This window comes from Amborella trichopoda, chromosome 3, assembly GCF_054954075.1.
Source record: "Amborella trichopoda isolate Santa Cruz 75 chromosome 3, AtrichopodaSantaCruz75HAP2 v2.0, whole genome shotgun sequence".
NCBI classification, from domain to species: Eukaryota; Viridiplantae; Streptophyta; class Magnoliopsida; order Amborellales; family Amborellaceae; genus Amborella; species Amborella trichopoda.
The window spans coordinates 5340831-5405220 of NC_142338.1; the positions used below are offsets into that span (position 1 = coordinate 5340831).

Here is a 64390-nt window from a genome sequence, read left to right on the forward strand (position 1 = left end):
GCAAGCGTGTTCATCCCCCAAATGGATTTGGTTGTGAGGACCTTTTGTAAGGATATTGGGATTTGATAGGTCAGTTCTGATGTGCTAATCAATCAACTCGAACATGTGATAAGTGTTTATATCAAAGGCCAAAATACCCTGCTCATTGAACTCTGAAGCTTGGCAGAGGAGTTCTAACTTATCTTGGAGGGTTTTTGGGAGGGATTAGAAAAGTTTTGGTTTTAGGGCTTTGAGAGGTGTTCTTGCTAGGTTGTTCTTTTTTGCATTTGATTATTCTGAGTGGGGAAGTTTTCATTGCATCTGTAATTCCATTTTTGACTGTGCTGGACTTCCTTTGACTGCAGGGTGGGTTTATCGTGGTATTCACATGTTATTAGTTGCAGGAACCATGTGGTTAGATGCTTCCGCTTTGAACCATGAATTTTTGTGTTACATGTAGGGAGGAAAGTCTGAAGCATTCGCTGAGAGCATCTTTGCCCCAACTTCTGAGTGTTTTTGTGATGGTTGTTTGGGGTGCAATGGGATTTTTTTTTTGGTTGTTGTGTGCATACGTGGGGGTGGATGTTTGTGTGTGCATGTGTATGTGTGTGTGTATGATGAGAGAGAGATTTGAAATGTCACTTTATCGTCAGTAGGGCCACATGAATATTTTTTAAACATTTCAATTTACATATCAGTAGGACAGACTTGGTTGTTTCTGGTTCTTTTCAGTGTAAATCTAAATCGAACACTACTGCATATCGGCATGGTTTCTCCTTATGTGAGAATGCTCTAATGGTTTTCCTCTTTGTTCCTCTGTTCTTTAGTTTTCTTTTAAGTATTTACTAATTATTGGATTTAGACTTCATGCAAGGTTCTAAATAATTGATTTTTATTCTATCTACAGTAACAGGTACTCTGAAAGGGTATGACCAGCTTCTGAACCTTGTGCTAGATGAAGCAATAGAGTTTCTGAGAGGTACTCGAGTGTATAGTTCGTCACTGAACTTCAATTTATGGGAAGGGGGATAACTCTTTGACCATACATGATCGTAGTATTTTTTTCGTTTATGGGAAACTTCAATAGTAGATGGGCTTCGAAAAGATTATTTAATTAACACCAGTTTCAAAACCTTTTTTCAAAGGATAAGACTAACACAGGTTCGAAAATGAAAGAATTGTCCTAATGTCTGTGGTGAAATCCTGCCACATATTTGTTATAAGATTTTTCCAACCTCAACATCCCCCACCAACGATTCCCACCCAACCCCTCCCCCTCCCCCTCCCCCTCCCCCCCTTCTCTTTCCCGCACTTCTCCCTTCAATGTATTATTTCTAGGATGTCATTGTTTCAAAAACAGTGGTGGCTTTTGTCTTCTTCGAAACTGGTGATTCTTTTCTAGAGTTCCTTTATTATATGCCAAAAGATATTATGCTCCCACAAGAGTATACTGTCCATTTACTCCCTTAGGTAAATCCCCATCTAGGATTAAGTTTAGGACACTCCAAATTATGGGGATGTAATCTCTTCAGCCTATAGATTAACCTCAATAATTTTTATTTTTTTATTTTTTTTTCTAATTTCGCTTTCTATTCACTTGAAAAAAAGTAATGTCTCAAGCTTGAATAGTAATCATCCAATTTTTAGAAGGCGAAATCTAGGTGTCCAAAAAAACTTAAAATTCAAATGTTCTTTTTTGAGAATAACCATCTAGTTATTCTTGGGTGGCTTCCTTCAAATTAAAAAAACAATAGTAAAAATCTCGTAAGTGGATCTTCTGGCCGAGGGACTAGTACACTATCCTCCTGCGCAAGCATAGAATATGCGCTCTTATTATATTATACCAATCTTAGAGTTCTGGCATCATATCTATCCTATACGTCCATTTGCCAAGGCTAAGGATGAGTCAAACAACCCACTAAAAATGTGAACGTAAAATTTCACAAAGTTGCCGCTATTACCTATTTATTCAGAAGTATGTAGTCAAGGGAAATTTTTTGATTAGTTTCTCCACATTTCTCTATGTGATAAACTAGTCACTGTTATCTGACTTTAAGTACTAGGGCTTATGTTAATTGGGCCACAATTTCTTCTAGCAACCTTTCTTACTAGATGTAGCGAAGAGGTTTTTTTGGGAGTCTATTAGGTGGCCGACGAATCCTCTACAACACATGGTTGAGAACCCCGAAAAACATAGTTAGGGGTATTTTTTTATCTGAACAATCTTGAGATCATCTCTCGTCACCCCAAGATCTATTCCACTAGAAAAAATAGAAGATTTGGAGCTCAAATATGCTCCAAAGCATGTCACCCCAAAGACCGACTCTAAACTGTCCCTTTGAGATGGATTTAGGGATTTAAGAGTGCAAAAGAATATTTACTTTTAATTGAATGGGGCCCATTGTTTACAAGGTATATCAGAGATGATCAAAAAATTTCACATAAAAGAAAAAAAAGCTTCCCATTGTTTTTTGGGGCATAGACAACCTATGTGGTCAGGCAAGACCATAATAATCTTCTCTAAGTTCTTTGTATATTTTGGTAGCGAAAAGAAAGTTTGAAAGTAGATGCTAAGTTTTCTTCTGGCCCTTTGCTTGAAAAGGCCAATGGAAAATCATTTAATGTTATTGTGTTTCAGATCCGGATGATCCACTGAAGACAACAGATCAAACGAGGCCTCTTGGTCTGATTGTAAGTTCTCAATTCTTGCAACATTCAAAATATTGTCTGGTAGTTGATGGTTTTGCTTTTTACTTTCTAGTGAATTGATCCATGTTGTCTTTGTATAATTACCTCCACGGGTCATTCTTGCAAACTTCTTGAAATGAAGGGGCATGGGGGAGAGAGAGAGAGAGAGAGAGGCTTTAAGAGGACCGGCCTTATGGAGGTCCTTGTGGTGTCCCGCTTTAGGGGAAATGAAAAAAACTACTCTAAAATCATTGTGCTTTGTATGACCATGGTAACTTTAGAAGGGGGAAATGAAAAGAACCGCTCTAAAATCATTGTGCTTTGTATGAGCCTTTAGTATGAGTAGCCCTTGTGCTGTACCCTTCTTGGGGAAATGAAAAGAACCACCCTAAAATGATTGTACTTTGTATGTCTGCTGTAATTTTAGAGACTAAACTTGTATGAATTATATCCGTTTTTCGATGATGCTGCACATGTACCTCGTTTGTACATTGATGATTTTCATTGTTTCATGAAATGCACATGCAGGTTTGTAGGGGAACTGCTGTAATGCTAGTGTCCCCAACAGATGGGACAGATGAGATTTCCAACCCCTTTGTTCAACCTGATGGAGCTTAAATCTTGTGGCCACAATGAGTCCTTTTGAATTCTCACTAATGAGTTTGTCCAAGTAATCGATTATATGTGATTGACTAATCAACTTCTTCTCTTTTGTTCTTGGACTCTCCTTTTATGCCTAAATTAGGATTGTCCAGGTGGTCCGTGGACCCGAGTGGGTGATCATGCTGCCTGGGCTAGGATGGTATCTGCATTCCTCTCTCTAGGTTATAGAAGGAAAGAGAGAGAGAGAGAGAGAGAGAGAGAGAGAGAGAGAGGTTGGTGATATATGCTCGTCAACATCAAGAGAGAAAGGAGTGGGGGGTTGATTTGCCCTTTGAGATGAAACCAGTTATTGTGGACCCAAGTTTCCTCACATTTGGTTGGAATCCAGTTTATCGCCAATTAGATTAATCCAAAACATATGATCCTCAAGAAATTTGTACTTGCTTTCCTTTCCCAGAGAAAGGGGGGGATGTAATTCATGAAATTCCTTGTTTTCCGTGACATGAATTCATTAAAATAGGTACCAGAATTACTTAAAAAGTGTCTTAGAAATTGCTTGTATTTTTTGGGGTTTATCAATCGAAGGAGTTCTTTGAAAACCACATTGTCTAAAAGCCAAAGGAGTGCACTGTTGTTGGCGTCACTGTGATTGTCCGTGCCGATGTGTCTCCTCTTTGTTCATTTAATATGAGAGAACCATCAAAACGGCCCCCATTCTTGCAGGCCCATTCACGAGTGTGTAATGGTGGCCACGCGTGGTTGATAATATCATAACGAGTCACAATCCTTCTACCCACACGTCTTCTTCTTACCCTTTGGTGTTGTACTGTAATCCCTTATTGGGATATACCAATTTTTAGTCATGACAATGGGCATCTTGGCTGCGTCTGAATGAGTGGTATGCTGAGAATATGTCTTGCATTCATTCCCTTTGATAAAACCTTTTTTAGGAATATTTTTCAACACTGCATTAGGAATATAATTTCCTCAATCTAGACATTAATTTATAAAAATGAAATTACACTCCTTAAGTGTCCTAGCCAATATCTCAAGGTTCAAAGGAGACCATTAGTTTTAATGTTAGTAAATCAAAGAGAAAAAATTGAATGGATTCTTCCTAAATCTTGGATGGTAAGTGTTTGAAAACTGAGGGTAATTTATTCAAAAATACTTATGAAGACCTACTTGGGAGGATGTTTTCAATCTTAAATTTTGTTGAAGTCTTTTTAAGTTTTTCTTGAAAGAAAAAAGTTTGAATTTTGAGTGTTCCAACATTGTGAACCCTTTAAAAATTAGATACTCCATTCAATCTTGAGGCATCGTTTCTTTTGAAGTGCATAGGAAATTGTTTTTGCTGCTGTTAGTATACAGTTTGAAATACTTGCGTCTGCGAAATTCGGTATTATTCCTACATGGGTTTTTACACGAAGGTACAGGAGTGCAATATCTTTTAGCTTATAAAGTAGATCCCAATATTTTACGCCTACAATATCCTCGTGATTTTTTATAAGAAGGGATTTTCTTATTCTGTTTGCGTTCCCATGGAGTAGCCTTTAGGCGCTCTAGAGAGAGATCTATCATTCTCCGAATGATAAAAAACCCCTAGCCTAATAGAGTAACTCAACTTAGCCAAATAAAAAATAGAAAAATTTTAAAAAATAAAAAATATATGTTTAAAATAAAATTAAACGAACATATTTATAAAAAAATAATGCAAAAATGGTTTTTTCAAAAAATCAATTTATGACGGGATATTTTAGAAATAATCCAAAAAAAAAAAAAAATACGAATAAGCATCCACAGCCAAAGCACTTTCCAATCTTTGATAAAATCATAGAAAATAAAAAATATATTATAAAAAAATTTCTTAGATTTAGATTTTAGATTTTAGATTTTTAAAATTTTTAAAATTCCTTAATCGAATCCCCCCAATTAAAAGATGCTCAAACTCGCCAAGGTGTTTGAGTGGGCTCACCTTTTTATTCTCTTCACTGCAATTTTCCCTTGCCCCCGTGACTAATTCGAGATAGAGATAGGAATAGCATTCGAGTCCAAAATTTAGATCCATACCCAGGCCCGTGGTCGGGTCTACCTGTCGGTCGGGTCCCATGAGTGTTAGGGTCCATTGCCACCCCTAGAGAGGGAGAGACTTGTCCTTTTCCTACCATAGCTGATATAAAAAACGGTGGACCATAAGGTACGCATGTTGTCCCCCGAATTTAGGGCCATTGGCTCGGTGAGATAATAAGACAACCACACTTTTTTGGGCCTTGTGTGTTGTGGGCCACACCCGTAACCCCTCTTTGTTTTGTTTTGTTTTGGTGGGATGAACCTTCTATTTCTATTCTTATTCACTTGTTTCGTTGAATGTTAGGCTCAAATAAATGTGAGGATTTGCAATTCCCTATGATAATAAGCATAGGCATAGGCACCCCAACTTTAATTAATGATGATACAAATAAAGCTTGGCATGAGGAAGAAGTATCAAACAAATATAGATGGGAGTACCTCAGTAAAGGACTCGTTCTTCGTGCACCATCAATGGCGTAAAAGGACCGCTGACCAACCCCACGCTTGCTTGTCCTCTCTATGTCTCTTCCTGAGCCACCCACCCACTCTTACCGAGCCCTTTTTCCCTCTCTCTCTACCACCCTCTTTTCTCTTTTGCAAGTGTTAGAAAGGGACGAGTAATCGATTATGGCTCCGATTACTAGCCCGATTAGTGGTGAGTACTGTAGTAATAAAAATAAAAAATAAAAACATTACATATAATATAAAAAAAAATAAAAAAGAAATATATGTTTAAAATAAGATTAAGCAAAACATTTATATATGGTGGTAAAAAAGTAGCAACAAAATAGACTTTTAAAAATCAACTTGTGAGTGGAGGTATTTTTTAAATAATCTAAAAGAGAGAAAAAAAATTGTAGAAATAAGTATTTAGGGTCAAAACACTTTCCAATCTTTGTCAAAATGATAAAAAAATACATAAAAAACATATCCCAAAATAAATTTATTATTTTTTAGATGTTTTTTATTAATTTTTTGAATTTTTTTTAATATCCCTAAGTTGGACACCTAACTTTGGATAACTCAAGCTCAAGAAAGGCTTGAGCCTGAGTAACTTACTACTCGACTGGTTTTTCAATCACTTATTGTGCCTAATGAAATGGGAATATAGATCACTAGATTGTGTTTGAAAGGTCAATGTCAGACAATCAAAAGGTGCACTTCTAAATTTGGCCAAAAGAGATAAATTTAGTGCCAAAAATCCTTTGGTCTTAAAATCTATTTTCACCTGTTTATCCGAAAAAAAAAATCTATTTTTGCCTTCAATTACGAAATTTAAAAGTAAAAAAGTAGTGTAGATTGAGAAAAGGTAAAAACACCTTACAAATAGATGGTGTAGAAAATGCCTCAAGATGAATCATTTTTAGGAGTTGAAGTATTTTTTTTTGGTATATATGTATCTCGAAATTGACTGATCATCTATATGCCTTTTTTACATTAAGATAATCTTTTTGAGGTGTACCTTATTTCTACCCTATAAAGAAGACACCTCAGGTAAACTTCTTCATAATAATGAGCATGTGCAAGAACCAGCCATTTTTCATTGGGGACTCATGGTGTTTGCCTGAGGCGGGGGCTTCACATTAACACTACTCATTATACTTTCCCAAAAAGTAAAAACGGAAAACTTCTTTCACCCTTTCTAATTCTAACTCAACAATGGAAAGAAAAATCTAATTCTCTGAACGCAACCATGGCCATGGAAGAAAAAAAGAAGCCATTGAAGCACGCGTAATGATCCCAGAGAGGGAAGTAGGAACGGCTACCAGGTCTGGACCAGCAAATGGAAAATGATTCGGACGCTCATAACGGTTTCTAACAAAACTCCTCTCTCTCTCTTTTGGGTGTGTTCTTTGATTAAATAACGTTTCTTTCCTCATTTCTAAAATTCGGACAAACTCCTTACCATTTCAGTGACTAGAGGACATTGCAACCCCACCGTCATAAAAAAATTACTCGCAGTAGTGCAACCGGAAAAATGAGCACAAAGAAGTCATATCTCATATGAGTAGAGCCAGAAAATAGAGCACAAAAAGTCACATGAGTAAAGTATTCACAAACTTTTCATGATTTCTTACATTTAAAAAAAAAAGAGAAGGAAAAAAAAACCTTAGAGGATTTCTTATTTAGGCCAATTATTTCAAGGGTAATAAAAAAGTTACAATTGATACTTCCATTACTAGCAGGAGGAGGGATTTCCATCTACTTTGGTGGGCAAAATCGTCCTTCCCATTAAAAAACCAGTAACAAACTTCCGACTTCACAACTCGTCGGAAAATCCGTTGCAAACCAACGAGTCCGTCAGCAACCCCAGATCGATCACCTCAAGTGACCCGTTTCCCAACTCGAAAGCATACCATACACAACTCGTGTATCATGAACTGGGTTTCCCCCTAGTTTATCCTGTACCATACACAACCTGTGTATCGCACGCTTTCCCCTCCGCTCCGGCCAACTATACACGCGTCAAATTCACGTTAAAGACGACGTCCTCTCACCGTCGGATTCGCTGACCCGAGCCGATTTCTCGGCCGGTTTGGCGGCGCGCCGCCGCTGGAAGTACTCCAAGACATCGATCTCTTCGTCACTCTTCGACGAAACTTTCGCCGAAAAGTTCAAAAACGGCGGCCGCGATATATACGGAACCTCCTCCCACCTCACTCCTCTGAAGAACGCGTGTCTCCTGACTTCGGCGGCGCCGGCCTTGAAGCCGAGCCGCCGCTCCGGCTCCTTCTCGAGGAGCCGCGTAATCAGATCGCTTAGCGGACATTTCGGCCCCGAAAAAACGGGCGTCTTCTCCAGAACGTTACGAAACGTCTCCTTCCTGCACCTCCCTCGAAAAGGAGTGCGGCCGTACATCATCTCGTACAGCAACACGCCCAGGGCCCACCAGTCGACGGCGAAATCGTGGCCGTCGCCTCTGAGGATCTCCGGCGCCACGTACTCCTCCGTCCCCACAAAAGAATTCAGGCCGCCCTTCCTCGCGGCCGGCGAAACCCTCGCCGTGTTTCCCCCCTTCTTCCGCCGGAATTCCGACTCGTTTATCGGCGAAATGTCGCCGGAATCTGAGGCCGTCGGCTCCAGAATGGCCGACAAATCGAAGTCCATCAGCATAACATGGCCGTTATCTTGGATGAGAACGTTCTCAGGCTTCAAATCACGGTAAACGATTCCCAAACGGTGAAGGGAGTCGAGGGCAAGAACGATTTCGGCGGCGTAAAAACGTATGGCTGAGGAGGAAAACGTCCGGTCCGTTAGGGTTCTTCTGAGAGCGTTAAGGTCGCCGCCTGTACAAAACGGAATTGCCCACCCAATCAGTTCAGAAGCCGGGGACTCGAAAGAGCCCAAAAGCGAGGGCAAAAAGGGGTGGTTGAGGCGGGAGAGGACAGAGAGCTCTTGTCGAGCTCGACGAGCAGAGGAAGGGGAAGAGATATCCACCACTTTGAGTGCGAAATTCTCTGTGGTGGCGGTGTTGGTGGTGGTGGTGGTGTCGGGGGTGATGAGGAACACAGTGCCGGTGGCGCCGCGGCCCAGAGGTTTGGCGGCGGAGAGGCGTTTGGGGTCGAGTGGCGGAGGAGGCGAGACCATCGTTCTGGAGAGAGATTCCGGGGTTGTTCGATGGGAGGGGAAGGGATTTAGAGAGAGAAAGAGAGGGGCGGGGTGGGGGTTTAGAGAGAGAAATAGAGGAGGGTTTTATATTCTTAGAGAGAGAAAATGAGGGGTGTTGCAACTTCTATTACGTGTTTAAGGCTTTTTAAGGGTGAAAGGGGTCACCATCGATTTAATGTTGGGGTTCGTGCTTCTGCTGGATCAAACTGTCTTTTTACTCCCTCATGTAATACCCAATTTAGGACCAAGGGGGGACCTTTAACGTCGATGTAACCTCTTCAACCAGACCATTAACTTTGAAAAGAAATATCTTTAAATGGCACTTGAAAAAATAATATCTCAAGATTGAATGAAGACAGACCAATTAGACTAAGTGTTAAAAAACTCAAAATCAAAATTTTCTTTTTGTATTTAAATAAGCACAGAGAAGTCTAAACAATATCATCCCAAGTAGATATTTCATTAGAGGGAGCAAATCTACAGTATCATCCGACTATAGCAATTTTGTAGCATATAAAAAGGGCGAATGGTTGAGATTGGGTATTTTTATAGTGTGTGTCTACTATGAATGCCCTGTAGGTGCATATAATGTACAGATCACCTATGTAGGTGATTTTTTAAATCTGAAATTTTAGGAACCATGTAAGAATAACTAGATGATAATTTGGTTATTTTCAAAAGAGAAAAATTTGAAATCTAAGTTTTCTAACCGTCCGTCTCACCCTAAAAAAATTGGACGGTCACATTTCAATCTCAAGACAACATTTTTTTTCTTTCAAGTGCATAGTGAGATTTGAGTTTTTTATTATTGAAAGTTAGTGAGATTTGAGTTTTTTATTACTGAAAATTAGTGCATAGGTTGAAGAAGATACATCCCCAAAATTTTAGATCCTAAGTGGGAATGGAGCTTAAAACATTATGTTCGAAACACCCGCCCCCTAACCAGGAATGCCCTAAGCCCATTCCTCTTTAGTTTCCCCTTCATCATTCTATTCCGAATAGAAAAGAAAAGAAATCTTAGTATGTTATACATGTGTGTTAATTATATGGACCCTTTGCTTTACTTCTATTACCTTTGAAAGTTAATGTGGAAAGTGGAGGGAGACCCTGTTTCCTTCTAAAGGATGTTAAAGGTGCTTTTTATTAGTTTTTAGTGAGAGAGAGAGAAGGCTAGGTCATTATGTCCCTATGTTTTTTCAAGAGAGTGTGTGAAGGACAAGGTCGCTTTGCTTTTTCATTGGTTTCTCTAGGAATCCAAGTAAGATGAATAGGGGTGGCATGGACCTAGACCCAACACGGGACCCAAGGGGTAGATCTGATTTGGATCTGGGTATGGGTTTTGGACTTGGGGGGTCGGGTCCAGATCCAAATTTTGAATTTGAACTCAATTTAGGTCCAAATCTAGGTCCAATAATATTTTTCAAGTTCTAATATATGAAATATAATTAAATATTTTCATATTTAATTTTTGGGTTGGTTCCGATTGGGGGTTCCAATCCAGGTCTTGGTCCAGCCAGGCGACCCTACAACTGAAATATGGGATTCCTTTCTTGAGAAGAGAGAGAAGCTACTTTATTTTAATTTTTTCTCCTGAAATTCATGGATATCGGAAACCTATCCTCTTTTAACTTTTTGTTAGGAATTAGTTAGAGAAGAGAGAGACGGAGAAAGAATTGAAGAAACTTACCATTCTTCTGTTTCTTCATGAAAGTGAAAGAAGGAGCATCTTGCACGTGTGGAAGGAGAGAGAAAATGCCAAGAATGTCTTGTGTACATGGGCCCGCCATTATCCACGCATAGGATGCGTGGATCTTGTGTGTCATCTCTTCTTTATTCTCTTTTTTTATACATCTGCTCTATTATCATAAATTTTTTTCCTTTTTTTTTATTCAATATACATTATACAATAATTTCCACATTATGATTTTTTTTTTTTGTTTCTAAGATGAAACCGTGCAATTACACGTACATTTGGTGGATTTTTGGTTTCTAGATTACAAGAATCAAAGATCACATAGTCCCCCATAATAATTTCTTTGTAGAAAATATAAAGTATAATATATGGGATTGCCCGAAAAGAGATCATTTACCTTTTGTATAGGAGGTTACAACTATTTTTTCTTCTATTTTCGAATATCTCTTATAGATATACCTGGTCTGTATAATTTTTAGAAATTTAAATTTTCCAAAATGCACTTTCCAGATTTACATCTGCCCATTTTGTAAAACTGGATAGGTCAAAACCATATGAATATGAAGAAAAACAAACTTCAAACCTTAAAAGTAGTGCATTTTGTAACAAGTTTTTTGGACAATCTATTTTCAGATATTTATAGAAATACCCGGTCTATATAATTGTTAGAATTTCAAATTTTATATCAAGAAATAAAAAGTAGATTTTCAAGCCATCATAGAGTAATATCTCTTAGCAAAATTTAGAGATATAGCTTACTTCTCCTGTATAATGAGGGCACCTTATATATGTTGGATATGGTGATTATCCAAAATCATTCACATAAAGAAATCTCATATTATATGAGATTGAGATTAATATTGATAAGTTTTCTAAACGAAATAGAAATCCAAAAAACTTAGAACTCTGCGATATATCTCTTGCTTCTTGAGATATATGTAACATTTATAGGAAGTTTTTTATTTAAAGTGGATTCCTAACTTTATATATATGATAGGAAATTGCAGAGAACCTTATATATATATATATAAATGATGAGAAAGTGCAGAGAATTGGTATGCTCTATTTGGGTCACCATATGAGAAATGTGGCTTCCTCTAGAGAGAGAGGGGCATGGCCTCGTCAGCATTGGTAATGCCTCCTTTAGAGAGAACAGAGCTTCCAACGGAGAAAAATGTGGCAACTCCTCCCTTAGAGAAAAGAGAGCTTCCAATAGAGAGACACACCACGGATGTACCTCCAGTTAATTGAGAGGCTAGTTTCTTGTAGAGAAGCGGTTTCCACAAAGATTTTGGGTGGTTTCCCCTTTAGAGAGAGAGAGTTTTAGTTGCTCTCAAGGTTCTCCTCTTAGACAGTGGTTTAATTGTGGAATGTAGATGATCTCTTATTGGACAGTGGTTTAGTTGTGAAATAGATATGAGAGGTCAACGATAGTAAAGGTGGGGAGATTAGGTCTAAAAGAGTTTACTCAACTGTGTTTTGTCGAGGGTTATAGCGATAACTCTATGTCCCAATATTTGTAATGTAACTTTCATTATTATAGTGGATTTTAGTTTGCCGTGCCCATAGATGTAGCCATTATGAGCTGAATACGTAAATCTTTGTGCTCTTGCGGTATGTGTAGTTCATGCTTCATTTTTCGTGTTATAGCTCGTGCTCTCTCCTATTTTATTTTTAGTTAGATAAGTACACAACCATAATGGAATCCAACTTTTGGATTCTTGTTTCCGCATATAAAAAAATTCTTAAATCTTAACAATAAAAACCTCAAACTACAACGCACTTAATGTTAAGAAAATACACGTGATGGGCGTCCACCACACATTCCCCAAAGGTACAGTAGTGATGAGCCGTAGCGCGAACAACGAACATCATGACCAAGTGAGGGGCCATGGATCATGTCCACTATTACTTTTGTGAACGGATGGTGGATGATGTGCATTTTTCACTGTACACATATATGGAAGTTATAGATTGCCTTACGATTAACCAATGTCCCAATTTTCCATCATGTTGTTAATATCTTAGTGATATCATTTGTAGACCATTTAAAAAAAAAGTTCCAAAAATATGTGAGTTTTTGTTCAAATATATTTTCCTAGATTTCATTTTATTGAATTTTAGTTCAAAACTTTGTTCGGAAAAACAATATCATTTCTAGTATTTCTTTGCTCCATTTTAAAATTTATTGAAATTTAACATGTCGCCCATTTGTAACTATTCTAACTTATGATCGCATGTCTTTTGATGGGTATTTCAAAATTAAATAAAATATATAGGTAAATTCTTAAATAGTTTATTTTTTATAGATATTTTGATAAATTTCCCTAAATTTTAATAGCAAGCCCTTTTGTAGCTATGCAATGATTTCATGAACCAAACTTTTAAAATCCCCTAAGAATGTTGATTTGATTAACGACTAATGTTTCAAATGGGGGAGGGGGGGGGGGGGTAAAAATTAAGGGTATTTTAGTCAAACTTATTCCAACGAAGCCTTCTTTTGAGGGGGGCCAAGTGTCCACCATGGTTTATTGAATTGAATATCTTTGGTTTTGTTTCTTGTTTCATTAGGGTTTGTTCAATTCCTACTTACCCCACCAGTTTTGTCTTTCTTGTTCTTTTAGCACAAGTATTCCATACTTACCCCACCATGTACTTGAAGAATTTCATTTGTGGCAATGGTTGATTTCCCATGTTTCACCAAACTAAAGAAAAATTTATGAATTATTTTGACTATTCCACTTAAATAAGGAAAAAATTTATATAATGGTGAGGCCCTAAACAATCAAATTATGGCGCGCTTAAAAATTCACTGGAAGGGATTGTTTTGATGCTGAAAAACTCTCAATTTGATCATCTCGACCTCAAGATGTACGGACATGAGAAAAAACATATTTCAAGTCGTGGAAACAATGCATGTTGTAATGTATTATCCAGACCGTCAATTTTTAAGATTCTCAAGTATTCATAAATCTGCTCAATGTACACTATTTTTTAATCTTTAAATTTTATAATTAGATGGAAAATAACTTTTCAGTTCATCATAAAGATTCATGATACTAAAACAACATATTTCAACGATATTTGAAGGTGAGCCTTACTTTGATTGTTTAGGGCTTCGGCCTTATCCAAATCACACCCCTTAAGCAATAGCCATCAATTAACCTTAGTTACATCTCTTAAATGGTTTCCTATCATGGCCTTAATTGATTCACAGCTATCATATTGCTCCATTATTTGTATCTCTACTCTAGATTAAAGCATGATTAAGTCTGAATGTTGTTACTTTGAGTGGATGTCACATGTGCTGATCTGAAGTTTTAAATCTTCAGTTGAGGCCATGTCATGTGTCTTTTTGTTTAGCCTAATAATCTTCATCTAATCCTTGATTTTAAAATTTATTGAGAAATCTTGCCAACAACTTGTTTCGACATAACGGCCCACACACATCCGTACAACTTCCTTTAATAATTCAAATTTGGCCAAAATCACTCTCGATTAGGGAGGGAGAAATCTCAAGTAATTTGCCATTGCAAAAAACCATTTTGAGTAATTTATTTATTTATTTTAAACTAATGCTAAAATTAGGTAGAAACTTGACCCGCGATCCAAGATTCCGTCCAGAATTCGAGCGAAAATCAACAATTTTTAAACCTTAATTAAATCATTTAATTATTTGTTAGGGGAGAGGAGGGGCTATTCCTAGACTTAGAACTAAAGGAATTATTTTTCTAAAGCCTTGGTAGAAAGGGGAGTCCCATGTTAATGATGCCTCCTTTGGAAAAGGGGCATTCTAAAAAGTGGTGTCTCTCTAACTTTAGGGGGCATTTTATCCCCATTAACCTCCCTTTAGCTAGCTTTAGGGTGTCTCACCATGATTTCTCTAAAAGACTTCAAAACCCTAGGTCCCAGCCCCCCCTAAACAAGGGCTCGGTCGGCCATCATGGGATGGGGAAAAACTCAACATCCATGAGAGAGAGAGAGAGAAATGGTGTTTTAGAGAGATAAACAATAATAATTTATTCTTCCACTTAGGGAGAGAATATGTACCTTGAAAGTAAATATTAGGGCATTGTTTTATGATGCCCTAATTGAACCAACTTGGGTCACCATGTAAAAAAATATGTTCTATTGTCGGCCACAAAGTCTGGTAGAGAAAAGGACTCCCCTTTTTAAATGATTGAAAATGTCATTTGATGTTTTAAAGTGGAACATCTACGTAGAGGACCACTTAGCTTCATGCACACGTGTGTATGGTGAGAGGGTGTGTACCTTTCTTGGGTTGGATGGCCTAGATTTCATTTGCTCAAGAAGGGAACATGGGTTCTTGGAATCTGGGCCATCCATTCAAATTTTAATCTAAAATCTTAACTTGGTATTGGAGCCTAGTAGTAGTGCATGATGCTTTTTTTTTTTTTTTTTAAATCAGAGCCAAACCCCATCAGAGGTGATTAGCTTTAAGTCTTGAATCAAAGCCAATTCCATTACCTCAATTTTATTCAAAATTTGAAGTCAATGTCTCACTTGGATCAAAGAAAAAGAGGCCTTTTTTTTTTTTTTTTTTTTCTGATGCTTTTAAATCAGAGCCAAACCCCATTAGTGACGTGATTAGCTTTAGTTCTTGAATCAAAGAATTTCCATTACCTCAATTTTATTCAAAACTAAAGTCAATGCCTCACTTGGATTAAAGCAAAAGAGGGCCAACAAACTCCCCACCCACAACTCTCTCTCTCTCTCTCATTGCACTACTTGAATATAAAGTGATATAGCACAACCAAAATATGCATCAAGCAACACATTAAAGTCGCATCAATCCGAGTCTCAGTACATCAAAGGAAATTTATAATAGAATGTATAGGAAATTTCTAATGGAATGTATAATATAAGACTGTTTATGTTTAGTCCAATAAGGTCACAATCACCATCAGCTTAATATGCAATTCGACTAAAGGCAATGCTCAAAAGCAAGGGTTGGTCTCAAGACTCGACAGGATGTCTGTGTCAGTAGTGCTTATTTGATTGAGTCTGTCAAGGATTAGGGCGAGTTTGTACAAAATGTAGTGCTACAATGCGGGAACAAGTAGAGTTTTGCTGGTTCTTCCTTAGCTGAATTCGAATGGGACTCATCTAAGCTTTAGCACATTGGCTAGGGTTGTGTAATAAATATCGAAATTTTTATTTTGAACTTTGAGCTCAACCGTGACTATGACTTTCTCGCAGGATAGTTATATGCTTTCTCATTTATAAAAATCTAGGTCAATATTCTTTCACTGATAGATGGGATTTGATTTCAAAGCAACTCTTGATTGTGTAAGAACCCTAACTACTTACTCCCTAGACCAGCACACATAGGGACCCTACTAGCCTCTTCCACCAAAGGTAATCCCTCCTAGTAGGTGGATCCCTGAGTAATATTGCACCCAAATCCCCTAGAAGATTGATATCAGCCAAAGCCAAATAGAATTAAAGAACTCCTCATATTAAAATGAATAAAATCCCAAGGAACTAGTTTAAACTAACAACCACTATTTTATTTAATGCCTAAATCACAACCTAATACAATCTTCAACTCCTCAAGCTAACACAGACCTCGAAGAAGACCGGAGACTTTCATAATTTTGTTTTTGGGGTTATTTTAGTGGGAAACATCAATGTTGTCAAATTCGTTTCGAAGCTTTTTTCGGTTTGATTAAAAAAAAAAAAACAAATGAAGCAATTTGGTGCTTCGGCCAATTCAAGGAAAGACTTCGGATTTTTTTAAAAAAATTGAATATAAATAAAGTATAAGTTTTTATATAAAAATATAGTATAGTCAATGTGGGGAAAGATTTCGTTTTTTTTTTAATTCAATATAAATAAAGTTTAGGTTTAATATATAAAATAAGATTAATGATCCTGTAGGATCTTCTCCCACCCATGTGTGTAGGACTCCGAAAGATCACCATTAAAATTGGCACGAAAAGTTATCACATCAGTGTGGGATTTGACTTTTCTATAAATCTGTACCAAATTTAATGATGATCATTTGGGGTCCTACACATATGGGTAGATGAGGGTCCTATAAGATCATTTCTCATCAAATAATAAGAAATAAAAAAAAAATATCAAAAAAAAAAGGAAGAAAAAAAAAAGACATTCAATTATTTTATCACGTGAGGACATAACCATCCTTTCAAATAAAGTAGAGGGTAAATTTTATTTTAATAAAAGTAGGACAGTTGTGGGATTTTATAAAAACAAAAGAGATAGGCAAGTAATACCCGTTGATCAGGGATGGGCCACGTAGGTAGGTAATGAAGAATGTAACACGCCCCTCAAATTAGTTGGATTCGGGGCTACTGCTCTCTCTCTTTGGGCAGACCGCAATTTCGTTTTTCTAATAGCGTTTGAAATTTGAATGGCAAAACGTAGTTGAAAAGATGATAACTATTCGCTTCGCTTCGATCCATAGGTAAAACCCAAAGACTTCGGGGTGCTTCGCCCGAAGCAAAGCAAATATAACAACAGTGGAAAAGAGAAGTCCCTATCTGTTTTTTCAAATAATTTAGGAGTTAGATTTTTGAAGGTGTTAATGGAGGTGGTAACGAGGGAAAACTATGTACCTATTTTAGAATATTTACTCACCATTATTCAACAATTTTTAGAGACTTTTTACGGACAAACACAATTTTTACCACATGTCTTAGGAAAATGGAAAGTTTTGAACAAAAGATCACGGTTTGGTGGCTCATTTATTTGCATTAAATTTCCTTCTTTGAAACTTTCTCAACCTTTCATCGTCCAAGTGACTTCCTTCCTTGTTGAGTATTGCTTAACTTATTAATCTTCGAATTAATTCTTCCTTATATACCATGTCTCCACCTATTAACCTTCAAATGAATCCTTCATAGAGATTTAAAGTATATCCCAAGATTGATTCTAGAATCTCATTATTGTGTCTTCCAAGTTAGAAAAGTCAACAAATTACGATTTTATCCCCGGCTTGATATTTTTGCCGCATCATGTACATATCCTTTTTGTCTTTCTTAAATGTTAACTATTGGTTTTTTAATATTCAATACTGCATTGGTAAAATGTTTACTATATCGTTTAAGGACTAAAGATATCCTCAAAGCAAACGTATACCTACTAAGCTTTCTCGATGTTCAAAGCTATTCGAGCTAGCATCAATGTTACTTTGACATGCATTTCAATGGTTTTTTAAGCTTCTGGCCCTTTAGAAATTTAGATACTTTTAATTAACGAGGTATTAGAATGTTGTATGGGACTAATTCACTTTTTATTTGTCAAAAAAAAAAAGAAGGTGTAATACGCTATATCGAGAGAGGAGAGATCATAGTTATGAAAACTAGACTACACCAGCGATCTGACTGGATCTATGCCTTGATCAATCTGGTCCAGAATAAAATCTAAAAATCGAATTCCATTATTGCTTACAACATTCCAGCAGAAAGGCACATAATATCCTGACCTTGTATCACATAGTTCTAGTACTCCCAAGTGACTACCAACTTTAAGTGAATTTATACTTGGCAGATGAGAAATCTACCTTTGACAATTAAATAATATTGAAAACCAAATTAGTCCTAAAGTTTGTCACCATTTTCAGGTCTGTTCTTTAAATTATGATTTGAGGTTTAAAACATTTGATTATGAAAAACCTATTAAAAATAGTTTTGGCAGGTAACTGAAAGATATTTGAAATGTAAATTGAAATAATATGATCAAGCATACTGTTATCCTCCTCGGGTGATGGCTACATGAATTCGATTAGGAGTGATTTTTATGAAATAATTTGAAACCAAAAAAAAGTAAGATTTTACGAGGACTCAGTGATGAGAAGTGTCGAACCTAAAAATATTGTTATTTTTGTACACCAATCAGGAGGTGCCCACAACATGTTTTGAAATAAAAAGAAAGGGTTAATTGTTTCACGTGGGCATGCTTACATGAACTCCCCGCCATCCCTTTCATCACCACCGTCCAAGTCCAAGTGAAAGGGATGGTGTGGACGTTGTGTCGGCCGTGCATGCGTTCATAGAAGGGAAAAGTTTATATAGAGCCGAGGATCTAAACAATCAAATTAGAGCCTACCTCAAAAACATTACTAGGAGAGATTTTTTTGATGCCTAAATATTTTCTAATTGATCATCTCGAGATCAAGATGTATGGACATAAGAAAAAATGGATTTCAAGTTTTGAAAATAGTATTTTTTGTTAAGTATTTATGGACTGTCAATTTTCAAGACTTTCAAATTTTCATAGATTTGTCTATCTATTATGTTTTTTAAGCTTTAAACTTTATAAATAAAGGTGAAAATATATTTTAAGGCTATTACAAAGATTTTCAATATTGAAACCACCTTTCTCTAACACTATTGGAAGGTAGGCTATAATTTGATTGTTAGAGCCTATGCTCTATACAAACTGCGCCCTTCATAGAAACCGGATCCAAAAGGAAATTAAAAAGACCAATTTGAGGGTTTTTGAGGTGCAGCTATACTTTTTATCATGAAGCCTATGCCCTATATAAACTTTTTCATACAAATAATATGGTCGTTTTAATTTTTTGCACTGAAATAATGGATGCTTTCAAAGTAATCTAAAATAATGGCTATTGTAACTGAAAAAGACTTCCTCAGTTAAAAAAATAAAAATTCCCTATTTTTCTATATTTTTTAAACAGTTCCGCTCTTTCTCCAATTCTATTTTTTCTATTATTTTTGCCGCTTTTTAATTTTAGAGACAAAAAAGTCATTTCACAGTGCATCTTTAACCAAAGCCCTTTTCTGTTTGCATGGTTAGTATTTTGTTTCTAGTAAAAAGAAAGCCGTATTTTTATGAAAACTTAAATTTCAATGGGGATCATGTTGGCTCAGTGGCAATTATCGGTGTCGGGATATCATTGGGCGAGGGGGGGGAAGATACTCTCGTAGTAACCTTTTAATTCAAGAATTTAAAAGATAATTATTGGACTTTAAATTATTTTAAATATTATTATGAAATAAATCTTAGTGAGATTGATGAATTTGAATTCAAATTATACAAAAAAATGTAAATAAAAAACATAAATATGTTCAAGCGCTTATAAATGACAAAGCTACAAATGATTTCTCACATAAATTGAATTAATAAAAAAATTTGTTTCGAAATTTTTAACACTATTTTTAGGTAAATGAAATGTTTCTTTTCAAGCTCGTATTGCTTGCTTTCATACCACATAACATTTATTATTGCAGAAGGTTTTTATTGTGAATCATCATGATAAATTCATAGTACCAAAATTTTATTGGACTTATTATTAACAATAAAATTTAGAGTAATGATCCTATAGGACCCTCTCCCACCCATGTGTGTAAGATCCCAAATGATCACCATTAAATTTGACATGAATCCCTAAAAAAATTATCACATGAGTGTAGGATTTGACTTTTTTAAAGATCCATACTAAATTTAATGGCGATCCTTCGAGGTCACACATATGAGTGGGAGAGAGTCCCAACATCATTTCTCTAAAATTTATTGCGATAAAATTATAATAATTTTAACATCCAATTTATTGAAGATAATTATCACTAAGCTGTTATGCATGTAAGATTTTAAGCTCCATTATTACTGATTTTGCTTATTTGGCCACATACAAGGAAGGATGTAAGGCCAAGTTCTTTCTTCTTGATGTCAAAGCCAATGCAGGCCACAAACACACGCATCAAGCATTGGATCTCATCAAGAATCTCCACATTATTATTAAGAATGTATATTATGAAACAATTTATTTTTGGTACAAAGAGATCACATTCACTAATAACCATTAGATATAAAATGCAATAGATAAAAATATGCCACAATATTCGAGAAATTTCATTGGACTTTGTGCCCTCAATCACCTGATTTCAAATCTAATGGTCAATGATGATTATGACCTTCTTATACCAAAAATAAATGGTCCCCTATTCATTCATAAGATATACTAATCTTTCAGTTGTATTTCTCTCCGGAAAATCCAGTTAGGCTACAATTGGTGAGACCGTAACATAAAAGAACAAAAGGTTGCACACATTTATACAACCAACTCACCTCTGCAAAAGAAAGTAGCAATGAATCAGTAATCATAATCAAAGATCTATATGCCTGACCAATGAGCAAAGATGAAAACCTGGTACCTGTGGAACATTGAGATTTTAACTACTAGAAAAACTATCTTCCACATGGTTTAAATCCCGAAATGCTAACCATAAGAATCATTTGGATCATTGATTGATTAGCACTTGGCCATCTTCGCCTCTAATGGCTCTCCATAAGAATCCATCAAATTCTGAAAGGATTTTTTTCTTTTCTTCTTTTAATAACAAGCATGTCATAAAAGAATTCATTGATATAAGAGGAGATAATGCACCAAGACCCATCAAGCCTTCTTCAACTCAAGAGCACCCTCGACTAAAGAGGACCCCAGTCGAAGCATAAGAGGGTACACAGGGCTGAACTCTTTATCCCCTCTTGCCCCAACTTTAGAGGCATAATCATCAAGAGTTGCTTTTATCCCCTTCCAAACCTGGTCCTCCCCTTGTGAATCAAGCCACAACGAGTATTGAACTGGAGTGAGCTTATTCCTTTGCATTGGTGATTCCAACTCATCAGGACCCCTCGAATAGAGGTGATGGAGAATAACACTAGGAGGCAGGTCTCGCAATAAAGGAGACACCTCCAATTGAGAGGTTTCCAGAAAGATAATGGGTCTAAAAGCTCTAAGGGCCCGATAAGGTGGGCCCAATTGCTCAATAGGGAACAAGCTTTGGCCAACTACAAGCTCCAATTCAGCCATGGCTCTAGCCAACCTTAGCTTTCCTGACTCAGATAGGGGCCTGACAAGTGCAGCATGCCTAATGAAGAATACAAGAACCCTTGAAGCCATTCTTCTAACAAGGCTTGTGCATATGGTCTCAGTCGATAATACCGCACTTGAGGATGGCAATAGTCTTGAGAGGAACTCGGTTCTAAAATGGGTTATGGACTTTTGAAGCTCATCCATGTATTCAGAAGCCATGTTGTCTATAGGGGAAGATTCAGCACCATGGGATCCAAAGTTTTGATCATGAATTTTTAGTATGCAGTTTTCAAGGCGATCAAGCATTGATTGGAAGAGGGGGGTTATGGAGTCACATGCTACTTCATAAATGACGGCCAAGGAAGGAGAGAGAACATCCCTAGCTATGATGGGTAGGTCCAATATCATTGTGGGCGCGCGTGTGTGGACTTCTTGAAGGTGAAGACAGAGCGTGAAGTTCTTGAGTTGCAATGGTGTTGCAGGGCCTGTCACTTGGCGTGATTCAGGGCCTGTGGAAATCTGTCAAATGCAGAGAGAAACTAAGCCCATAATGATGAAATTAAGAAGCGTTAATGAGTTCAACAGTCAGTGCTGCAACTTTTCTCCTTTGACCAAAACAGCAACAGTAGAAGTTGCAATCTCTCTCTCACACACACACCCGCACTCTTTTTCACACACTTTTTCACACACATGCAACGTGTGTGACATTTTGACTTTCCACATTAAACAGATTACCTTACGCTCACCCTATCTCTAGAAATACAAGTGTCCCTTCTGTGATGCAAAAGTCCAAATTTTCTTCATGATAAATAATCTTTTCTACACGAGCACACACACACATGTTCATACATAAATACATGCATGCAGCATATGTGTCTCTATCTCTACATGTGTGTGTGTGTCACTAATAAAAAAAGTCACGCATGCATGCAAATGAGTATAACGACCACCAGAAATCATAATCACCAACCACTGTTGAGAATGCAAACTGGAACAAGCTTATACAATAGCATGATATGAAATTTAACATAAGAAAACAAACCCTGGATTAGATTCTATACCAGTTGGAACTGTAAGGTGCTTGATTTAATAGTATTCTTATATCCTCAATTAGATGAATCTGTGAAGTAGAGTGGATCTTCTGAAGTCTTGTTTGATGGCATCTAATATACATAATATCAAACATAAAATATGAAGAATCATCACTCACATACATATTAAATTACAAGAACAAGACAGGTATGCATTTGTCCAAGAGCACAGTTTCAAAACCATGAGCTTCTTGAGCAATAAGCCTCCTTTAGGTGCCAAATATGAATCACATCAATGGTTTAAAAAGCGGATCGGTGACCCTGATCAGGCACCTCAAAAACCGATCCGGATCGGCGAATCGGCGATCCAGATCGGGAATCGGCTGAATCGGTCGGATTAAAGCTTCAAAAAAATCCGAAAAAATTATTAAAATTCATTATAAATGTTGTTTTTTAGGAATCCAATAAAAAATGAGGGTACTACATTATTAACTTTCATTTTTTTTATCAATTTGTGAATATTGAGATGTTCTTTCCCTATATAAACTTATTTTAACTATTAAATTTACATCACATAAAAGAAAAATCATAGAATTATCATGGATAAAATATATAATTATATATGGACTATTATAAAGAGTAGACTAATCAATGAAAGAATGGCCATTAAAATCTCGTTTTGGCAAAAAACCCTAACCCGCTAAAAAAACCCAAACTATTACGGCCTAACTAACTATAATCCAAAATTATTACAACCTCACTAATTATAATATTATATACTGAAATTATAATTATTAGTTTACATTTTATAATTATTTTATTAGACAAATAATAACAAATTAAAAATATTTTATAATATTATCTAATTTAAAATGTATTATTGACAACTGTAAGAAAAATAGTACATTACATGATTTATAATGTAAAAATTCATAAATAAAATAAAAGATTTGGTTATCAATGTAAAAATTAATAAAATGCGTACAAATTTTAGAAATAACACTTCAATTTTTCAAAAAATTATTTTTTAGGTTTCTATAATAAATTTAGTAAAAGATATTGTTAGTAGAAAGATGGAGATTTCAAATAGAATAAACTTTTTATTTTTAGTTTTTTTATACCTTTCATATTATTTACAAAAATAATTATACCACTATAAGCAACAAAAATTATCTGTTATATAAAAAAATAATTTTTTTATTTTTCGTTTTTTATGTCTTTTATATTATTTACAAAAATATTTATATTTATATTTATACCAACCACTATATATACAACAAAAATGCAACACATGCCCAAGGGGATTCGAATACAATAAAAATATTTATATTTATACCAACCACTATATACACAACAAAAATGCAATACATGCCCAGGGGGATTCAAATGCAACACATGCCCAAGGGGATTCGACCTTGGGACCTCAAGTAAAAATATCAAAGTCATAACCATCAAGCCATCTAACTACATGTGATTATAAATTGCTGATTAATAGACTATATTTACATTTCGTTTTCATTTAATGATAGTTGGGAATTATCCCACATCGAAAGATGGCTATTCAACTTTGGTATATAAATACCTATGCAATATGAACCATAAAATGTGTGTAAAAATATTAAGGCAACCTCACACGTGTGTTTGGATACACGTGTGCACGCGTGGGGCACGCTCGCACGTGTGCTTGGACACACGTGTGCACACGCTTGGATACACGTGTGCACGTGTGAGTGTGCGTGGGGCACGCTCGCACGTGCGCTCGGACACACGTGTGCACGTGTGAGTGTGCGTGGGGCACGCTCGCACGTGTGTGTCATGCTTTGTGTGTGAACTGGGCTGAGTGTGCACGTGTGAGTGTGCGTGTGGCACGCTCGCACGTGCGCTTGGATACACGTGTGCACGTGTGAGTGTGCGTGGGGCACGCTCGCACGTGTGTCATGCGTTACGTGTGTGAACCAGGCTGAACCGGATAGAACCGGATGGGAACCGGCGGTTCCACTCTAGAACCAGGCAGTTCCTGGTTTTTGATTGGAACCGGCACGGGCACACGTGTTTCCGAGTCGAACCGGGCGAGTCCGGTTCGACTCGTCGTTTTTTAAAACACTGAATAACATGATAACAATTATATTTTAAATAAATACTTATTTGAATTGTAACATTCATTAAATATAATAATTATGTAATTATCGTAGAAAATAAATGAACACCCACCAATGAACCTTTTCTCTTAGTTTCTCACATTGGTCTGCACCAGTGTTGTATAACCTTTTCTCTTAGTTTCTCTTAACTTAATTGTAACATTCATTAAATATAATAATTATGGAGCAACAAGCCGATACAATTTGGTGGTCATATGCGATTCTCAGAGAATCTCAGATGCCGACAATACATTCATATTTTGTGACTACCACAACAGGTAGACAAGTTGTTTTTCAAGTGTTCACCAGGTTTAAACTTAACATGGAAAAGGCTAAGTTCATAGGCAATGGGGTTACATGAGACCATGAGAAAGAGCTCGTACACGACGCTTGGCTATGGCACCAACAAACTACCCAGCAAGTACCTTGGCCTCCCCTTGTGCATCAGCAAACCACGAAAGGCTCTACGGGATACACTTTAGAAAGGTTCAATAGGAGACCTGCTGCCTGGGAAACAAGATTCTTATCCTTTTGGTGGGAGATCATTTTAATCAAGGCACCCTTGGCGAACACACTTGTATTCCATATGGCACTTTTTTGACTGCAAGCTGCAGTGGCTAACTGCCTATAAAGGTTAATCTGGAACTTCTTGTGCCGGAGCAGGTGGTCCATACAAGTTTCAGTTGGTCAAGTGGGACCAAGCGTGCATGTCAAGAAAAGAACAGGACCTAGGCATAAGAGAACTAAGAGAGGCCAATACTGCCTCATTGGATAAATGGTGTTGGCGCTTCACCGCAAGAGGACCACCTTTCACATCGAGTGATTCTCAATAGGTACAGGTTGAACAATTCAGGATGGTTCCCAAGGGCCAATGACAGCACCAGAGATTTAGGGGCCTGGAAGGGCATTCTTTTGGCAAACTGAGTTCCCAGCAATTATAAGATATAGAGCATGCATTGGAGATACACAGCTTGTGGAAAACCTTGTGGTTAGGGAACTCTAGAATTAATTCAGGTAATCTATACATTCTGATAATTTTGGAGTTACTCTCTAGCATCAATTTTTTTTTTTCCTATTAGTGCATTTTATTTTTATTAGCTTATTTCTCTAGGAAGGATCGAAGTAGATCTAAAACTAGGTCAATGAAACCCTATTGATCAAAGGATATCAAGCAGTCTACATATAACAAAGAGAATCATCAAGCTTCCAAGTTATCAGAAAGATCAAAGCTCAAAACCCATGAATTACTAAAATGAAAAAAATGAAAAAGCTCCAACCAGAACCATCCACAAGCATCAATGTGATGCAATCACAGTGAAATTCATCCAAAATAAGGGATGCAACTTAGGAATGAGAATATGGTAAAAACAAGATAATAAAGAACAAAAATCTTGACAGTATTGAGCACCTGCATAGATCATGCAGGTGGTCCATAAACTTGCATAACAAGACAGTACTAGGACAGAGCAATAATAGCATTTTACGCCATTCCAACAGTCAGCAACCAAAGGTGAAAAGGTAAAAAGGACAGGAGTAAAATAGCCATTAAAAATTTGACAGGCACAAGTCGTGACCTTATATTTCAAGTTTCCGGACCACCTACATGATATCTATGCATGTGTTGCAAGAACTCCTAATATTTTCCCAAGAAAGAAAACCAAAAGAAAATAATCTGGGGTTCACATACAGTGAAAGACAAACATACCTGGTATTCAGTTCTTTCAGCCAGCAGCAACAAAATCTTTCCAATCTCATGCAAGACCAAAAGAGTGAGGTGCCCATTTAACTTAACACCTTGGATTTCTTTCTGAATTTCAGATAGAATTCCCAAAATTTGATCCTTTGAGGGAATACTTCCTCTATTTGACATCGGAAACACACTATTCACGTGATCTGAGAGTCGACTTAAGCAAAGCGCCAAGAAAGAAGTCTGGAAAGACTCAATGGCAGCAGCCATTTGTTCTTTGCCCTCTGAACTTATAGCTGGAAGAACCCCCTTGACATCAGTGTCACGTGAGATTCTTTCAAGCAAATTCTCAATCATAGAGAATAGTTTTGGGTAACCCTTTGTGAGGGTTTCCTTGACAAAGCTGGAAGCCGTGAATGCTGACTTCATTTGGCTGGCAAATGATTTCACAAGTGCTTCCCAAACTCTTTCAGTCAACACTGGATCACCCTCCTGAAAAATTATTGCAATACTGCAATTTTTATTGATCTGGTAGCTAAATATATATTTTCAAATCATTTATGAGATAATACAAATTGGGGAAAGTATTCCATGCAGCAAGAGTATGTTGTATATGCTCCACTAAAGGGGCATCCAACATCCATGCCCAGTCATGAGATGAAGCCTTGTGGGGCCCACAGGTACATCCAATCAGGAGCAATTAATCTCCAATGTCCATTATAAGGAACTGATATTGGATTGCCCTTTGGTGTACCATATACCTTACACAACTGGTGTATGGTATACTTTCCCTATAAGTAGTGGACAAGGAGAAACCAAATCTTGATTGATAAAGTTCTAGATCCCGAAGGAAATTTATCCCATAAAATGGAGCACAAAAACAAACCAAAGAAAACTTTCTTCCAGCAGAAGCTCAAGAGAAAAATTTACATTACACAAGTATGCCAATAAACTTAATCAACTGCATGACTTCAAAAAAAAAAATGAAACATAGATATGAGAAAGATCACTAAATTCATCTCCACAGCACAATGAAAAGGCTAGCCATGTACAAATAATGCCATGTTGTGCCTGATATGGATCAAGAATCCATCAAAGAAGTGGCCGTTTATATCCAAGAAATGTTAATTTCGTTAGAGCAGTACAATTAATGCAACCATCCAGAGGTCGCAACAATATGGATTTAAATGATGCTCTTCTAAGACATAAAGCATAGAAGGCCTGCATAAAATTGCCAACCACAAACAAATAACATTTTTATAGTGCAATTATACATGAAAGAAGATCAGCTCTTAAAGAGATACTGCTTTCATAGTGAATCTAAGCCACCCTATGTAACATTTTTCTCTCCGTGTGTTCCCAAATTACTTTCATCAATATCCCCATAATTATTTTTCCTTGCTAAGTACCATTAACAATAAACTAAACACCTATTGTATCCTCCTCTCCATTTTTAGACCAAATGGGTAGGATGTTTCTAAATGATACATATGAAAGTCCAGCAAGGGGGGAGAGATTTACCTCACAAGTCATGGATATTTACAGAAGCACCAGGTCAATATTTTTTTAGGACCAGTGGAAGCACTCGGCCGCTTTTATATAGGGATAAGTCACTAGTACACTAGTGCTGATCCTTGTTTTCTACAATATCAAGATACATCTCAAGACCCTTCCAACTCCCCTTGGTTATAAAGAAAATGTAAAGGAAAACATTTTTTTTTTTTTAAACTGAAATGAAAAGAAAACATTCCTACTGATATCCTTCATTTTATATCAGATACATGAATACATAGATTATGGTGCATAGAATTTGGTATTGTGACATCCATTTATTATTTCTATATTTCTTTGTTATATTGTATGATTATCCTTCTTTTGTTCTTTCTTTAATCTTTGCAGTAGTAAGTTTCTATCTTAATTTTTTCATCATAGGAGCTTTATTTATTTACTTCACAAACATAAGTCCCACTCCTTCACCAGGCAAGTTGAAGGAGACAATCCAACGTTTCATAAAGCCCTAGGCGGCGCCTAGGCGATTGGGGGGGTCTAGGTCGCCCAGCGCCTAGGCGGGTGCCCAGGTGGGCGCCCAAAACCTGAGCGGCCCAGTAGAAAGAAAGTTTTTTGGGGGGGGGGGTTTCTCTCCCTATAATAGGCTCTGATGGGTTTTAGGTTTCAAATGAACATAAAACCCATAATTTTGCCCCCTTAGTATTAAAAAAATGATCCAAAAATGACCAACGAGGGGCATTTCTACCCTTGGGCGGGGCGTAGGCCCGGGGCAGCAGCCCGGGCGGCCCGCCTTGGGGGGGTCCCGAGTGCCTAAGCGCCCTGGGATATCCGCCTAGGCCTGGGCGATGCGCCCAGGCCTTCTGGACCGCCTTGGTAGCTGCCCAGGCGCTGGGTGGTCTGCTTTTTAAAACATTGGGAAAACCAATTACAAAATGACTGCGTAGCTCCCCCATTCAATTTTAATCTAGTTGTGTCAGTCACACGGGCACAGCTAGTTGGTTCAAGCTTTGCCAGTATCTAGGCTACATAACCAACCAGACAACAGAGTTATAGCAGACCTCAGATTGCAAGCCGCATTTCAACCTTAATTTTCTAAGGTCCTGGGTTTCATCCATTTTAACCTTAGTTTGCAAGCTTCCCCATAAATATTTGCAAGCTAGAGGGATGTGATTTGGTCACATCACCCACAGTCAGTACCGACAAGACAAGAACAATCTAGACTATCCAAGTGGGCGCTCCCCTTCTCTCACTTACCCATCTGCTCCTTTCCCCTAATCCTCCACCCCATCCCCCCTCCTCCTTGCTCCCCCATTAATTCTTTGTCTCCTTGGCACCCCCTACATGCCCAACTCCCTCTTTGTCTATCCCTTCCCCATTCCCCCCAGGGCCACTATGCTTCCAGCTCTCACTTTGTCGCTTGATATCTTACAATGCAGTCCCTCTCTCAGCTTCCCCCATCTTAGGTAGAATTGTGAGATTAGTTTTAATGTATCTGGGATGGAATGACTTCAAGACTTCAACATCAGGCTACATGTGTCAATAGAAAAAGTTACTAAAATAGATGAGATGAATAAAGAAAAAATTCACTCCCTTTAATTATGTAGTTGATGTGGAAAGGAACACAGGATTTTTTCGAGGCATAACGGATTGAAGATTGAAGTCAAATAAACATTTTAGGAAATAGAGGTCAAGGAGAAATACAAGGTAGAGAAAGCACTAAAAAATGGTCATATTGAAAGGGGCACAGGACTAGATTCCACCTCCGACTAAAAAAATAAACAAAATAAGCAACAAGAATCCAAAGCCTGCTGGATTGAATTTCTTGTCCAGTGGCAAATTTAGGATGACATAGAAAAGAATATTATTCGTTGTTCTGAGGGGTGGGGAGAAGCGCCTAATATCTAGGTGGCAAATGTTCTCTTTTCTTTTTTCTTTGTTGGTAAAGGCCATGTTGTCTGCTATGCTTTTGTTTTTTTTTTTTTATGGTAAAGGCTCTTTGAGAATGAACATTTACATGATACAATTTATCAAACAGATCAAACTTACAAAAACAATTTTAAAGAGGAACAGGGTTGCCCAAGCAAATGTTGTGAACATCATCAATAGTGATGGAATATTTCGGAACTTTGAGGCACAGTGACCATAGAGTGACAAGAATGAACAATAGTCCAGGATAAGTAGCACAAATAAGGTAGATGATCTATCTACCGGATTTGGATGTGGGTATGAGAATCAAAAGTCAGAAGGTTGGGAGCACATGTAGTGGATTAGTGATGGGAAAAATAATTGTTAATGGAAATGCATACTCTGGTGAAAGTAGTGGGGCAAAGTACTGTTTGAGAGCTGGTCCCAATGGGGCCCTTTGCAGGCAGTCAGGCACTAAACTCTTCATTATGAGAGCGACCACGAAATTTTTGCAGACAAACTATAAACTTTGAAAAACCTTCTGGTTAGCAATTAATAGTATGCAGCATGCACTAAAAAGAAATAGAGGGGGTTTCAGCTTATCAAGGCATGCCTCCTTTGATGGATGAAGAAGTGAATCATCACACACATTTTTAAAGTATCAAAAAGGTGAAGGAGGTGGAGGGAATTCAGCCTTAGGTCCAAGGGACATCAGCAAGAGTTAAGAAATGGATTACAAATAAATTATCTCCCTTTGATTACACTGAGGCTGCCAAAATGAAACAGATTTTTTAAGAGCACACTTTGAGAAAGAGAATATGTTTAAGTTTAAGAACCATTCAGTAATTAGAGATCAAGGAGTGCTTCAAAGAATAGAGGAATCTCACAAATAGTCTTTTAGAAGGGAACAAGGTATAGAATCCACCTCTGCTCAGATGCATAAACTAAATCAGTAACAAGAATCAGAGGCCTGCTGGATAGAATTAGTTTCCATGGTAGGAATTTTAGGATGGAAAAGAAAGATAGTTCTTTGTTATGAGAGTCAGAGAGAAGTCTCTGGGATCTAGGTGGTAGACGCTTTGTGTTGACACTGTATTTATATGAAAACATTTCATCAACTGGTTATAAAAGGCCACTCTTTTATGTAATTAAAAGATTCTAAAGGGTGAAATCATACCTGATGCCTCTCACAATTGCAAAAGTAAATTTTGGATAGTTTATATACTATTAGTAATTAGTGTACAAACGAAGTTGCCAATAAATTAACTAGATCAAAGGCTTGTAGCAAACCACTTGTGAGTGTATTTACTCCTCCCATTTACTATCCATTGCAGCGACTGTATATTTTCCATTCAAACATCAAACATGTCAAAAATAATTAAAAGTTGGCCTTGCTAATTGCAGCAGAGAACACCAGCTGAGGTTATACTATGCTCAACTCAAGTAACTATCTCATAATAACTTCATCCCAAAAGATGCCACCAATGAGTCAATATAGTGTTGATCATTTCTTTACTACACACACACACGCAGCAAGCACATGGGGGCATGGGCGTGTACACACACATGCACACATACACACAAAAAGAAGACTCCAGGTTTAAATCCTGAAAATAGAATCCTTATCCTCTTTTTATATCTTCAAATTTTTCTTTGTATCGTGTAAATAGGCCGAAGCTCCTCCATGGCTCCATGTCTCTATGTAGGCAGTCAATGAAAAAGTCAAACCATGATAATTAAAAATACTGACAAGTAAATATGATTTTGTGATTACAAATACATAGACAAGTAAACAAACTAGCCATTGAAGTAATGAATACATTATCTCACTCTAAGGTTAAAACTCTAAAAAAAATGTGTGCGCTCCAATTGCTCTTGCAAAGGCCTCGTTGAATTCCCATATGTCTTCACTTTTTATAAATAAGTTATAACCTAAGGGTATTTTATTCCGAGGCCTCTAACAAAAGCTAAGTAGGCTCCATGGGTTCAGTAAATCAAGTTTGAATAGTGTATCATATGGGAATAAATTTTGGTTGATTAGAACTCAACAATCCAAGGTCCATTATCTACCCAGGATCCATCTCCATTCCATCAAAAAACATAAGAATTATCTCATCACCAGTAAACAAGTTTTACTTGAGGGAGCTTATCCCTATACAATTCACAGACTTGACTCTTGAAAGTTAATTTTGAATCAAGTAATGAGAGGTTTGAGTTGCATAATTATAAGAAAGAAAGCATACATAAAATGCAGCATAATTTCAAGAGATCTTACGCCATTAGGCTACAATGATCCAAAGTACAATGACATGCTTGAGGTCACAGCCATTAGGCCGAATTGTTTTATTTTGACCAAATTTTTAGGAAGTAAGTTGATACTACAGCGGAAGGCATAATGTAGGATTCCGAAATGTCTTGTTTGGATCATTTTAACCTTTGAAAGTGATTCAAATAAATTCCTAAAGTACCGAGTCCAAGATAGATGCATCAATTTGAATTTCTACGCATTTAATTCCCAAGGTCATTGGAGCATAACAAAGAAATGCTCCCAAACCAAAATGAGAAATCCAGACCAGTTGCAAAAGCAATCATTTTACAAAAGAGAAAATACAGATATAAATATATCATTATCAAGAAAGCCAAACTAATAATAACACCATCAAATAGCACAAAATCAAGTATTTTTAATACAATCAACAAAATCAAGCAATGATACAAATCTGATTAGTACCAACAACAACAATAAATCAAGAGTCAGAGGCATCCAACATCATGTTTTAAATAGGAAACCAAATAATTCAAATATCAAAAGAAAATCATGAACCAATCTTCCAGAAAAAGGAACACATGATCACAATGATACAAGCAAACCTTTTGTAACCTCATACCTGCAAAACCTCCTCCAAGAACAAGACATGTGTAAAGGGATCTCTTTTCTTCGATAACACCCTCTGCAAATGCCACACCGCCACCACAACCCCATGAATCTGATCCATACAATCCCCCAACCTCCTCCACAGCCCCTCCTTCGCCTTCGCCCCACCTCCGATCTGTGGCGTCCCACTCCTTGACCCCCCTCCTGGCCCGCCAAACCCCCCCGATGACACTGATATCGCCTTCATATCCAAAGCCCCCGAAATTGCCTTCATCCCCTGATTCTTATATCCCAAAATTAAGGTTTCAACTGTAGCCCTCAACTCCCCCAAATTATAAAACACCTGCAAAGCTCCCCCGACCTCCGCCTGATTAAGCCCTTGCAGCCCATTTTGCAATGCTGCCATGGCTTCTTTTCGCAGTTCTGCACCGACATCGCTGAGCCATGACGAGTGCTCATCGATCGGTTGCAAGCCGCGGAGCCCCGCCTCATCGATCAGTCTGATTATCTCACTGTACAGTTGTGCTGATTTGGATAGGTCAATAGGATTCATATCCATAAGATCATGCAGCTTAGAAATCAGTCGAATTGCACGCAATGTGGCTTGTAAGAGTATCGATGTTTCGTGAAGGTTTCGAAGTTGAGAGGTCTTCAATTTGATTTGTCGGTGGGGTTCAGAAATGTCAGCGCGAGCACGTGCTAGGGAGGCACGCAAAGATGAGGTAGCAGAGCGCGCAACAGAGAGGGCTGAAGTGGCATTAGAGAGAGAGTGAAGGTGTTGAAAGAGAGAGGGGTGGTTAGAGGAGACGAGAGAGCGGAGGTGAGAGTCGAGGAGAGAGATTGCATCTTTGAGCTTCTCGGCTCGGGAGGCAGGGGAGCCAGAGGAGAGGGCATGGGAGGAGAAGAGAGAGGGGTTGAAATCAGGAGAGAGGAAGGGGGAGAAAGTGGGGTCGGACTGGAAAGAGGAGAGTGGGTCACTAGGGGGTGAGGTTGAGGAGAAAGAAGGGGTGGTAGAGGGTATGAGAGAAGAAGAAGGGAGGCGTTGGAGGGTGGGGGAGGCCATGGCTGCCTAAGGATCTGGATCTAGTCAGGCAGTTAAGGGGGGAGTTTAGGAATGCATGTATTCCCCTATCGATAGATGAGAAACGGGGTTTTGATTTCAAAAACAGCAGCAAATCTCCATCGTCATGTAAGCACCGGAACTACTTACTCCCTACATCAGCAGCACATACATATACAGGGTAACCTACTAGCCTCTCCCACCAATGGAAATCCTTTCATCATAGGCAGATCCCTAAAAATGTATAATGTACCAAGACTAGATCATCATTTTGGAATAGACTGAGAAAAGAAGAGAGGGGGGAGGAGAGAGAAAGAGAGAGAGACTTCAAACCAGAAAAACTTGGACCAAAAGATCCCTAAAATGAAAAATGCTAGTTTTCTTAATCAGAACGACGGAACTCCAAATGAAAGGAATGCTATGTTTTGCTTTAAGTGTTGAGAAAAGTACGGGTAAATAAAAATACAATGCAGATTCTAATCAGAACCCCTAGAATGCATAGATAATTATTTTATACGCATTTAAAGAGATTTTTGCACAAAAAGAAGCAAATACTAAGAATTTTGAAGTGAATTGAAAATTAGAACCAGAATCTCTTCAAATCAACTGAGGTTACACTTGCAAAACCAACATGAAGAAAAAAAAAACGAAGTTTTCAAAGAGCAAAAAACACCGAATTTTCGGTTTTCATTAAAAAAGGAATTGAACTTCGTGATTTCTGATCACAGACAGATCAATATGAAAAATCAAAGCTCTTGATGCAATAGCATAAAAAACTTGTGAATTATGTTCATTTCACGAATAAATCCATCAAAAAACCAAAGTTCTTGATGCAAATCATGCAATGGAGCGATAGATTCGTTATTTGTGTTCACGACAGAGCAATAGAAAACACCAAAGTTCGTGATACGTTTAATGCAACAGCATAAACAATATTTCATGAGCTAAGCAATATAAGAAAATCACAGAAATCTCAAAAGCTTACCTGAATACCGCAGATCTTGAGGAGCCCTGCAACCAGAAAGAAAGAGAAGCATGAATTTAGGGTTTCGAAGATGGATGGAAAGAGCTGAATCGCATTCACCTTCAAGAGAGAGGGAAGCCGCTTCTTGCAAGAGAGAGAGCGAATATGGGCAGAGATCGATCCGAAAACCAGTCACCTGCAACTACTGATCAATGGGTTTGGCAAGCCTCTTTTAATTAAAAGTTTATAACCATTGGATTCCTTTAGCAAAGGAGCAAGCGTTTTGGCGTATACTGTTGAAAATTCTCGCGGGTGTACCCACATAGGGCCTAAGAGTTTACTATTGGTGACCGGATCAGTGTTGGAGATACGATTTCTAGTTATTTCAATATGAATCAGTACCTCGAATTAGTGGGACGTATTTGTGTCAGATTGTTAGATCGATCCGAAGTCTCAATGATAATTTAGATAAGGATGAAATTTTTATAAGGCTTAGACTTTATGAAAAACAAAATCAAGCCTCGTCTTAAATCCTTGTCTGAAGAGTATTTTTAGCAATAGAAATTTTCATGACGGCTCTAAAATCAATTTCCATCACTAATATTGAAATTTGAAAGCCAAAAAATAATATAGATCTTGTAAATCTATGAACACCTATTTTTAGGGCAAAATAGACGGTTTAGATAATTTGATACAATAACCATATTTTTAAAACCTAAAATCCTTTTTTTATTCACAACCATAATATTCAAACCAAGGTGATCGATGTATTCAAACCAAGATGATCGATGTAAAGGTTTTTTAATGCTTGAATTGCAGTTCTCTATAGGTTATAAATTGAGGCTTTGCTTATTTTGATAGGGCTACAGGACTATCAAATCATTTCCCTTTGGATAATTATTTAAAATAAATGAAATAAAATAAAATTTAAATAGAAGTTTATGAGGTGGAAATTAGGGAGATGCTAAGAAAATATTAAATAAATTTTTTTAAAAAATAACAGGGTTTTAGGGAGGAACTAAGACGGGACCCATATGATCCAATAACAAGTTTGGTCCCAACAGATTATGGTTTTGTATATATGCAGTAAAACGACCGAGTCTAGAAGAGAACCGGTGGGAGTCTAGAAGGGAACTAGTGGTTTTGCATAGTAAAATGACGACTCTCTACAGTAAAACGGCGATCTAGATCGCTGATTCACCGATCCGGGCCAGTCTTTGCCGTTCACTGTTTTTTCACGTATTCTTTCACCAGTTCACTGAGAAAAACAGTGATCCAAATTGCCGATTCACCTATCCAAGCCAATTTTTGGGGTGCCCAAATAATTGGGCCAAATCAAACAGCGGCTCACTTTTCCCATTTTATATCTAACTTCGTGGAGCGTTGTTTACTTCTACTCCCTCGGTTACAAGATGTACTTGGAATGATTTTTCAATCTAAATTTTTGGAAACTACTAAAAATTATTAGATGATTATTCTAAACAAAATTAAAATTTAAGTTTCCTAACATATCTCACCGTCTAAAAATTGGAGGGTCTTTATTCAATATCGAGGCACTATTTTTTCAAGTGCATAGAGAATACAATTAGGAATCTTCTTTTATTAAGGTTAATCAATGTGTTAAAGTGAGTTATAACCCTAAAATTATTTCTAAATGGAGTTTTACTCGAGGGAATAAATGAACGTTCTACTCCTGCAAAAATAGATATATTTTGGCCTTACATATATCAGCTCAAAAACCTGCCACTCGGGTCCATCACAATAGATTGTCCAACTTTCTTGGGCTTATTATAATAAAAACATGAGAGAGGATCCAAAAATGGCACTCTCATTCTACTAACGACTATTTTTTGGACTCAAATTTAACCTGCACGACTTAGCATCCAACCACGAAAAGAAAATTATACACATTGTATATGTGCGTAAAAAGAAAATGTCTTGTGATTGAATATAGACTGTGCAATTTCCAAACAACGAATCTAGTGTTCATTTGATCGGTTTTAATAAGTCAGGTAGTCCGATTTTGACTAGTTTGGCTAGCTAAACAATGCTAAAAGACTTTTGTCCAAGGAAAAAGTTTATATAAGATTGTAACCTTAAAATGAAGAATTAAAGATGCACCTCAAAAATCTACCGGAAAATATTGTTTTAGTGTTGGAAAACCCTCTAATTAATCATCTCGACATCAAGATGTATGAATATGAAAAAAAAAAAAAAAAAGATTTTGAGTCCTAGAAATATTGTATCTTACGACATATTATCTATACCATCCATTTTTAATATTTTCATATGTTTATAGATGTACTTGATTTTAACTATTTTCGGAGTTTAAAATTTTATAATTTTATATGAAAATATATTTTGGGATAATCCGAAGAATATTTTGCGCCAAAATTATATATTATGATAAAATTTGGAGATGCACCTTAATTGGATTGTTTAAGTTGCAACCTTATAAAAACCACAAGCTTTTTCTAATATATTTTGTATTTTTAACCATTACTCTTCTTCTTTTTTATAGTTTTCAAAAGAATAATTGTTTCATGCAGGCTGGACGACATTTCTAGAATATGCAAACCAAAAGTATAAAACATCCATCTTAAAGATGGATGCAAATAAGTGGTCCATCCAAAACCAAATGTAACGAACGGTCAAAATGTTTTCTTAATATAATTATTACTTCTAATTTTCAAAAAAAAAATCATATTCATGATCTCCATGTTAAAGATTATATATTCTCTAAAAATTATGATCAAATTATATTTAAAATAAATATTTATTGCCAAGCCCGCATTTCTATGATATGCAGGTTGGCCGCATGCTAACCGCGTCATTTTCAAAATCTGGTCGAACCAAATTTATCTGTGGTCGAATTAGTTTATTCGACCCGTGGCCAGTTTTGATCCTAATAACTATGCTTAGTAATATATGGCAACTATTCATGCTTAAGTGTTAGATGGTGTAGTTTAAAATTGTCCTCACACCCTTCTTCTTCTTCTTTTTATTTTTATTTTTATTTTTATTTTTTAAAATTTTTTAAATTTATTTATGTATTTCCCATCAAAAGTTGCGTGAGAAATGTCTCATAAACTGGTGGTAACCTACAAATATTTTTGATATGTAGAAATTGATATAGCTGACCCCAATTAGTTAGGAAAAGGCTTTGACGATGGTATAGAAATCGATAGAGATAGATGCTTTTATACCTAATTGCGCATTTTTTTCTTCCTTTACACAATGCATATTATATTTACTCCTTGTCATCAAATGGAAGTCCTTCTTGTCTACAATGTCAATAGGGTTAGGCATTGAAGCCTAGACACTTAGTGTGTTTAACAAATTTTCAATTTTCCTTATCTTTGGTCAAAGTTACAAAATTTCTGATAAACACTAAATGCAACAAAATATGGAAAAAGTTCATATAAGGTTGAGGCCCTAAACAATCAAATCAAGGCACACCCCAAAAATTCACTATAAGAGGTTGTTTTGATGTTGAAAACCCCTCAAATCTATCATCTCGAACTCGAGATGTATAAACATGAAAAAAGTTAGATATCATGTTGGTGAAATACTACATCTTGTAATGCATTATTTGGGTTGTCAATTTTCAATATTTTAAAGTATAATTAGATATACAAATATATTTTTAGGTCATCACAAAAATTTTTGCTTTTGAAAATCATCTTTCGATACTATTTAGAGGTGCGCCTTACTTTGATTGTTTAAGGCCTCAGCCTTATAGAAACCACGCCCATGAAATAGTTTGAGATAGAAATCCCAAAATTGAACCTCACCTGTTCAAAGTAGAAATTCAATATAGAAATATGTATTTGAAACCTACGAGTTTTGGCATTCGTCCCCAAAAGTAAACTTATAAAATTGTATTAGTCAAAGTCCATCACCTTTCGGCAAGCTCACCAAAAAAATACGATTCCATCGAGGTAGAACCCTTTTCTAATACGAACTTCTAACATCTTCCATATAGCATGTCCAATGTGTACAAAATCAAGTGAGTCAAACCAAGACCTAGCCAAATTGCATTAATTGAGAGCAGTGTTTGACTACTTGGTCCGAGTCCCGAGTACTTGGGCTCGCCGAGTCCGAGTTTCCTTAATTTGGGTGTCCCACTTGGGATCATAAAAATCATTATCATTGTCAAAGTCTTTTCCCAACTAGTTGGATGCCGCACTTGAAGATATTAAAAAAAATTCATAAAAATTATAAAAAATTTCCAAAAACTAAAGAATTTATTTGTAATAAGTATTTTTATATTTTATATCATTTTTGCAAAGATTAGAAAGTGTTTTGGCTATAAATACTTATTTTTACATTTTTCTAATTTTTGAGTTATTTCAAAACTACCCCTACACAAGTTGATTTTTTTAAATCCAATTTCTTACTACTTTTTTAACCTCATTTTGATGCGCTTTGCTTAATATTACTTAAATATATATTTCTTATTTTTAACACTACTTAGACTCGGGCCGAGTACTCACCTTGAGTAGTGGTTTCGAACTCTGCTTGAGAGAACCATCTTTTCCAATACCAAGTCACAATGTCTTGCAGCTCAATTTCTCGATTAATCAAATTCCCTACAGCTACCTGTGAGAGAGTTTCTAGTATGAATCCATCACAATTATAGAGAAAAATACAGAGTAATACCAAGTCACATTAGAATGAAGGGGTTTCCAATTCCTCACGTCACAAGGTTCTGAACTGAGTTCACAATGAGCCTAAAGATTTTATGCTCTAGTAAAGAGTATACTATTCATTTACTCATTTGGTTAAAACCTAATGTAGTATGCACTAGAAAAAGTAATTTTAGAATCCCAAAGTTCAGGTATACAACCTTTTCAGCCTATACACTAACATGGTAAAACAATTTTTTGAATTAAACTATCTATGTAGAAGAAAAAACAAAAAAATTTTAATTTATGTAAGGCGAGTTGAAAAAAATCTTCTCAAGTACGTCTTTGCCTATGGAGTAGATTTACAATATATGCTCCCCAGACGTAGTACATACTGCTCTTACAAACCATGCTCCCCCAGACGTAGTACATACTGCTCTTACAAACCATGCTCCCCCAGACGTAGTACATACTGCTATTACATAACCAAGTCACCATGCGTTGGAGCTCCATTGCTATAAAGAATACACAAGCACCCTTTGAAATAATGCTTTATATAGAAACATAAGTCACCCAATCTGCATTATGAACGGCTCGAATCAAACCCAATGAATCCGACCCAAACACTAGACGAGTTTAGCACGGATTCCCATTTATGAACCCAAACACCTAACGAGTTCGGTCCCGATTGCAAATTTTGAGGCCCGGATTCCCATTTATGAATCGGACCCAAACACCTATCGAGTTCGGTCCCGATTCCAATTTTTGAGGCCCTCATAGGAAAAATCAAACAGAGTTAATACAAAAGTGTACTTAGTTTGCAAAGTGACGCTATGCATCGAAGAATGAATGATCGAGAACGACTGGTGTTCCCTTAACATGCAACCGTGGACTTTAAAGTTGAATTGCGGTCTCTTGACGAAGATGGACGGCAGATGGCCCCTCTTCAACAGTGGACCTTAAAGTTGAATTGCGGTCTCGTGATGAAGATGGACGGCAGATCCCCCCTCTTCTGTGCGCTATGCACTACAACACACAGCTAATACGACATTTCTTTGTTGTATGTATTACAAGCATCAAAATTAGGGACGATTTTTGGAAGGCCGCGGCTTTATGGTATTTGGTAAAGCTAAACATCAAAAACCAGAGCTGCGACCATATTTCTGTTCTTGAATATAAAACTTGAAACTCGACGTAGTTCTGCATTTATAAAAATATAAAATATTAGTTTTTAAGTCCATTGTGGCTGAGGTTGGCAAATTTTGGCACTGGAATTGCAATCCCCCAAAAATTTAGGGAAAAATTTTATATAAGTTGTTACCCTTGTATTGTGTAAGTACAAAACCCCACCAAAACAAACATATTGTTTTCATACCACAAAACATAGTACATTTTATATATAACGCCACATCATCTAGACGGTCTATTTTTTAGATTTTCAGATGTCTTTAGATCTCTGCGATCTACACAATTTTTAAACCTTTACATTTTATATATAACGCCACATTATCTTGACTGTTTATTTTTTAGATTTTCAGATGTCTTTACATCTCCATGATCTACACAATTTTTAAAGCTTTAATAAATTTTCAGTCATGTCACAATTACCTATTCAAATAAATAATTGTAACATTGACTGTTAGGAATACCAATCCAAGGGTGGCAATGGTTATGTACCCAAACCCGACCTGCATCTATGAATGAGTCCAAACATCAGACCCGATGGGTTGAGTCCAGGTTGAGGTCCAAATCTTGGACCCAAAAACTATGTGGCTCCAGGTCCTGATCCATCTAGACTCGACCCAAATCAAGACCCGGACCTCACCCGATCAGTGTTAATATTTATGTAATATTGAGTATATAATATTTAAATAAATATAATTATATATTTTTAATTATAATATTTAAATACATTTAAATATTATTTATTTATTTTTCAGTCGGGTCCATCTACGTCCGGCTAGGACCCGACCCGTCACCTCGCCACCCAATTTACTACCTTCCCTAACAATATTGAATTGAGAAATAGAGACCAAATAATCATAGGAAAAAAAAAAAAAAAAAGGGGCAAAGAAAAGAGAGAATGAAAAGGAAAGAGAGCGTCTCGATGTGACCCACACAACGTAAAAGGTTTCGAGTTTCGAGCATCACGCCTCTTTCCCTTCTTTTTCCCAGCGACACATATTATTATCATTATTATTATTGTTTTAGTGACCAAATTATCCTTTAAATATCATATAAATAACCAACAAGACCCTTTCCTATGCGAACGCGTATTCACCACATGCCCAAAAAGGACAAAAAACCACATGCCCAAAAAGGACAAAAAACCAGATCGCAGGTATCAGTTGAGGGTATTTTCGCCATATTATAAATAATTTGTTCTCAATCAGCCTAGCTTGAGGGGGTATTTTGGTCACACAAAGACCCTTTTCTTTTTTTCAAATCTGACCAAAATACCCCACAATCCAGAGAGCCAAAAAAGATAATACACTAGAATGACTATAATGCCCTTTAAAGCTCATAGCGTTAATAACAAGCAGTTTACAAGTCGTAATTTCAAACCCAAACTCAAAAATCAAAATGCGAAAAAAAGTGTGTGAGAAAAAAAGCAAAAGAGGTGGGCTATTTCCGTCCATGAGGACTTTTTTTTAGTTATAATATTATTTCCGAAATTAAGAAAAAAAAATTTGGTCCGTAACTAAGAACCAAGGCTACAGGCATAAAACGGTAATAATGGAAAGCCATCCTCTTTTCATTCTCACTGACGACAAGTTTGGTGGCGTTTCACCAAAGAGACGCCTTCCAGGCCACACGTTCACAGGATTGGACGGCTTAGATTTGGGGTTTTAGCATTGGGGAAATCAAAGGCCGCGTAGCACCACACGAAATCGATTCTTCACCGTTCGATTCATAATCCGTCCTCTGCACATAGGAACACTCCTTAGAAACCCATAAATCCGGACCATCCATTCAAGAAAAGAACTAAAAGAGTTAAGACAACAAAAATCAACAACGTATAGGGATTTATTTTATTTTTTTTTTGGCAAAATATATAAAGGCATGAAATTTCAAATTGGATGGTTGTATGAAATTTTTTTAAAAAAATTTTAAAATATAAATTATATAAATCCATTTTAATATAGATAAATATAAATTATATAAATCCATTTTAAAAATTTACAAAATACCCTAAACAAATAAATTAGACAAGAAAACATAAAAGGGCAAGTTCCAAGCCCAAGCTCAAGAAATCTAAGCCTTAATATCAATTCAACAAAAAAAAATCCAAGAACTAGAAAAAATAAACAATTCAAGAAAAATAAAAATGTTTAGTCTAAAATTCCCATTCTCCACCAAAATTGAAAAAACTAATTTAATGAGGAATTGAGAAAAATTACCTCAAATCTTGATGATCTTAGCGGCCTTGACCACAGGATTCTCTCTCGCTATAGCTTCTTTGCCAACGGCTTTATAATCAAAGCTGCAAACGTGTCGATCGGAATACCTGTGTTCTCCACAGAATAAATCGCCACACCGGCATCGGAATCCGGTCAACCCTACCCTTTTCCGGCAACTCTGACACCGATTCGGATACCGTGTCGGATTTTCAGGCGATTCCTCTGGTCTTTTACGGCTTATTTTTTCAGAACTAAAGGCGGGGACAGAGAGAACTCTCTCTCCCGCCCTCTCAGATGAGGGGACACAGCCGGATCTCTTGTCTCCGGCTCCTGACACAGACGGACACGGTGTCGGAGTCAGGATTCCGGCCTCTCCAAAACGGTTCTGATGGGTTTCGGGAACCTCGCAGTCGGTAACGTCTTTCTCTCTCTGGGCCATTTTTAGAGAGAGATTTGTTTCGAAAATCGCCTGGAAACCGGTTTTCAAGGAAAAATAGGTAAAAAAAACTTTGCCGTAGAGAGAGAGAGAGAAATGGCTGGAATTTGATCTTATTTAACACAAAATAATAGTGGCCGGAAAACTAAGATTTCTCAGAGAGATGAAGAAGAAAAAGGCCTAAAAATTAGACCTTTTCATGATCACAGAGAAATGGACAGAACTTGAGAGTTTCCAGAGAGAGAGAGACGAAGAAGAAAAATAGCTAAAAACCAGAGTTTTGCAGGGAAACGACGAAATCGAAACCCGGAAAATTGATTTTCCGGGAGAGAAGAAAGATGGTTAAAAGAAAAATGGATATTGGGGGGGTTTCATGAGAAGAAAAATAACAGAAAAATTTGCAATTTTTCTTCGACCCCAAAAGGAAAGGGCCTGTGTATTTTGAGAGGGTATCTTGCAGAGGGCGTATATAACTCTAGAGAGAGAGAGAGACGAGGCGTCCTTTAAAGGATTTTTGGAGAAAGTCGGCAATGGAGGGACCCCCTCCTTCCCACCTCTTTCTCTCTCTAAAACGCGTTTCGGACGTTTCCCAAAAGTTCCTCTCTCTTTTTCTCTCTCTCTCTCTCTCTCATGTAAACACCACACCTTTGCACCGATATAACCAACCATGCCCAAGTAATTTTCTTTTACCCTTTCATCACTATTACTAAATTACCTTTGCCAAATGCAATCAAGGACAAGACAGTCCTCGTCAGAGTTTTTTTAGACCGTCCGCTTCCGAATGAGGATTATGTGAGATGACAATAATGCCCCTGGTCTTTATTTTCCAGTCGGTGTTGGGTACGTAGGCCTGTTTCATGTTACAAGATTTTGGTATATAGTTTTCCATGAAAATAAATAGAATTGCTGGCTTATATATGGTTTTTTTTAAGAAAAAAAAAAAGAATCGTTGGGATTGTCTGTTAACGGGTGAAATCTCACATTTTTATTATAAAAGTTGTTTAAAAGCCTAGGATCAATCTCGAACTCAACGGTACCAAACCCATGTCAGATACCACCTCTATAGGACTATGAGGCTTGGCAAAGCCTTAAAGATATAGAGAGATCCATAAACAGAATCGACTTCAAGGACTTGGGAATGGGCTTGAGGCATTGGTGGTTAGAGGCCCTGATAGGATTCCCACCGTTAACATGACAAAAGAGAGGAGAGAACCTACTTCTAAGACTGCTTGCTTGATCGTCCCATGAATCATTGGAGCCTGGCACTTAGCCGGCCTGGAACTCGGGCGTCTCGGAACCTGCAGTCACTATCTATTAAAACACTTACCCGAATTTAAAAAATTATCCGTTTGTTTTCCCCTAAACAGAACCGATCTAATCACTCACCTAATGCATCTTGGTTTTGTGAAGCGTTCGAAGAATTGAAGGCGAAAGGGGCATTTTCGTCATTAAGTCCACTCAATCGACACATTCTAGGTAATAAAGCAGATCCTAGGGGTATTATGGGGCATAATTTGCCCTGAATTCCTTGTTGATGGATTTGTCGTCCTCTCGGCCGCCCTATCTGACCGCATCTCGCTTTCTATGAAGTCGCTACCGTGAATGCTCTCCGTACACGTGTCAGTCTATTGTTTGTCCACGTGGACTATGGCCAGTTGGCCTACGATCTTATCGTTTGGTGCACCGTCTTTTCATGGCTCGACTCCTCTGATCAGCTCGGCTTGAGCCTTTGCCAATTAATCTCTCACTTATATATAGTATCTAAGAGCACGAATACTATGCTCAGAGTTGGCTTATTTTCCCTCAGCCAACTGTTTCAATTTGAAATTTTGGCAGCTATTTAAGGATGGGAAAAGTTTATATAAAGTTGCACCTTTAAAATGTAGAATTATAGATGCATCTCAAAAATCTATCCAAAAAATTGTTTTAAGGTTGAAAAACCCTTAACAAACAAAAAATTGTTTTAATGTTGAAAAACCCTTATCAAAAAAAAGTTTTTTAGTTCTATAAATAGTGCATCTTGCAACACATTATCTAGACCGTCTATTTTTAAGATTTTCATATGTTTATAGATCTACTTGATTTTAATCATTTTAAAATTTAAATTTTTTTAATTATATATGAAAATATATTTTAAGATAATTTTTAAAAAAATTTACAACAAAATTACATATTATGGTAAAATTTGGAAGTGTGCCTTAATTGGATTATTTAAAGTTGCGACCTTATAGAAACCGCACCCTTTAAGAATCACTAGATGAATTTTATATAAAAAAAAAAGGAAAAAGAATTTGAGGTCTCTAACACTTTGATTTCACCTTCTAAAATTTGGACTATTCAATTTTGTAAAATTATTTTTTAAAGTGTTTAGAAGGTGTAATTAGAAAAAAAAATTAGCCAATTTAGAAATTGAGGTCAATTTATATGGTAAAGAGTTTATATCTCCAAAATTTGCCGCCTAAAAGCTAATCCTAAGTGGGTTTTACCCAACAATATACTCCCGGAGGAGTAGAATATCGTTTGGCTTTATTCAATTAAAACTTGAAGGGGAAAACACATTGGGGAGAGAGAGAGAATTGTGATGTGAAATTTGCCAGGATAAATAGATTTTTTTGAGGAAAATAGGGTGAAAACAGGGAAATTAATAGAAAAACCTTCTCCTATTTTTAAAATTTTAAAATATTTTCATATGTTTTTATGTTTTATACTTAAGTTTTACTTTTTTTATAATAAATATAGTATTTTAATGTTATATTTCAAAATAGATTTTGAGGGGGGCCACAAATAAATAGGTGAGTTTGGTGTGTCACCACAAAAAGTGAAACTTTTTCTCTGGGTTTGGTTTCAAGGAAAGTCGTTGACAGTGGACGAGCTTATGAGAAGGGGCAGATTTGTAACTGACATTTGTTTGCTTAGTAAAGAAAGTGATGAGAGTATGGATCATTTGTTTTTTCATTACCAATTTACTTATGACGTATGGTGTTGGTTTTTCATAAGGTTGGTATTGTGGGTTCTTTGCCATAGAGTCATATGAACATTAATGAGCAATTGTCTTATGATGGGTTGCATAAGCTGGTAATTCGATTTTTCAGATCGGTAGGGCAGCAATTTTATGAGACGTGTGGTTGGAAAGAAATATGAGAGTTGTTAAAGGTGTATTTATGGAGAGATATTGTTTAAAACCAAATACAACATACTTCATAGAGTTGATTTTCAGTTGCAAATGAAGGATTTGATGTTTCTAAAGTAGACATGGAGGTCAATATTATCAATATTATAAAACAATCAGTGGTAAAGGTCAGACATAGATGAAGATGGGAAGCTCCGATGATAAGCAGCTTCAAATTGAACTGTGATGGAAGCTCATTTGGGAATCCGGGATCAGTTGGACTTGAGGGTATTGTGAGAGATTTTTGAGGTGAAACTGTTTTTTGTTTTGCACGTCTGTGGGGTGAAAAAAAATGCAAATGGAGCTAAACTTTTAGCGGTCTTACAAGGGCTTAAAATTTATTAAGGAACAAAATATCCTTGTACCATATGTCATAGAAGAGGATCCTATGAATGTAATCAATTGGTGCAATTCCGTATGTGGACGTGGAGATTGAGATCAATTTGGTTGGAAGTTATAGAGATTTCTCAAGTGGCTTGTCTAGCTCTTTTAGACATATTTATCAGGGAGGTAATGCGGTAGCTGACTCTCTGGAAAAAAGAGGTGTCTCTCTTCAGTCGTTGGTGATTTCAGATGTTATTTTTGTTTGACTTTGCTGTAATATTTTATCATTAATAAAATCACATAATGTTGTCCAAACCAAAAATCAGATATGTAAAAATGGCGCAAGATTAGATCCTGAGTTGTAATTATTGCATGGATATATTAAAACTTTTAAAATTTTAGTGGCATCACTTAAGTAACCTCAAGATACCATGTTGCACTTGCTCTTTTGGCTCCTTTTTCAAGCGTGACTGGTGAATTATTGAATATGATTCCAAGTTTTACGCACCATTCATGGGCAATGAGTTGAGTGTATTTTGGTACCTTTTCGTGATCTACCTGGTTTTGGTGTGGATACCTTTTCATGGTACCGCCCTTACTTTAGATATTGATATTAAAAGTCATTCCTGGCAATTAGGTAGGGTCAACCCGTCAGGTCGAGCTCATGAATTGGACCTGGTGGGTAGAATCCACGTTCATATGACAGATCCAATCCAGTGAGTTTTGGATCTTGGTCCATCTTGGATCGTAACGAATGGGTATTTTACATATATATAAATATTTTTTTAATATACCTAATATTTTTGAACACTTATAGTCTATTTTGCAATATAATTTTTTAAAACAAATATATTTTTCATCCTTAGAAGGGATATGATATATACTTTTATAATAAACTAATGTTATTTCAGTAATGGTTGACAAGCAATCATAATTCTATGTGGGTGTTGTCACACATCATGTGGATGATGTTATCTTCCACTATATTTAATAAATACTTCTCTTTCTATCAATAATCTCTATTTTGTTCTTGATTAATTATCTAAAATACTTGTATGCCAAAAAGTTACTACATGATAGAGTGAGGGTATCAAGTGCCTAAAAATATTGAGTACTTTAAGGAAATATCATATTTAGGCTTACCCTAACATAACCACACACACACACACACACACACACACACATATATATATATATATATAAAAGGATAATCTAAACTTCACAACCATTCAAATTACAAAGGTTAAGATAGAGAGAGCTGTAAATGGTGGATTTATTAATTTTGTAGCCTAATTTTTTTTAAATAGTTATTTTTGTGGGGTAATTTTATAAATATTACTACGATACAAATAATACTTTTGTCATCTCCATAAGAGGTAAACTTAAAATTTTAACTAAAAGACAAGTGCACCCTCCAAATAAAGTTCCAAGACATTTTGGAAATTGTATTTTTGTGAAAATTTCAAATTTACCTTTGCTTAATGAAATACCTATTTAAATAAATTTTTAATAAAAAATAATCATTATTTTGATAAATATACCCATCACAATCCCTTCTAACTTGAACCTTTTTATTTTGAGTGGTTGTTAACTCTAGACAAACCCATATATATATATATATATATATATATATATATATATATATATATATATATATATATATATATAAGTCCAACAATCTGAGCCAATCCAATGATTACGATTATATTTTGTATTTTAATTTTAATATTTTTTATATATATCCAAATCACTTGAAAATTTGAGATTGTGTTCTTTAAAATAATAATAATGTTATAAAAATGTCAAAAAAATAATTTGTAAAATATAAATTGACCAAAATACCCTTGAAAAATTTTAAGGGGTATTTTTGTCAATTTATATTTTACAAATTATTTTTTTAATACTTTTATTAGATGCGCCTTGATGAGAAAAATGGATGCCTAAAATTTCATGTGATTTGGATTTATTGAAAGAAAAAATTACAATTGAAATACAAAATGAGGTTACGATCGTCAGATCGGCCTGTATTAAATTTGGGCTGTTGGGCTCATATGTAAATATAGGCTAGTAGGGCTACGCCAAATATATATATATATATATATAATATCCGTAAGTCAAAAAATAGAAAGAGAGGGAGAGAGTTGATCCTTTTTTTATCCATGGATATATCTTCCGTTTTATGATAGTAGATCATCCGTAATCTAAGATGAACTTGAACCATGGAACATCTGTGGTCTATGATATATGGTTGAGTAATTTTTTTTTAATAAATCTCTGGTCAGATGACTTTATTTAGGGTCAATATCTAGTTATCTATGATACATAGCTATATTTGTGGTCTTATGTTCATCAACAACCTCCAATCCCTTTCATGACCTCACAAAAGAATGTGGTCCATGTGGGTGATGTCACACTCCATATGGATAATGTTACACCCCTCTAAATGATTAAAATTATCTTTATAATGCTAAATGTATGAAATAAAGGTGTATAGGTGTTCAAAATTTATAGATTAGAAATATAAAATACTCTATAGTGTGAGCACCCTAACAAAATTTGTACATAATGAGACCATTTACCTTTAATACAAGGTGGTCGCAATTACTCACAACTATCCAATATGAAATTTGATAGCTTAGATTTGTCATAAAGTTTGAAAAAAATTCTTTTGAAGTTTGAGTTTGGTCAATTGCAGCCACCCAATTTCATATCCAATAGTCAAGATTAATGTGACTTCCTTGTATAAAAAGGAAACTGCCTTTATACTTTCTCAGATATATATATATATATATATATATATATATAATCTTGTTAGCCTACAGGCCGACAACTACAGTGTCAGCCAACGGTCTAGATTCAATTTAGCCCGATCAGATGGTTACAACTTCATTTCACATTTAAATTTGCATTTTTTTTTCTAATAATCAAAATCACTAGAAATTTTAAGAGTTCATTCTTCTCATCAAGGCACACCTAATAAAAATATAAAAAAATAATTCACAAAATATAAATTGATCAATATACCCCTGAAAAGTTTCAAGGGTATTTTGAGCAACTTATATTTTGTAAATTACTATTATTATTATATATTTTTATTAGAGTCTCTTATTTTGAAGAATAGATACTCAAAAATTCAAGTGATTTGGATTTGTATAAAAAAAATGAAAATAAAAATACAAAATGAGATATTGACTATTGGATTGGGCCAAGATAGAATTTGGACTATTAGTTGATATTGTAGCTGTCAGCCCGTGAACTGACAAGATCCTTTATTTATATATATATATATATATATATATATATATATAATTATGGAAATTGATCATCTCGACATCAAGATGTATGTCCATGAGAAAAAAATGGATTGTAAAGTTTTGGAAATAGTGTACTTTGTAATGCATTTTTAGACCATTAATTTTCAAGATTTTCAAGTTCTCATTGATATATCGATCTCCACTATTTTTTAAGCTTTAAACTTTATAAATAAAGATAAAATTATATTTTAAGATTATCACAAAGATTTTCAATATTAAAACCACATTTCTCGATGCTACATGAAGGTAGGTTCTAATTTGATTATTTAGAGCATAGACTCTATACGAACCGCACCGATATATATGATCGCCACCCGTCTCCTTCCTTCCCTCCCTCCTCCCTCTCTCTCTCTTTCCCCCAATGGATCGGAATGCATTAATTTGATCAAAAGAGTACAAAGAGGCCGTGAAAAGCAAAAGCAATAACGATAAAGTTGAGAGAGAGAGAGAGAGAGAGAGATTGGAACAGCCAAGAAGGGCAGCATCACAGGCAAAGGCACCAGGTGGAAATAATTTGTACTGCCCATTCATACTTTATTTTTCAGCTTCTTCCTTTGCTCGGTTATTCTCTTTCCTATCAGTTTATGGTCGACTATAAAGTGGGATTCTTCTCTCTCTTTCTCTCTCTACTTTTTGCCACCCAAAATCCAATTTCTTCTAACGTTTAATGTGAAAGAACTTCGACTTCATCTTTTCCCTCCATAACTTTCAAGAGTAGTTGGCATTGGGATCTCAATAAATCTCCTTTCTTCATGAAGTGGTCTCATTAGAGAGTCACCCTTAATGCTTATTTAAAGAAAGCGAGAAAAAGAGAGAGAGAGAGGATGACCTTTCAAATTTAAAGCATTGTTTCAAAATTTGCCGGGCCTAACGGGGAATCATCACTCCATAAATCGGATTGACTGACCGATTTCTAGTCACAAATAGGAATCGTTCTACATCCCATATACTCACTCAATTCCAACAGATAATCAGGCGAGTTTTTCGTGAAAAAGGTCATTCTAGATCACCCAAATAGTGTGCTGCTTATCCATTTTACTTTCTATTATTTATACTTTTAATTAAAATCATTATTTATTTATTTCAAATCGTTTCTCATTCTAGAGAATTGTGGAATATAGAAACATGTACTTATTTTAGGGAACAATATTTCCACAAGAATCTATCCGGTTCACTAATCCAAATCAATGATTACAAATCCAAAATAAACTTTGATTTTCCAATTTTTTAAACACTGACTTAAATAATGCGGGAGATATTGAGAGATGGAGAAATAAAATGTTCCGAATCCTTATTTTGAGAGAGAGAGGCAACAAAGAACAGCCTTTGTATCTTGATTCCCCAATACAAGCAATGAACAGCCTTTGTATCTTGATTCCCCAATACAAGCAAGAAGAGAGAGACGCTAGAGAGAGAGAGGGGCTAGAGAGAGAGAGAGGCTTGAGTTTTGGTTGAGCTAATAAGCCAAGGAGCCGAGCTTAGACAGGAGGCCAGGGCTCAAAGAAATGTGAGCAAAGGCTGACTACGAATGCCCCTCGAGCTTTTCAATGTCGGCGTCTCTCAATATTTTATTGTGTAGTCTTGGGACTAGTTGACCCAACCCAAGTTTTCAATAATCCAGTTTTTGTTTTATATCGCCACCCAAAACATGGGTGGGGAAACTAGAAGCACTCATTTTGACCACCTAGGTTTCCATGACATGGGCGGATGACGTGTTTAGATCATCAATTCTGAAAAAAGATATTGTTCTGGATCGTGAATTGCCCATCTAGATTGAGTTTGTTGGTGATACGAGTCTCCTCACCTACTACTTTTTCTATTAAGTGAAGAAAAAGTAGGCCTCACCTCAAAACCTCGTGATTCAATTTCCATATGTAGTTATTAAATTTGTAGTTTAAAAAATGATATAGATTTTGTGGATTTATGAATATTTATTTTTATGACGAAATAGTTGATTTACATAAGGTGTTACAATATATACTATTTTTAGAGCATGAAATCTTTTTTTTTCTATAATCATAATGTTCAAGGTTAAGATGATCGATTTGATGATTTTGTGACACCAAATCATCAATTTTCAAGGCATTACTTATTTTTGATAGCTTTACAACCCTATTAAAATAATTTTTTATATTGTTTTTCTTTTTTTGAGCATTAACATGTAACTTTCCATGGATAAATGAAAAAAGAACAAAAAGTTCACAAATAAAATTATGAAAATCGGGTGACCACTTATGAGTGTTGATGAGCTTCTCCTTTAGCTAACATATCGTCCTCAAGGTCAAGTTCTCCTAAAACAATGACATAAATCCATATTCTCCCCAGACAAGAGCCCTCTTATTTCATCAACACTCTAAGAAATCCTTGCCGTTCCTTTACTCCAAGCAATGGTGTTTGCAGATTCCCCCTTCAATGATCTTGGGGCATTCAGAAGATGAGAATAAGTTTTAATCCCTCGAAAGGTGCTATAGCCTCTACTCCATTGTTTGTACCCACATCACGCGGTTTGGAATAGGATAACAACATACCCTTATGATCTCTTATCAATCCTTGAATACCTGTAATACAGGGATTTCTCAAGGAACTTAATATGAAAAATTAAGCTTGTCACCATACTGTTTTTTTAAAGGTTGCAATTTTATATAAAATTTTTATTTTTTATTTTTTGATATTACTTTTTTTTATTGATTTCATCCAATTCAACAAATCCAGATCACTGGTTTGGTTGATCCAAATTGATCAAGTGGATGGTTGTAAGGGTGGCAACAGGTCGAGTCCATACCCATACTTAAAAATGATGTGGGACCCAAACCCAAACCCGAAAACAATGATATGGGACTTAGACCCAAACTCGGATCCGAATTCACCAAACCCAAATCCAGACCAAAACCCAAAAATATAGTGTAGGATTTGGACCTAGACTTGGATCCGACCCAACAATTAAAATATCTATACATCAACTATATTTAAATATATTTCATATATTGAGACCCAAAAAATATTATCAGACCCAGATCTGGACCTGAACCCAAATAGTGTTTGGGTCCAAGATTTAGACCTGGACCCCACCTGTCGAATCCAGTTTTTGGACCCATACCCAGACCTGGATGGGATCTACCCCTAGGTCCTGGGTCGGTCCATTGCAACCCCTAGATGGGGTGATCTATGACCGAATTCTGAGTTTTAAAACAATGATTTATATATTTTGGGAAAAGTATACAATGAAACTATTTACTTTTGGTACATGGTGGTCATAATTAATTTTGACCATTTGATATAAAATTGGATAGCTACATTTATTTCATTGACCAAGCTCAAACTTCAAATTTCGTTACACACCTAGGCTTTCAGATTTCACATCGGATAGTTGTAACTAGCTGCGACATCTTTGTATCAAAGATAAATGATCTAACTGTATACAATCCCATATATTTTCTTTTAGGGTGTAGTTGGCATACAGATGCCTCCGTAGGTGTAGAGGTATGGTGCCCATTAAATTTTATCAAGGTATATAATTTTGATGTAAAATGTTATTAGGATTATCTCAAAATCTATTTTTATATTTAATTATCAAATTTTAAATTTAAAAAATGGTTAAAATCAAGTAGATCTATAAAATATATGAAAATATTATAAATAAATTGTGTAAATAATATGTTGTAAAATGTATTATTCTTTAGAGTTAAAATCATTCTATTTTTCATGACCGTACATGTCGATGTTGATATAATCAATCAAAAGGTTTTTCAGTATTAAAATTATTTTGTTCGATGGATTTTTGATCTTTATGTAAATTTTTTTTTTCTTTTACAAGGTACACGCGTTTATAAGTGGGATATAACCCGTACATACAATATTTGTTGTCAGGACCAATATTTTGGATGGAAATACTAAGAACCGTGCCTGTTTACCACTTGGTTGACGTAAAGCCGACGTCGAGACGACGCGTCTTTTACGCACTAAACCAGATGCTGATGTGTACACGTTCAAAACTCCAAATAAAAATAAATAATAAACTAATAACCAAGAATCGATTTCATTTTATTTTATTTTATATTTAATTATTGTCTAGTGGCTGCCCTTTGAAGGAAGATGCTCTATGAGAGCCTTTTTCCACCTCGACATTTTTGGAAGAAATAAATAACAAGTACCACTATTTTTAAATAATTGTATGAGATTTGCTCAATTCATGTATTTTACAATATAAGCAGTGATATAACTTTCTTTTTCTTTTCTTTTTAAATGTTAACTTTCAGCACTGCTTTAGTATTAACCATTTTAAAACAAGCTTATTCCATTCTAAGCATTTCTAGTATGAGCTTGTTTATATTTTTTTAAAATTTATCAAAATACATCTAATTTTAATATTTTTACGCTTTTTCAATCATTCTAACCCATGTTCATGTATAGTTTGATACGTGTTTTGAAATTAAATGAAAGGATATGAGTACACAGTTAATAGTTCATCTCTCATATGTATTTTGATAAATTTTTGTATTGGTTATCCGTTTGTTGCTCATTTTTCATGGTGGTATTATAAGATTAGCAGTTTCGATGAAGATGTAACACCCATTGGCAACAGGTGCCCCAAGAAAATGATATGGGACCTGGATCCGAATTCGGACCTAAACCCAGACCAAATAATATAGTGTGGGACCTGGATCTGGACCCAAACCTAATATATCCCGACCTAAAAATTAAAATATTTATGTATTTAACTATATCTAGATATATTTTATATATTGGGACCCAAAAAAAATTACCAGACCTGGACGCAACCAACCATGTCCAATTTTTGGATCTATACCTGGACCCAGATAGGGTCTACCCCTTGGGTCCCAGGTCGGGTCCTGGTCCATTGCCACCCCAACATTTAGTTTTCAAAAACCAACCACTCCTAATTTAAAACCATTACTTTCTTTCCACGTGATTATTTTCCATCGTTTTGGATAGATTTTTTTTGGGAAAAAAGGACAAAGAATTGCCAAGTATCAGGTTTAACCGTGTGGTCTAGTATGCTTGAAGATAAAATAATTTAGGTGATCTCTCAAAAGCCCTCATCGACCAGGATAGAGATGAAACAAGGTTGGTCAACCTTGATTTTTAATCAAGGTTGATGGCAACCTTCGCATGGTTTTCACACAAGAATGCTTCCTATACAATTCAAATCCAATATCTTATTGCATGGTCTAAAAATACAATAATTTTCTCTATTATAATTTGGGAAATTTTTATTTTTATAGTACTTTTTAATGGAAGGGCTGATTACTTGATTTATACTAAATAGAATAGGATTATGACTTTCCAAACTATTGCCACTTTAGTTTTTCCTTCCAAATTTTCTAAAACCTCTCACTCACTCTCTGTCTTTTTGTTTTTTTTTTATTTTTAGGTAATGTAGTAGAGAATACATGTCTTTATTTATTTTTTAAATGGTTAGTGGATTTTGAATGTGTAGGTAGAAATGGAAACCACAACGTACAATTGATGTATCCTTATTCATTTTTTAAATGGTTAGTGGATTTTGAATGTGTAGGTGAAAATGAAAACCACAACGTACAATTGATGTATGGGGTTCTACTACTACGACCCCAATCCCTTTCCCAGTCACTCTCTCTTTCTGTATACTCGTCTTTGAAATTTCCTTACTTACACTCTTTAATTTGTTATCTAAATAACATGATAAAGTTGCTAGGAAATCATATACATCTTTGCTTGAATGTCTCTAATATTTTATCCCCTTCCTGATTTTAAAAACACAAGCTAATAAGGAAAATAATAGCAGGCATAAAAAATGAAAAGGAAGAATTAAGGAAGAGGAAAGGGACTTTACATGCTGACTATTCATATCTAAAATCAGAATTTCATTTCTTTAGCTCATCCAAAAGAACCTCAGGAAAAATCGAAATAACGTTAAAAAAAATTAAATGAACGATAGTAATGGCTTAAATTTGAAATAAAAATACTAAATTAAATTTTAATCAAATTAAATATAGCGGTATAGCTTGCTCGCACATGAACATACCTTACATGTAATGCCGCAATGGGAAGATTTTTTTTGGTCAGAAATTTTGGGATTCACTTTATTATAAGATAAGTGCTATAAAAATTTAGAAATTTGGACTTCTAAACACTTACATTTAACCGTCCAAAAGGGCGGATTTTGTTGGTAAAAAGTTTTTGGACCCACATTATAGTAAGAAGATAAGCATTTAAAATAAAATTTTGAGTTTTTAAATAATTAGGGTCTGTTTGGACGTATTGATTATTGCGAATAATCTGTTTCAATAAAATTAATCATGATAACGAATTATCTGTTGTTTGGCTGTATCTACCATAAAGTTATTTAAGAAAAACTTAAAGGCAATTTTACACGTAAATTTCTCTTTTTAATTTTTTATTTATTTATTTACTTTTTTGGCCATGTCCGCTATAAAGTTATTTGAGATAAATTTATAGGCAATTTTACATGTAAATGTCTCTTTCTGAAAAGTTGTTTTCCCTTTATACAAAATAATTTTCTGAACATCATATATTCTCGACCAGAAATAACTAAAAATAACTAAAAATAACTAAAAATCATTGAAAAGTTAAATATCTAAATAATATGATACATAGTACAAGATATCTACAAAATAGCTAATAAAACAATATCACTAAGACATATTAATTTTAGATAAGATAATTGTCATTCAAATAGACCCTTGGACTTGAGAACCCAAAAACTTGTGGGCTTTTATTCGTTCCTAGAATGTTATATCATACACCATTTTAATGGCTGATCGCTAGGTTGAGGAGGTTCCAAAATTTGGTTTCTCAAACATACTCGTTGCCAGGGTTTTTAACAAATACAATCTATGCTCCCAGCATATAATCGTTTATCAATCAAATATTCTGAGTGTAGTTTGTATAGAGCCTAGGCTCTAAACAACCAAATTAGAGCCTAACTTCAAATAGGGTCGGGAAATATGGTTTCAATACTAGAAATCTTTGTGGTAGCCTTAAAATATATGTTTATCTTTATTTATAAAGTTTAAAGCTTTAAAAATAGTAAAGATCGACAGATCTATGAAAACTTGAAAACCTTGAAAATTGACAATCCAAAAATGTGTTACAAAATACACTATTTTCAAAACCTGAAATCCAATTTTTCTCATGTCCATGCATCTTGATGTCGAGATGAACAATTTAAAGGTATTTAGGTATCAAAACAACCTCATATAGTGAAGTTTTTGAGGTAGGCTCTAATTTGATTATTCCAGCTTCGGCCCTAGATAAACTTTTTCTTTTGATAATTAGGGTTGATTTTTTTAGTTTGAAAATTTGGATCCACCTAAGAATCATTAAAATAATTCTTCTCAAAATACAAATCTAAAATTTTGAATTTCTCAACGCGTAGATTTCCTTGACAAGAATTGAATAATATTAAATGTTGGGGTCTTATTTTTCTAGAATATACTAACAATTTCCCTCTTTTCTTCAGGAACTAGTCATTGGGTTGAAGATGTCCTATCCTCATAATCTGACCTTAAAAATACTATCAAATTGAGTTTTACTCAAGGAAGTAAATTGATAACATACTCTTTTAGCAAAATGTAGGAAGTACGAACATTTCTAAAATTTAGGGTTCTCATGGTCCGGTTCTGCTCTTTTTTTTTTTACTTTTTTTTAACAATTTTGGGTTCTTCTGTTCCGGTTTGGCTCTGTTTTTATTTGTGGCACGAGAATGAATGCAAAGGGGGACATTTTTTTTTCTATTCTCATACATAAACATAGGTGAAAATAGTATCGTGAACCAATAATCCCACCAACGAATTTGTCAGGAATAGCAAAAATGTGGGTGTCAATATCAATGGCGAAAAGCGGCATCCACCACGGCCCAACCTCGTGGCTGACGTCTCCACGCAATTTGGCCCTTTTTGCCAACCCAACCGCATTACTTCATGCTTTAATTTACGGAAATACCCTCACGATATTGGAAACTCATAAAACGTCTTCCACTTTTACCCTTGTAGTTGAAGTTCTCACAATGACTGTAATGCCCTTGGATAGTTTTCTTACCACTTGAAATATCCATTCGCTTGGAGGAGTTCTGTAAATGACTATAATGCCCTTGGATAGTTTTCTTACCACTTGAAATATCCATTCGCTTGGAGGAGTTCTGTAAATGACTATAATGCCCTTGCCACCTGAACTATATATGCATGCACTTGCCCTTGCCCTTGGATGAGTTCTCTAAATGCTTATAATGCCCTTGGAAAATTGAGGGGCAACATCCACCTCAAGGTAAGGTTGTTAATTTAAAGGCCTCTAAATAAGAGGAGACATTTAAGTGCGGCGTCGCCCATGTATAAAGTATACGTAACTACTAAACCCATAAGTTGTTTTATAATTAAAGAAAAATGTTTATATAGAGGTGAGGTACTGAGCCATCAAATTAAGGCACACCTTAAATTTTCACTTCATGAGGTTGTTTCAATGCTAAAAAATTATCGAATACATCATCTCGACTTCATGATGTATAGACATAAGAAAAAAATGGATTTCAAGTCTTAAAAGTAGTACATATTGTATTACATTTTTTGGACAGATAATTTTCAAGTTTTCTTAGATCTGCTTGATCTACACTATTTTTGATAGGCTGAGGCCCTAAATAATCAAAATAAGGCCCACCTTCGAATAGCATTGAAAGATTTTTTATGAGTATTGAAAATCTTTATGATGGTCTCAATATTTATTTTCATCTCTAATTGTAAAATTTAAAGCTTAAAAAATAGTGTAGATCGAGCAGATCTATGAACACATAAAAATCTTAAAAATTGATGGACCAGAAAATGCATCACAAGATGCCCTATTTTCAAGACTTAGAATCCGCTTTTTCTCATATCTATATATCTCGAGGTTGTGATGATCGATTTGAAGATTTTTAGGCATTAAAACAATATCTTTTAGTGAATTTTTTACGTGCGCTTTAATTTGATTGTTTAGGGCCTCACCCATATATAAAATTTTTCTTAATTAAATTTCATATGGCTAGGATTCAATTAAGAAAGGAAAAAAATGGATAGCTCAAATAGCTTCAACCATAATGTCATGCCTAATTCCACTTTACTTTAAAATTTCATATGAATTATTGTAATTTGGAGCTTATTTACTCCTTATATCGGCATACCTAATAAAAAAAAAAAAAAAAAAAATTTATTAAAAAAGTGATCAAAATACTCTTATATTTCGATAATATATTTTTTAATAAAAATATTCTTTTTTTATTAAGTAAGCCCTTATTAAAAGTGAGTGTACCCCAAATTTCAGGTCAACATGATTTATGAAAGCAAAAGAAAAAATATAGCACATACTCAAGCCATTTAACCAAGATCATAAGCTCAACGACTTTAACTTATGGCATTATAATATTTAGATTGGACGGCTGAGAGTAATAGTCATGTGACAAACTCATATAGAAAGGTTTCCTTTAAATGAGAATGGGGTTAGGGTCATGGTGGTAGCATTAGTTGGGCCCTAGTTAAAGTCTCGGCTTCCATTCCCATCAAACGCATTAAAAATCACTAACGATTTAAAAAACGGGTAAGGAATCGTAATCCCTATTGAATTCCCCCCCCCTTCCCCCTCAGGAAAAAAAACCAAAGGTCTCCTTTAAAATATCATGGCATTCATCGTCTCTCTATGAAAAATAGGGTGTAGTTTGTATAAGGCCTCAACCTTTAACAATCAAAGTTAGACACATATCCAAATTGTCCCGATAGATGCAGTTCTAGTGCTGAGAACTATTGCGATGGTCAAGCCTAGATATGGAATTTCAAACCCTTAAAATGGTATGGATTAAATAGATATATGAATATTTGAAAATCTTGAAAATAGATAGTCGAGAAAGTATTTTACCGATGCATTATTTTCAGTGTGTGACATCTTCTTTTTTAATATCAAAACATCTTGATGTCAAGATTATCATACCAGGGGTTTTCCAATATCAGAACATCTTTTTTCAGTTAGTTTTAAAGTGCGTCTTAATTCTATAGTATAATGTGGATGCCTTATGTAAACATTTTTGTAAAAAATGTTATGTAGAATATTAGGCTCAACTGCCACAACACTCAATCTTTGAGGTTCATGTCCATACCTGCCAATCCATAAAAAAAATGGTTCTTTATCCTAAATCGAATAAATGACTTGGAGAGCTTTCCCACCAAAATTGAAAAATAAAAAAATAAAAAAACGAAGAAGAAAGAAAGAAATCAATCGAAGCCACAACCCAAAGTGATGTTGGCCCCAAAAGAGGAGGTGAACGGGAGAGTATGGGTGGAAACGGGTCGGGTTGGGTCTAGCCGGACCCAAACCCTAGCCAGAAAAAATTCTATGAGACTCAGATCTAGACCTGGATCCGAATTCACCGGACCTAGAAATATAGCGTGGGACCAAGACTCGGACTCGGATCAGACCCAAAAATTAAAATATTTATGTATTTAAATATATTTCATATATTGTGACCCAAATAATGTTCAAATTAAAAATTTGGACTCAAACCCGATCCGCTGGATCCAATTTTTAAACCCATACTCAGACCCAGATTGGATCTACTCCTCATATCTTGGATCGGGTCTGAGTCCTGGTCCGGGTCCATTTTGCCACCCCTGCTGGAGAGGGATGCTCCAACTTAATTTATAGAATTTTTTTTGGCATAAATGCTTGAGGTACACTTTACTCCCCGCACAGGGCAGCTCACATGAGCACGTGTAGCTCTTGACCATGGTGGGAGTTGTCCGAGACTTATCATCTGTAAGGTTATCGTGTAATTGCCATAAACCGTGGATTTGGGAAATGACATTTCATTTTTTAAGCCGAAAGTTAAAAAAAAGGAAAAATATCTCTATACTTTTGTTCTTAAATTTCATTTTTCACTAAACTTAAAGTTTTAAAATATATCTTAATACATGAAAAATCTATTATTTTTTATTACTTTAGACCAACTTTATACATTTTAATCCTTTTTGTTCATTACTTTAGACCAACTTTATACATTTTAATCCTTTTTGTTCATTACTTTAGACCAACTTTATACATTTTAATCCTTGTTTTTCAACCTAAACAAATTTTAAAAGACATACTTTTTAACCCAACTCTCTTCTCCGTTTTTTATCTCAATCTTCTCTAAAACTCTCCATTTTCTTTTATAGATTTCATCAAAGACAGGGTACCTTCATTCCCTTGCAAAATCCCCTGCGAAAACCCATGAACTTTGCCCCTAACTCAATCCAACTACACCCAGGCTCCTTCCTTAACTCCATTTGCTTCATATGGGCTCTCACTCTCCCCACTTCTTCCCATCTTCCTGATCTTGTCTGGTCACTTCTAAAAGTTTTTCACGCCCCTCCCCTCAATACAAGATTGGGTATTGCCAACAGTGACCAGACAATGTTCAATGGCTGTCTTACCTTGGTCATCCATCTATGCCTCTACAGTTTTTGGGTTTCTCTCTCTAGTTTATTCTACAATTTTGGGTGTCTTTCTCTCTAGGTTATTCTGCAATTTTGGGTGTGTTTCTCTCTCTAGGTTACTCTACAATTTTGGGTGTGTTTCTCTCTCTAGGTTTGAATGAAAGTGTTAATGGGTTGTGTTGGTTTAATTTTTTTTAGTACTTGTTGACCATATTCTTCAAGGGTGTTTACAAGGCGATTCTTCTGGTTTACAATCTGGTCATGGCCATGTTGTGGCGCCATTTGGAAAATGTGGAGCTGAAGAAGGTCAATTGTGGTGTTTGATGGAACGTGGTTGAAGCCAGGGAGGTACACCGGCAAGGAAGAGAACATTCAGAGAGAAGACCTAAAGATGCTGGTTAAGAAATGGTGGGATGTCTACAACAACGAATAATAAAGCAAGAAACTGGACTCCATGGAAACGAAAAAGAGAGTAATGAGTAGCAGTGTCTCTGTGAAATTTGAAAGAGGGGTTCTTCGGCTGAGACTGGGATCCCCCATTTGGAAACAGAAGACTTGTTTGGCAATCAGAAGAAGCGCATCAGAAACCCCCTCATACCAATCGGTGCACTTTTAACTGTTACCGTAGGCTTAATCAGTTTCAGGCAAGGGAATTCTCAGTTGGTTGAGAGGGTTGTCCAAGTAGCCACTGTTGCACTGATGGTCGGTACTGCTTATTACTATGGGGAAAAATTATAGTGGGATTTTAACTTCTCCCGGGATATGATAATGCTGTAATGAATCTAAAATTATTCTTGTTAGTTTCTTCTCTTCATTGAATCAGGAAATGATACCTATGTTAGATGGATTTTTCATAGGTTTAATCAAATAAAAAGGAAATTTTGGAGAAATAAAATAAAAAAATTTGGTCGTCAAAAAAAAACAACGAGTCCCTCGATTTCAATGGAGAATCGGCAACGATGGTGGAGGTTGCTTCTGCCGAGAGAAAGTAAAGTGAGAAAGAGAGTCGGTGGATGTTTGCATACGCATGGAGAGAGACGTTACTTACTTTTTATTTTTTTATTTTACATACGCATGGAGAGAGACGTTACTTACTTTTTTTTTTTTTTTTATATATATATATATATATATATATATATATATATATATATATATGGAGAGAGTGAGAGGGGTTTAGAAAACACGTAGAGAGTAATGGAAAAACGGTTGGTAATAAAAATTATGTCTTTTAATGTTTTGTTTAGGTTAAAAAAAAAATTAAGTGAACAAAGTTGGTCTAGGGGTTATAAGAAGTAATATGTGGTATCTCCACGTATCAAGATATGTTTTAAAATTTTGAATCTAGTGAGGAATAAAAGTTAAAAACAGGGAGTACGGAGATATTTTTCTTAAAAAAATAAAGCGGTGTGATTATTGATAGTCAATTTTAGTGAATAATTACTATGAACAAACACATTTCATTTGATGAAAAAGCCTTTATGATCTCTACATAAACAACTTCAATCTTCCATCTGAAGATACTGCATTTTTAGCTGATCTTAATTAGTTGGAAAAAACCTTTGACGATGATAATGAACCTCTCTCTCATTCTTCTTATCTGAAAATGGCAACTCTTATGTTTAATAGACCTCATCGTTCTTGTGTATCTGAACAAGTAACTAAGGGCTAGAATGGTGTGGGTTCTAAGTTTTTGTGGCCGATTAAGGTGAATGAGTAGAGAAATTTATCAAATTACCCATGATAGATGAACGATTTAATATTTTGAATATTTGCAATTATTCCAACTCATAATGATGTGTCTTTTGATGGGTACTTTGAAATTAAATCAAGGGAAAATTTCATATGGAACCTTAATTCATCATATTATTTCATGATGAAACCCTTAAAGATTTTACGGCACCCTCTCATCTCTTATCTTATTTTTTTATTGACTTTTGACTATAAAAATTAGCCACAATAAATATTTTTATACCATTTCAACCTAAAAGCTTTTTTAACCCTCTTTTCCCTTTCCACCCATTAAAAATATTTTTGGGTTGAAATGGTATAAAAAGATTTTTTGGGGTTAATTTTTATGATCAAAATCAATAAAAAAAGAAGATAAGAGATGATGGGATATGTTGAAATCTTTAAGAGTTTCTTGTGCTTTACTGATTGAAAGAAAAACGGAAAAAAAATCTACCATAAAATAATATGAAAAATTAAGGTTTTATACGAAATTTTCCCTTAAATCAAAATATCCGATGGAAATATTAAATAGTCACTCTCTCATGGTCATTTTGATAAATCTCCCTTCTGTAAATTTAAATGGTCTTCTTGAGTGAATTGAAAAACGGCTACGAACTCGTGTCCCTCATCCCAAAAAACAAAAAGAAAAAAAAGAAAAGGAAAAAGAAAAGGATTATCAAGGTGTTCTAATGTGAGGTCAATCTTATCCACAGCCACACTCCTACGAGGTCTATTTATTCCACAGCTGGGTCATCGCTGCCCACAAAAGACATGAGGGAGGAATATGATCTTAACTTCAATGTGGGTAGGAAATTATTTTCTAAGAGAAAAATTAAACAAAGCACTTGGATATCTCTCTTTAATTTTTTGGTTCACCCCCCACCTAAAAAAATAAGAAAGTCTCCCTTTATAATTAAAAGGGTGCGGTTTGTATAGAGCCAAGGCTCTAAACAATAAAAATAAAGCGCACCTTCAAATAGTGTCAAAAAATATGGTTTTAATATTGAAAATATTTATGATAGCCTTAAAATATATCTTTATTTATAATTATGAAATTTAAAGCTTCAAAAATAGTGTAGATCAAGCTAATCTATGAAAACTTGAAAATATTGAAAATTGGAAGTCCAAAAATGCGTTACAAAATACACTATTTCCAAAACTTGAAATCCATTTTTTTTCTCTTGTCTATGTATCTTGATGTCGAGATGATCAATTTGAGCATATTTGGGCATCAAAACAACCTCTTCTAGTGAAATTTTGAATTTGATTGTTTAGAGCCTCTGCTCTATATAAACTTTTTC

General features: G+C 35.6%; 4 protein-coding genes across 11 annotated transcripts in view; 1 reads left to right on the forward strand and 3 right to left on the reverse strand.

Annotated features, from left to right (window-relative positions):
• EMB2816 (Small nuclear ribonucleoprotein family protein) overlaps window positions 1-3810 on the forward strand; it is a 14357-nt gene extending 10547 nt beyond the window's left edge. For 5 of the 6 annotated variants that reach the window (XM_088863031.1, XM_088863032.1, XM_020670581.2 and 2 more), the window contains 3 exons: window positions 887-958; window positions 2618-2670; window positions 3196-3810. In XM_088863031.1, coding sequence (XP_088719157.1) covers window positions 887-958; window positions 2618-2670; window positions 3196-3285 — 215 coding nt within the window. In that variant the 3' untranslated portion in view covers window positions 3286-3810. The remainder of the gene's footprint in view (window positions 1-886; window positions 959-2617; window positions 2671-3195) is intronic. The other variant, XM_088863034.1, reaches the window with a different exon arrangement.
• A 3552-nt stretch (window positions 3811-7362) lies between these two features.
• On the reverse strand, window positions 7363-9280 carry UCN (Protein kinase superfamily protein). The gene has a single exon (XM_006850084.4). It carries the CDS (start codon window positions 8926-8928, stop codon window positions 7813-7815), a length of 1116 nt encoding a protein of 371 aa, XP_006850147.1. The 5' UTR covers window positions 8929-9280; the 3' UTR covers window positions 7363-7812.
• An 11328-nt stretch (window positions 9281-20608) lies between these two features.
• On the reverse strand, window positions 20609-35091 carry LOC18439930 (Golgi transport complex protein-like protein). Of its 3 annotated transcripts, XR_016052831.1 has the most exons (6): window positions 34757-35091; window positions 34658-34683; window positions 32626-33906; window positions 26342-26815; window positions 20806-21986; window positions 20609-20721 (listed from the first exon to the last, which is right to left on the reverse strand). XR_016052831.1 is itself a non-coding variant. In XM_020670785.2 (5 exons), the coding sequence occupies exons 3-5, from the start codon at window positions 33673-33675 to the stop codon at window positions 21048-21050; spliced, it is 2463 nt and encodes an 820-aa protein (XP_020526444.1). In that variant the 5' UTR covers window positions 33676-33906; window positions 34658-34683; window positions 34757-35091; the 3' UTR covers window positions 20609-21047. The 3 variants fall into 3 exon arrangements, 2 of the variants coding, with proteins under 2 accessions (XP_020526444.1, XP_088719162.1); XM_020670785.2 differs by having other exon boundaries at window positions 20609-21986; XM_088863036.1 differs by lacking the exons at window positions 20609-20721; window positions 20806-21986 and adding an exon at window positions 25697-26061 and having other exon boundaries at window positions 26255-26815; window positions 34658-34999.
• A 7013-nt stretch (window positions 35092-42104) lies between these two features.
• Window positions 42105-43544, reverse strand: LOC18439931 (zinc finger A20 and AN1 domain-containing stress-associated protein 11). The gene is made up of 2 exons (XM_006850086.4): window positions 42666-43544; window positions 42105-42189 (listed from the first exon to the last, which is right to left on the reverse strand). The coding sequence occupies exon 1, from the start codon at window positions 43102-43104 to the stop codon at window positions 42667-42669; it is 438 nt and encodes a 145-aa protein (XP_006850149.1). The 5' UTR covers window positions 43105-43544; the 3' UTR covers window positions 42105-42189; window position 42666.
• Window positions 43545-64390: the final 20846 nt, after the last annotated feature.

What these genes read in the sequence shown, in the direction of transcription:
- UCN (XM_006850084.4), bottom strand. Translation starts at nt 8,928, where the DNA reads ATGGTCTCGCCTCCTCCGCCACTCGACCCCAAACGCCTCTCCGCCGCC.
- LOC18439930 (XM_020670785.2), bottom strand. Translation starts at nt 33,675, where the DNA reads ATGGCCTCCCCCACCCTCCAACGCCTCCCTTCTTCTTCTCTCATACCC. An exon ending in TCTTGGAGGAGGTTTTGCAG is followed by an intron (nt 26,816 to 32,625) that starts GTATGAGGTTAC and finishes ATAATTTTTCAG; the next exon opens with GAGGGTGATCCAGTGTTGAC. An exon ending in CTGAAAGAACTGAATACCAG is followed by an intron (nt 21,987 to 26,341) that starts GTATGTTTGTCT and finishes TGCATTTGACAG; the next exon opens with ATTTCCACAGGCCCTGAATC.
- LOC18439931 (XM_006850086.4), bottom strand. Translation starts at nt 43,104, where the DNA reads ATGGCCCAGAGAGAGAAAGACGTTACCGACTGCGAGGTTCCCGAAACC.